The sequence below is a fragment of the Sceloporus occidentalis genome, unplaced genomic scaffold (genome assembly GCF_023333645.1).
Source record: "Sceloporus occidentalis isolate IW3139 unplaced genomic scaffold, rSceOcc1.0.p SCAF_88, whole genome shotgun sequence".
Taxonomy (NCBI): domain Eukaryota; kingdom Metazoa; phylum Chordata; class Lepidosauria; order Squamata; family Phrynosomatidae; genus Sceloporus; species Sceloporus occidentalis.
The window spans coordinates 998912-1065315 of NW_028317068.1; the positions used below are offsets into that span (position 1 = coordinate 998912).

A 66404-nucleotide genomic window follows, 5' to 3' on the forward strand; every position below is an offset into this window, starting at 1 on the left:
ACAAAAACGCACCCTTCGTGTTCGTGTTCGAATACGAATGCACAAGTCTAATTAAAATGGTGTTCATTTTAATACTAATAGGCTACTTTAATCTCCATGGCATGTCACAAGGTTCAAATTAAACTATTAATACATTAAAAGGAAAATATTGAATTATATGAGAACCTGAAAACGTGGCTTATACTTGTTTAATGATGTTTCAATAATCCTGCAATTCCAGTGTCAATTAGCTCACTACACTTGATGTGATTCTTGATGGTAACAATAGGTAATGATTTCTGCTGTGGGTAAAAATAGTTTACAAGCCTGCAGAAAGCTAAAAACTGTAAGTAAAAGCTCTGTTCTTATATTCATATTTCTAAAGTATGTAAGTTTAAAATTCATACTTCTATTTTATGTCATGTCTAGGAGCATATACACCAAAAATTATATTGAGAAGTATATAATAACAAATGTTAAGTATTAAATATTAATACCTAACAAAAATAATTTCTGAATGCAATCTTTGACCTGGTTGTGATTTTTTTTCCCTGAGACTCTTCTCTTTTTTTGCCAATTATCATACCTGGGAACTCTCCGGGTTTGACCCAGAGATTGCCGGGTGAGTGCTGCTCCTCCGGTTCTCTGGGTCAAGACCCGAATCCGCCAGGGTCTTGACACGCCCCACCCATTTTTCCTTTAAAAGGGGGTGTTTTTATGTTTTTTTGCTGGTTTTTGTAAGTTATAGGGCAATAAGTACAAGCAGCGTTTTATGATTTCCAAATCTTTTTTAACAAATCTGCTCAGTCTGCCTCCATCTCCTCTTTGGAACATCTTTGAAGCCGGTTAACTCAATTTAACCCATTCAAACCATATATTTTTTAAAACTAGACACCCCAGGATATTCCAAATGCTGTTATTTTAACCCTTTCCATGCACCAATTATACAACTACACTTTGTCAAACTTTGTAATAGTAATTATTTTTTATTTTTTTTCACACAAATTGTACTTTAGTTATAGATATACAGGTCCTGGTATATGCCACTGTCAAACAACACCCCAATGTGTGTTCAGGAACATCTCCTGAGTACAGCTATACCCCACATGCATGGGTTTGTCAGATTGTTTGGCTGGTAAAGGGCTACTTTTGGGGCATGCGTAATTCAGGTAGTCATTTGGTCATTCTGCCTCCATCTCCTCTTTGGAATATCTTTGAAGCCGGTTAACTCAATTTAACCCCGTCAAACCATATATTTTTGAAAACTAGACACCCCAGGGTATTCAAATTGCTGTTATTTTAACCCTTTCCATGCACCAATTATACAACTACACTTTGTCAAACTTTGTAATAGTAATTTGTTTTATTTATTTTTTTCACACAAATTGTACTTTAGTTATAGATATACAGGTTCTGGTATATGTCACTGTCAAACAACACCCCAATGTGTGTTCAGGAACATCTCCTGAGTGCAGTGATACCCGACATGCATGGGTTTGTCGTGTTGTTTGAGATTTAAAATGCCACATTTGGGAAGTGCGCTTTTTTCCCCCATTTTGGTCAGTCTGTACCTATGCCCTATCTTTGGAGCTCGGCCACTCCAATTTACCCCATCAGCCATTTTTTTTTTATATATTAGACACCCCTTGGGTATTTGAAGTGCTTTTATTTTAACTCTTTGTTGATATTTTTGAGAAATCTTAGCACTTGCTCAAAATAATAAACTTTATTTTTTTATTTTATTTTTTTAATACTTTTTTTTATATTTTTTTACACATTTTGCTGGTACTGGATGGTTCATCTAGTGACATCACTGCATAATTATTTTTAAATGTTAGCACATTTTTTTTTTCCCATTTTTTTTTTTTTTATTATTTTTTTAATATTTTACTAATCACATTGTGATTAGAAAGCTGGGCTCCATTGACTTTCATGGTTGAGTGCAGTACCTGTATTCAACCTGCAAGTGGAGCCAGAGTTCTCTAGAGGGTCAGGAGACCGTCTAGCGAACTCTTTCATCTTTATTGTTTTTTTTCCGGGGCCGCCGCCATCTTGCTGATGGCGAAGATCACCGGCAGCTGCGGCTGTGACCGCTCTCCGGAGCGGTCACAGCCCACCCAGAGGTAAGTGTTTGGTGTCGCTGGATGCCTCCTGATCGAGGCATTCCAGCGACACCATTTAAGTTTAGGAGGCGATCGTTGATCGCCTCCTAAACGCTTTTAAAACGGGCGTCCGCCGCCATACAATGTATGGCGGCTGTTGACGCCCCGGGGAGGGGCCAGACATGGCCCCCAATGCCGATCTCGGCCTTGCTGAATGCCTCGACATCGAGGCATTACAGTAACGCCGTTTAAGCGAAGAAAGTGATCGTTGATCACTTTCTAAGCTTATTTAATTTTTTGACGGTTCAGGACCGTCAAAGGTCGTTAAGCGACCATTTTTCCATGACGGTCCTGAACCGGCAAAGGTCGTTAAGGGGTTAAACTGTAATCATCAATAGAAGAATGCTTCATCTGTGCAGGAGCCTCTAGGCTCTGTACACACCCTGCTGGGCCCTCTGATTACTCCTGTGCTGCTGATCACATTCTGTTCTGACACATGGGGAGATCAGAGCAAGAAGAGGTGGAAGCAGGGTTATCTGCTTGAAAAGACTCAATATTTTTCTTTAAAAAAAAAAAGAATGTGCTTTTCCACCAACTTCCAAGTATTACTAACTACTTAATGATTATATTCCTCTCTTGTCTATGAGCTTGCCATTATGATGAGCTTACCCCTCATGATGAGCCTACACCAATGAGCTTTTCTATAATTTGCTGTGCAGATTTCATACAGGTGCTAGGTATTTATGAATAACTTGTATTGTCCTTAAAATATACACTATATAGAAAAAAGTATTGGGATACCTGACCATTACACCAACAGGGACACCAATAGGGACATCGCAAATGCATAGATATTAATATGTAGTTGGTTCCCCTTTGCAGCTATAACAGTTTCCACTCTTCTGAGAAGGCTTTCGGTGGGAATTGTTGCCCATTCATCCATTAGAGTATTTTTGCGGTCACACACTGATGTTGGATGAGAAGGCCACGTTTGCAATCTCTGTTCCAGTTCATTCCAAAATTGTTCGATGGGGTTGAGGTCAGGGCTCTGTGCTGGCCAGTTAAGTTCTTACACACCAAACTCATCCATCCATGTCTTTATGGACCATGCTTTGTGCAAAAGAGGCACAGTCATGCTGAGATAGAAAAGGGCCTTTCCCAAACTGTTTCCACAAAGTTGGAAGCATAGCATTCTCCAAAATATGTCTTAGTATGCTGAAGAATTAAGATTTTCATTCACTGTAAGTAAGGGCCTAGCCCAACCACTGAAAAACAGCCCCATACCATTATCCTTCTTCACTAAACACAACTGGCACAATGCAGTCAGGCAAGTAACGCAGACTTGCCCATCAGACTGCCAAACAGAGAAGAAAGCGATTTGTCACTCCACTGAGTACAGTGGCAGTGTGCCTTACACCACTCGATCCCACACTTGGCATTGTACTTGGTTACGTGAGGCTTGCATGCAGCTGCTCAGCCATGGAAACCTATTCCATGAAGCTGCCGCCACACAGTTTTTGTGCTGATGTTAATGCCAGTGGAAGTTTGGAACTTTTCAGCTATGGAATCAGCAGAGCATTGGCGACATTTACGCACCATGTACCTCAGCACTCGGTGACCCCACTCTGTGTCTTTACATCAGTTGCTGCTGTTCCTAAACACTTCCACTTTTCAATAATACCACTTACTGTTGACCGTGTCATATCTAGCAGGGATGACATCTCACAAACTGACTTATTGCAAAGGTGGCATCCTATCATAGTATTTATCATACTACAATGCCTGAATTCACTGAGCTCTTCAGAAAAACCAATTTTTTCACAAATGTTTGTAAATGCAGCATACCTAGGTGCTTGATTTTATACACCAGTGGCAATATATGTATTGTACCAGTAGCGTACCTAGCGGGGGCGGGGGTGGGGGCGGTCTGCCCCGGGTGCCGCTCGTCAGGGGGGTGCCACGGGCTAGGGTGACCACATGTCCCGGATCCCCGGCAGCCACGTCACTTTTATTTATTTATTTTTTTTACACGGAGGAGAGAGAGGGGCGCCTAGCAACCGCTCGGCGCCCCTCAGTCTCCTTCGCGAGGCCTCTAACTCCGTCGTGGTGCGGGCATATCATGCTGGCGCCAAAATATTTTGGCGCTCAACAGTGAAGCAGCGCAGCGGCAGAGCAGGAAGCAGCAGCAGAGCAGGAAGGTAAGTACAAAAACCTTTAACTACAAGGGGGGAGAGGGGGGGAGATAGTGGTGGGAGAGGGGGGGAGATAGTGGGGAGGGAGGGTAGGGGTGTAGATAGTGGGAAGGGAGGGGGGTAGATAGTGGGTAGGGAGGGGAGGGGGTGTAGATAGTGGGGAGGGGAGGGGGTGTAGATAAGGGGGTGTAGATAGTGGGGAGGGAGGGGGTAGATAGTAAGGGGGGAGAGAGGGGTAGATAGTGAGGAGGTGGGGGGGAGAGGGGGGTAGATAGTGAGGAGGGAGGGGGTAGATAGTGAGGAGGGAGGGAGGGAGGGGGGGAGATAGTGATGAGGGGTATAATATCCCTTTTAAAGCTTAGGTATCTAATAAGCATGTTGTCTGGTGCGTAGCAAGTTTCCAGACACAATAACATGTTATGAAGTAACTGTGCCAATAAGGGCGCTAAACCCAAGATAAGGAGCGCAAATATTTACGCTGTGGGGGGAACAAAAAAAAAAGCTTTGGAGCGTAGTACTAAGAAACAGAAAAGTGGTGAAAAACCAGTGTAAAAGGTGTTTAAAGGAAAAAATGCTGTACTTTCCTTTCTCCTATTTGCCGGATACCCAGCTGCAGCCCGTAAACAACACTCTCCTGGTGTTGGAAAATATAGAAAGGATCCACTAGGGGGCACTCGTGTATGCCGGTTCAAAAATGGAAATAAAATAAACAAGAAAGAAATAATAGTGTAGTAATAAACACAGGAGGTCTACAATGGATTTGCTAATGCACTCACAGTGTTTATATGTTGGTCAAGCCTTATATCAGTCAACACTCCCGGGTCCGTGTATGAGGTATATGTGGGAGGAAGCACAGAATATACAGCAACACAATGGTGTAGTATTGTCAAATGCTGGGATACGCCAGGATGAGTGCACACTTACAGTTGGTGAAGGTGTGTAGCGCCTGTAGAATCTGGATGCCTCTCCACGATGTTTCCCCTCTCTTTCTTTCAATATCCCGGATTTTCACTCTTTAGCCAAGTGTTGGTGTATGCTGGATAATAATACACCAAAGTATGTGTATATAAAAAATAAGACTGAAATTTATTCTGGGTACCTGCCCCAATCGATAGATAAAATGAAATAAATAGTACTCAAACAAAGGTACTATGTCTAAAAAAGTAAGTGATAAAAGTCCATATAAATAAAATGAGCTCTTTCTCAATGCGTTTCGCCCGAATGTGGCTTCTTCAGGAGTAGAGGGGTAGATAGTGAGGAGGTAGGGGGGGTAGATAGTGAGGAGGGAGGGAGGGGGGGGGAGATAGTGATGAGGGGTATAATATCCCTTTTAATGCTTAGGTATCTAATTAGCATGTTGTCTGGTGCGTGGCAAGTTTCCAGACACAATAACATGTTATGAAGTAACTGTGCCAATAAGGGCGCTAAACCCAAGATAAGGAGCGCAAATATTTATGCTGTGGGGGGAACAAAAAAAAAAAAAGCTTTAGAGCATAGTACTAAGCCTTGGATATCAAGTGCTAACACCTAGACTTAGCCAAGGCTTAGTACTACGCTCCGAACATGTATATAGTGAGGAGGGAGAGAGGGTAGATAGTGAGGAGGGAGGGGGGTACATAGTGAGGAGGGGGGTTAGATAGTGAGAAGAGAGGGAGGTAGATAGTGAGAAGGGGTAGAAAAGGGGGAAAGGTAGATAGTGAGAATGAGTGAGAGAATGAATGAATGTGTGGATGAATTGTCTGAATGAGGGAGATAATTAATGAGGTGGTGAGAATGCATGAATGAATGTGTAAATTTGTGTGAATGAGAGAGAATAAATGATTGTGTGAATTAATTATGTGAATGAAAGTGTGAATTAGTGAGTGACTGTGTTTGTGTGTATGATAGATGTAAAATTGATTTGTGGAAAGGCAAAGATGGCACAAGTAGGATGTTTGAGCCTTGGGGACCAAGATGACACAAGCAGGGTGTTTATGGGACAAAGATGGCACAGGCCAGGCTGTTTGGGGACGAAGTTGACTCATGCTGGGCTGTTTGGGGACAAAGATGGTAAATCCTATGTGTGTAATCTGGGTGCTAGTCAGGTTCTATGTGGGCAGTGTGTACGCCAGAGCTGGCTTTGCGTTGTGCAACCTGTGATCTATGCCTGTAGTTTTATCTCTTGCTATGTTTCCATACATTATTATTGTATACCTGCAAATACGGGATTTGTATGTCTGATTCTATGCCTCCAGTGCTGAGTTCACATGTGAACAATAATAATAACAATATATATATATATATATATATATATATATATATATATATATATATATATCATTGCTAACAGCAATCACACTCCTATCATGCCAAGTCAGCTAGTACATGCTGGAATCTGGGTATGCCTGGGCATTATAGGAGTTACCAATCATATATATATATATAATATTGTTATTGAATTTTTTGTCCTATTTTGCTGTGTTACTTACTTTAAATAAAAGTGTGAGATTTTTTTTTATGGTGGGGGTCATATTTGGTTTCGGACAGGTAAATACTGGATTTTCGGTTTCAGTCCAGAATTTTCGTTTCGGTGCATGAAGTGGTAGGCCTACACCACATCAATGCTTGGGTTAGTATATAGTGATAGGAGTTATGCTGCCATATTATCAGTGTCTGGCTCAATGTATAGTGATAGGGATTACGCTGTACCATCGTCAATGTCTGCCTCAGTATATAGTGTTAGGTGTTATGCTGTACCCTGTCAATGTCGGCCTCAGTATATAGTGATAGGTGTTATTCTGTACCCCCATCAATGTCTGCCTCAGTATATAGTGATAGGTGTAATGCTGTACCACCATCAATGTGTGCCTCAGTATATAGTGGTAGGTGTTATGCTGTACCACTGTCAATGTCTGCCTCAGTATATAATGATAACAGTAATGCTGTACCACCTTCAATGTCTGCGCCAGTATATAACCATAGAAGCTATGCAGTTTTAAAGTGTTGGGGGGGGGTGCCACATACAGGATCCGCCCCAGGTGCCAAATACTCTAGGTACGCCCCTGTATTGTACTATTTTTGTACTACTTATACAATCACTGGCCACTTTATTAGGTACACCTGTTCAATTGCTTGTTGACACAAATAGCTAATCAGCCAATCACATGGCAGCAACTCAATGCATTTAGGCATGTAGATGTGGTCAAGACAAGTTGCTGAAGTTCAAAGCATGTTGCTGACCATCCCTTTATGACCACAGTGTACCCCTCTTCTGATGACTACTTCCAGCAGAATAATGCACCATGTCACAAAGCTCACATCATCTGAAACTGGTTTCTTGAACATGACAATGAGTTCACTGTATCGCAATCCAATAGAGCACCATTGGGATGTGGTGGAACAGAAGATTCCCAACATGGATGTGCAGACGACAAATCTGCAGCAACTGCGTGAGGCCATCATGTCCATAAGGACCAAAATCTCTGAGGAATGTTTCCAGCACCTTGTAGAAAGTATGTCACAAAGAATGTAGGCAGTGCTGGGGGCAAAAGGGGGTCCAACCCGGTACTAGCAAGGTGTACCTAATAAACTGGCCAGTGAGTGTATATGTGGACTTTTTTTTGGTGACATCCGTGGGGAATTATTTTTATGTGTTTCCACATAAAAAAATTTTTTATTATTTTACTAATCACATTGTTATTAGTGAGCTGGGCTCCATTGACTTGTATGGTTGAATGCAGTACCTGAATTAAACCTGGGAGCTGGATAGACCCTCTGTTAACTCATTGATGTGTCAGTTGGTGCCTCCATCTTGTGAGTGGCAGCAATGACACTAACGGATGGCGCTTGTGGTTGCTCAATCTCAAGGAGATCGGGGTAGGGGGTTGTGTTGCTGAATGCCTCAATATCAAGGCATGTCAGCAACACTGACTACGCTTAGGAAGCGATTGCTGATCTGTTTTAGCCGGCCGCCGCCACCATCTTTGATGATCGGTTCAGCCATTTTCTTTAGGGGGCTTTCCTCCCATCCAATTCTGTGGATCCTGCAAAGCCGCCGATCGCTGCAAAAGCATGTACGGGTTTTGTCATGAATGCTTTGCATCGTGAAGGGGTTAATGTCAACTGTGCGAGCACTGTTTTTCCAATAAAAGCAATCAACGGTGAAAAACTTAAATTCAAAGAGAAGACATTTTCATAATCTAAAATTAGAGGGTCAGAAGCTTAGATGTAATCAGTAGCATACCTAGAGGGGCGGTCTGCCCAGGGTGCCACTCATCAGGGGGGTGCAGCAACGCCTAGAGGTCTGTGCGGCTCCAGTGATGATAGGCTGGCCCCCAGACCAGTGAAATCTGCAAAACAGGTAAGCGAGTGCGGAAGAGTGAATGAGTGAATGAATGAAGTAAGTGTTCATTGCAGGGGGCAGAGGTGGCACAGGCAGGTTGCTAAAGAGGCAAAGGTTGCACAGGCAGGATGCTCAGAGTTGGCACAGGCAGGCTGCTTCAGTGGCAGCAGTGGAACAGGCAGGCTGCTTCAGTGACAGTGGCAGCAGTGGCACAAGCAGGCTGCTTCAGGGGAAGAGGTGGCACATGCCGGCTGTTTTAAGGGGAGCCGTAGCACAGGCAGGCTGTTTTAGGGGCAGCAGTGGCACAGGCAGGCTGTTTAAGGGGCTGCTGTGGCAAGGGGAGGCTATTTTAGGAGCAGCGGTGGCACAGGCAGGCTGCATTAGGGGCAGAGGTGGCACAGGCAGCCTGCATTAGGGGCAGAGGTAGCACAAGCAAGCTGCTTCAGGGCAGAGGTGGCACAGGCAGGCTGCTTCAGTGGAAGCAGTGGCACAGGTAGGCTGCTTTAGGGGCAGCGGTGGCACAGGCAGGCTGCTTCAGGAGCAGAGGTGGCACAGGCAGGCTGCTTCAGGAGCAGTGGTGGCACAGGCAGGCTGCTTCAGTGGAAGCAGTGGCACAAGCAGGCTCTTTTAGGGGCAAAGGCCTACCACATCAATTTCTGGGTGATAGGGGTTATGTTGCACTACCATCAATGTCTGGCTCAGTATATAGTAATGGGCGTTATGCTGTACCATATCTGTTCAGTAAATGTTATTTATTTAAACGTATTTAATTTATTTATAAGTTAATTTATTTTTTCAGATTTCTATTTTTTTCCAGTTGACATAGAGTTTACTAATTTGTGAAATAAATATTCTTGCCAACATTATTTTCTTTTGGGGGGGGTGCCACATACAGGATCTGCCCCGGGTGTCAAATACTCTAGGTATGCCCCTGGATGTAATAATGTTTTACTTTACTGAGAAGGTGGCAGATAAGTAGAACAGCCTTTCAAAAGAAGTGGTAGAGGCTAATATAGTGTGAGAATTTAGGCATGCATGGTATAGGCATAAGGCTATCTGTTTCTATGTAACTTAATGGCACTCAACTATAAGGGGTTTGTCACACAAAAACAAATAATACTTTAACACTGCCCAATACAAAACCAACATCCATATAGAACAAAATCCATATATGTTGGGATGAGTTTTGTAATTACACATCACATACCACATTTTGTTGGTTTAAGCCATAAGAGCCTTCACAAGTCCATCAGCTGTTTAACTTTGCTAAGCATGTCTAAATTTGGTATACATGTGTTTCTGTCACTATGCATGCCCATTCTGCCCTCCTCTTAACTCTGGTCTCTTGATGTCCTGCCTCTTCCAGTTGTCTTTAAGTTCTTTCTCTTTTTGCTTCTACACTTTCCGTCTTCTTCCCTTGTTCTATCATCATACTCACTGAATACTTATTGGTAAGTTACTGTATATAAACTGTCTTTAATGGATTTCTTTTCTGCCAGTCCCTTCTCATATTAATGTCCCAAGTTGCAGAGAGCTTAGTAATGCATTGGTTGAAACTAAATAGTTATAAAGGGTCATGGTAGCTATGAGTATAATTTATGAATGCATAACATTCATAGATTAAAATTAACTAGCTTTTTAAAACATATTTTTTGTCAATAAATGTTAATACATTGACTGTCAAACAAAAGTATCTGGGAAAATACAATATTGATCTTTGGATTATTTTGAAATATTTTATTTGTAACATTTTACAGAATTAAGTTGAATTAGTTTAATTACCATCATGCTTTTTTTTATTATGTTTTTTTTTCTGTATTGGAATGCCTTTGCATTTTTTCCTGTATTTAAGGTTCAATTTGTTGTGTTTCTGTGGTCCTGTGTCCTATTTCAGTCTGCGCTATCATTAGTATAAGTAACAATGCCAAAAATAACCTGAAACTGCACAACAGTGTCATGTGTCTCTTTGAAAAGCCAGAGAGGGGGTTGGTTTTGTGAAAAGAAAAGCACATGCTTGCTATTGGCAAGAATTATCATAGGTTTTGTCAGATTCTGTATTTTATTCTGAGACATATTCTTTCATTATCTTCTTATGTATTACTTTGTACATTATTGAACTATTCTTATCCACATATAAGATACAACTATATCAAGACATTTCACTCTTCCACAGCCACTTTCACTTCTGATCTTTCCTTCTGAGAAGAAAAACAAAGAAAAGATAGAACGCATGGGAAATAAATACCGTATTGTCTCGATTATAAGCGGCACTCGATTATAGGCCGCACCCTTAAAGTTTGGTGCTATTTTAAAGACAAATTTATTTTTAAAGAAAAAATCAGTGGAATAGTAAAACAGGAATGAACAGGAATACATGTATTTTAACATTTTTGGTATCTATTATACAGTTAGCATATGTTATATACAAACAGAGACTTGGAAAACCAATATCCATTTTAAGGTCCCCCACCTTAATTCATAATGCACCTTACTTATAGATATGCCACTCTGCCCCCTGGTATGCCGCTCTGGCCCCGATATACCACTCTGCCTCCTGATATGCTTTATGCCCCCCAGATATGCCACTCTGCTCGGCTGATATTCTTTATGGCCAGATATGCTTTATGCCTCCCAGATATGCCACTCTGGTCTTCTGATATGCCACTCTGCCTCCTGATATACTTTATGCCCCCCACATATATCACTCTGACCCCCAGATATGCCACTCTGCCTCCTGATATGCTTTATACCCCCCAGATATGCCACTTTGACCCCCAGATATGCCACTCTGACCCCAGATATGCTACTCTGCTCCCTTCATAAGCCACTTTGCTCCCCTGATATGCTTTATTCCCCCCCCCAGATATGCCATTCCCAGTCTCCCTGGTGTCTAGCGGGGGCAGCCTCTGTTGCTGCTCGCCACTTCCACCGGGGCTTCTATGCTTGCACTCCAGGATCCAGGTCCCCTGTAGTGCTGCCTCTCTGGCAACCGATGAAAGCCTTGCGTGATGCGATCAGACAACCTCCGCTGCTGCTGGCTGGTACTTCCGTTGCTGCTTCTGTGGTGGAGCAACAGAAGGTCATGTAACGCCGGCGCTCCATCCCTGCGCTAAACCCCGCTTATAGGCTGCACCCCCACATTAAAGACTAAAAGTGTGGGGGGTGCAGCCTCTAATTGGGCCAACATGGTACATTAAATAATTAGCAACAAGCGTAAGGGAAGTAGTACAGGCAAACATAGTAGAAGAATTCAAGAAAGCTTGGAATGTATATAAAGCTATACTAAAAAACTATTCCACAAGGGCAGAATTAGTGGGCCAATTGGTCTTTTTATACAGTCACAATATACATGTAGTTTCATGATTTCATGTACCCAGTCTTACATATCCAGGAAGTTTCTGAATGTCTTTCTGAGACTCTTATAATATTTACCCGTTAGTGGTCCATAACAAACATGCCATGGTAGCGACTCACTAATTTTGGTAGCCAAATGGTACCAGTAATAGTTCGATGAATACCATTAACTGCCTTAAGATAGTTATTTTGCATTAGGACCCCTGTATTCAAGCAGATATTTTAGCTGTGTCACACTAGCAAGAAAAATGGGGCAGCCCTTACTGGCTGCTATTACTATCATTATTATTTATTGTTTTATATGGCACCATTATATTCTGCAGAACTTTACAATGGGTAAACAGGGCATAAGTAGTATATAACAGAAAAATTGCACTTACAGAAACAAGGGGTAAGGCGGGACCTGCTCAAACAATCTTACAATCTGTTGTGCACAATAACATTAACATGTTGATAGGCGACTACAATATCTGGAGCTTCAGCAGACCTTTACCAAAATGCATCTCATACTGTACATACTATATATTTTGTGCTTTTCCTCACAACTTCTAATATTCTCAAATATTCCAGGCCCTTATAGTAAAATGCGTTAATTTAATTAATTTATATCCATTTTATATCCGTTTCACAATCATTGTCTTGTATATATATAGTTATTATTTTCTAGTAGATACAGTTTTTGTTTTGCTCAAAGGCAGAGTATGTTACAGCAAACAATACTATTTAATGTTGCTTCTACTGCAAAAAAAAGATCTACTCAGAAGCCAGAAAGCCCATCCCTAGTAAAAAGTATTACAAAAGTTATTCGCTTTGAAGCTCATATTTGTGAACCAAGAAGCCCTAAGCGCTGTAAGAACTGGGGGCCTATTCAGTGAGATTGCCTTTTTACAAGGTGAACAGATCACAAAAAGGGAAATCTGAGCGGCCCAACATTTTATGTCACGGAGCTGGTTAGTCCGACCGACAACCTCCTCTGACTTGTGCTCCCTTAGCCTGGGACACACACTCTTTCCCTGGTTCCCCAGTCACTAGCCGAGACTCAGTGTAGGGTAAAACCAAACGAAGACTGATTTATTTTTAACAATGGCAGTCACTCCCTGCTTGCAGATCCTGGCTGTCTGCTGGAGATAATCCCCTCAGCCAGTGATGACATGATATACTGCTGGGGGTAGAAGTCTTTACAAACCCAGGGCCGATAGTCAATAGGGAGGAGGCTGGCAGTCAGGCCTCTCCAGTGGTCCCAGTGATGGAGGGTCCCGTCACAGATATATATCATAAAATCTTGTGTATAGTATGCACTATTTCCCCTAAAAAGGAGGTGGTATTATACCTATATAAAAGAATGTTTAAAAAATACTTAAAAACCATGGTTGCAATGAGTCCAGTGAAAGTCAATAGCTTTCAAAGTGGTAGCCAGGTAATCTCTTTGTCTAGTGCACTGCTTCAGACATCCTCATTTGCTCACCTATTTAACCTCTTGCTAAGACAATTCCAATCTTTGAGCCAGAGATATTTATAAATAACCACTAAAGATTTAAAGTGTAGCTTTGAATCAAAACCAATAGGAAACATGCCATTGTATAAGTGACTTAACCAGTTTCACTTGCTGTGGATAGCATTAACTATTCTGGTTTGTGCAGTCTGTGTGGGCACAATTCCGCACATCTATAAATATCTCTTTTCAGATGATGTAGTATTACCTTCCACATGGAAAAAACATATCCCTTGTTTACTGATAGCAGGCTGCAAAGAAATTAAGCAACATTTAACAGTTATTTTTTCCACTAAATCTAAAGGTTACACTAACATAGAAATACGTTGAATCATTGTGGATGATATGATCATAGCAAGCATTTTTATGTACCATAGAGGTGATTGTGTAATAGGATATTAAAGAATGTTCTAAGTTTTCAAATATACAGTGCAGGGCCAGATCTTATGAAACAAAAATAGTTTGCAGCCAAACAAAAAGGATGCATTTAATCACCTACCTATTGGCTTTCTAAAACGATATTGAGGAAGGTGTGCATTAGAAATTGTTGGCCTCAGCATCACCTTAGATACACATATACAAGAAATAAGGCATGGTCTACTTTTCCATAAAACAAAAGATAAACTTTGTTTTGCCAGCAGATAATTATATTAGTAAGATACCTACAATTCAACAATATATTGCCTGAATATATAAAGGAATAATTTCGAAAATACCTATTGTTGCAGCCCTGGGCAGGTGCTTAGTCTGAGCCTGTTGACCTTTATCTGACGATTGGTAAGGACCATTTCACACATCAGGTCTTTACCGGTCTTTACAGGTCTTTACACTGGCATCCACAAATATCTCACTAAGGGAGAAACAACTCAAAATCTCAAAATCAAAATATAGTGCTTTAATTATAATTACACATCAAATGGTCCTGGTATTGCTGCTATGGGTAAATCACTGCTAGTCACTGCTAGGTGGCAGACATTTACCTAGATCTTTATGTATATTGTGTGAATATATGTATTTTCTTTACACCATTTAAATAATAAATGTTTCTATTAATATTATTTATTTATTAAGCTCTAACATATAAAATAGAGGCATTAAGAAGGTAAAAAGGGCCAGAGGAATTCGGTTCTAAGTGAGAGACACTTGGGAGGTATGGTAAAGAGGAAAGCAAGTACCTTTTGGCCCCTGCTTGTTGTAAAAATTATATACCCCTTTTAAGTTGATCAATTTTAGCTTTGTAAAATATATTTATTATATTAGCTACTAAATACAACATTTTCATCTTTTTCTTAGACACAAAATGGAAAATAGTGATAAACCTAATATTGATGAACAGTCACAATCCCAAAATGATCTCACAGTACAAGATAATGGATCACCAACAATCCCTAGTGCAAAAGCTGAAGGTACTCTACTGGATAACAGCCATGACATTTCAGAAGTGCTGAACAAACAGCTGGAAGACATTATTCACACATACACCTCAAGTGAAGTTATAGGTACCAGCAATCCTGAACCTTCAGTTACAGAAGAGTCACTGCAGGAAAATGGAGAAAGTGAAGAAGCCAGTAGTGACCAAACTTCTTCAGTAGATTTCACCACATCAAAAGAGCCACCTCCAAGCAAGGATCAGAAACCAGAAAAGAAAATATTAAAAGGATTGGGTAAGAAATGCAGAGTTGGAAATGTAGTACATTAACTGTTTCATCAGAAAGTGAGTAAGAACAACAAAAGAACCCCTTAGTACTGAATTCTAGATACTACACAAAATGTATGCAAAATTCAATATGTTTAATATAAAATGTAATTCTAAAACAAACAGTATATACAAAAACTCAGGCTAGGCAACAACAGGCTTTGTCATGGTCATTTCAGTAACTGCCTCGTACATCCCCAATGACTCTCATGCCTTTTTGGGAAACACTAGTGTTTGGTTATAGACATTTTGCCTATCTCTGTAGAGTAATAAAAAAAGATTGCTTAATGTGCTTCCAGCGTGTGCTGATTAGCTGTCAGTCAGGCAGCTGCAGAAAAAGTCACCACTGTTAGTACCACTCAAATTATAACTAGCTCTTGATTGGTTTTCCAACATATTTGAAGCTGTATTTAAATGTAAGAAGCTGTATATAATCCATAGCCTCATTCTGACAATTGTGTTGCTGAGTTCATAAATGTACCTGGCCTCCAGAAGGAGGAACTAATGCATTTATTGTTAGTTGCTAGTGCAGTGAATAAAATAACAATTTTCTCAGCTTCCCTTTTCCCATATGTTTTTTTTTTGTTACATTTGCTGTTTAATTCTGTAATTCTGTTATGTTATATATCAGCTATACTGCTATTTTTGATTGTCTCTTTACAATGCTGTTCATTAGGATTATATGAATGGTAGCATGCAGACACCATATTATTTTTGTGTTTTAGTTTAATTTGTTCAGCGCATTTTTAAGGGCAGCACTCCCACATTTTAGATAGCGAGAGGTTCCCTCCCTGTGAATCAGCAGACGCTGTTGGTTCTTCTAACCTTGGGACTTCAGCTTTCCCTTTTCCAAAGGTTTTTTTTCTGTTTTCTTTTTTCATAGATAACATTTTGCTGTTCAATTCTGAAGTCCCATGTGATATTAACTATACTGACAATTTGGAATATATCTTTGTAAATGTTGTTCATTATGATTCTAAAAGCAGCGGCATATTATTTTTGTAGTTCATTTTAATCTATTTATGGTTGCGGGTTAGTCCGACATCTCCCTTGGAGTTGACATTCACCCTTGTACTTTAGTGCCCTAGGTTTGCAGAGTCATGTTTAGGCCTCTCATGTTTTACACAGGAAGGCCCACCCTGGGCCGCCTGAAACATATAGCACAACCAACCTCAAACTCCTATCCATAAATACACAGGGCTTGAATACCCCCAGAGAAACATTCTATCTTGTTGAGGGATCTGAAATGATGTAAAATAGACATAGCTTTTATCCAAGAGACCCATTTGCAAGTGCTTTCCATGCCTAAACTCACTTAGCAGGGTACTTTAGTAATAACCCCCATCCAAAGGCACTGCCATTCTTTTCTCTAAATTCTTGGCTTTTTAGGAACAGACTACAATTGCTGACCCTGAGGGTAGATACCTGTTGGTTAAGTGACTGATAATTAATCAAAAATAAACATTTTCCAACCTACCTTCCAAACAAGCAACAACATCATGTTAGGAAAATTTTACATGAGTTGAGGGACTTCCAAGAGGCGATTCTCATATTGGGTGGTATTTTCAACATAGCCCTATAACGAAAAATAGACACCTTGATGGGACCCACCCATACATGTGATTAAGAAAACTGCCTCACTCCTGGCTGATTTCCACCTGGTGGACTGCTGGAGATCTGAAAACCTTTGAGGACCTCTGCGTAGCTACCTCACCACCATCTCCTGGCATATTGTTTCTTTACCAGCATCTTCTCAGGACTTTATACCCTATCCCCTCAAGCTTTATGAAAAAATGGAAGACGCAGATCTCACTTACCCTGGAGCAGTGGGAAAAACTATCCATCCATGCCCAACATAGTTCAAGCCGTAATAGAATCAAGAGATGTCATACAAATTGTTGGCTAATCATTATAGAACTCCCTCAGTGACTCATGTTTATCAAACAAATATATCAAACTCCTTCTGGTCCCAATTCCGCTCACTACTATATAAGTTCACAGATAACAAAACTGCCATTCACACCAGAGTTTCTCTTCCTACCACCTCACCTTTTGACAGCAGGGAAAGTCCTGATACCACTACATTGGGGAGACTCATCCCCTCCCTCTTTCAGAGAGTGTGTCCTAAGAATTAAGCAGGAGGGCAAGTTAGAGGAGCTGGTCCTCTTGGCTAATGATGCAGCAGGCAGGTATCAAGATAAGTGGTTAAACTGGTTGGAGTTTATGGTGGGGCCATAGGTCCGTCCGCTGTTATGGGGAGGTGGTTGATTATATTAACAAATATAATTATATTAACAAATCCTCTTAGTATTTACAAATATTCTTTTAGGGTGTTCTTTTCCCTCTCCCCAACTTTCCTTGGTACCTACCCAGTAACCCTGTTGCCCGTGGCTGTGGATTATGATTAATTAGGTTTCCCTAACATAATTGCATCTGCCCATACCATGGGCTTTCATTGATACTTTCTATAAAATATGCATTGTCAATGCTACTATGCACTGTGCTGTTAAGCTTACTGTAACATGCAATTTAAGATGCAATGGATTAATAGCTGTGTAACATATTGTACCCCTTTTATACTGGCCTTAAATGTTTCTTTCGAAAATAAATAGTCTTTTACCATAAAATAATATTTTTTAATAGTTATCTGTGATGCATAAAATACTACACTAGTGCACTGTTAAATATTGAGGACCCTCATATTTTTATAAACTTTGTTTACTGCATTTATATTTTACTGTTAATGCTAATTTTTTACACATTATGCACATACCTGTGAACTTTGGCTTTTATGTCCCAGTCACAGGGTCTCCGGGTTACACAGTCTAGAGCCGACTCCTTCCTATGCTATACTGCTGTGATCATATCTAAGACTTCAAAGTAGTGCTTTGTAGACTTGTCCTTTCGGATTCATATGATTTTTAATCTTAACAAACTTTGCCAATTTTGTTACTAATGTCCGAATACGAGGAGGGACCCAAAAGAAGCAGAGAGCTCCACATTTTAGTTTTCATATAGTTGTTTTTTCACTCTGCAAGAGGCCAGAATAATGCTGTTCCTCCAATCGGGGGAGAGCATGTGCTCTCTTTGCATCAAATAAATTAATAATCCCCCAAAAATGTTGATAAACACATATTAATGGTGAAGTATATCAATCACACAATTCAATTAATTTATTTTAGTCAATAAATAGATCAGTTCAATTCACTGATGGAGCAAAATCCAATGTAAACCAAAAAATAATCAAACATAATCCCAAAAATTAATCCCATAGACAATATTCCAGCTAATAATCTTCGCAACAGAGAAAAGCCCTGTAAAGTGATCAGGGTATAGCGCTACACCACCATTCCCGCTGCCAACATATTAAACGGTGTCCCAGATGGCCTCTTAATCACAGGTAAATTATTGAGAGTTTCAAGCTATCATTGTGACACATCCCACGATTGCCTGCATGTCATCTTATTTCATTGAAATAATTCAAATAAATATCATTCAAATAAAGATTGTTAACAAAATCTACTCTCAAGTGTTTTATGCTTGTTATATCTATCGTCTGTGTGCTTGTTAATAAGGACACAACTGCTTAGGCCTATAGCATCCGCACAGGTATCAGTAAAATAACTTTACTCATCCCCAGTAAGACACAAATATGTGGGCAAGGGAATAAACCACTGCCAGATGACGACCATATTAGCACCTCAGACAGATATACTCGGCATATTCACCAAGAGTTTAAACTAGTTGTATGGGCCACCACTGGTTTGGTTTCTCCCAATTTCCGCGGAATTTTCTTGCGGAAATACCAATATTAGTATTCTTAGCAATCTATTTCGGGCGGGAGGGATGGAAAGTTCCAGTTTTTTTCCCTACCTGATCATGGTGGAAAAGGAAGTAAGAAAGTGGCACCTCTGTTTATATACCTGCTTAATACAAAGTTGTAAACATGACCAATGAATGAGAGGGACACAAAGCATTCCAGCAGTCAGCAGTCATATCCACCTTCCCCATTGGTCTGGGGGTGGGGGGCATAAATTGTGATTTAGACAGTTCCAGAGTGCAACATCCCTCCTTATACAAGAGCTTCATGTTGTATTACCTGATACTTGCTTTAGAAATGAGTGTATTACAACCCATTATGTTTTATATAATGCCACTAGACACTACAGATCAAAGTTAAGTTTGCTTAGTCGTTGTTATAGTTAACATAACCATTAAATGGTTTTTAATACCTAAACATTTTAATATATGTTTGTCACTAGAAATATTCACTAATTGTCAAAGCAATTTTATCTTTTGTGTATTTTAAAATGCCTTACTTCAAAAGCTTATATTGTGTAAGGTAATTCTACATCATAATAAAGACTCAAGTTGTAAACATCTTCAGCACAAATGCAGCAGATGTGCCTCATTTTAATGTCTGCTTATTTGATTTGCAAATGAACTGGATGTTTAAATCACAGATTATCCAAATTTTCAGTTTCCATGGGTATGGTATGGTTATTGGACTTCTTTTTCTTCTAAGGAAAAAATTATTAGAGATATGTGCTCTTCAATATGTCTCAATGTAGTAAAATAAGTGATTGTATTACAAAACTAATACTTGATCATGCTTACACATTTTGTGGATGGTTATTAAAGGTTTTAAAGCAAAAAAAAGGAAACAAATATCAAATTTGGAAAATTCATGTTATACGGTGTGGAGTATGTTTTTTCTATTTATACGTGAACAAACAATGTGGTATTAGTAGAGAAATCAGACTATATTGATTTTATTTCTTGATTTATTTAAACAAAGACCAGTTATCATATGCACTTTAATGCAGATGATAATTAAATGCAAATGCATTGAGGGATTCTGCAGAATCCAGACATAAGCATTTGCCTCTTGCTCTGTCTCCCCCAACAGCTTGGTTTGCAGATGTGTTTAGGCAAACACATCTCCTGCTCCCTGTGCCCACACAGTAATGGGAACTGGTATTTCTACTTGTTATGTTGTAGTCTTCTAAATGATCACCAAAGGAGAAAGGGTACTAAAGGTGATAATGTATTTTGAAACCCTACAAAAGCACCTCACATTGAATTAATTCTAGATTAGACGTTTACCTGTAAGAGGTTTTAGCATCACTGTGAGAACCTGTCTTTACGTATCTTTGAACTCTGATGTCATAGTGTTGTGTTTGTATATATATAATATAATAATGTATTCTCCTCCCAAAAATTAAGGAAATGTATATGTTGCTTTAGGAAAAGAGACTACAATGCTCCTGCAAAGCCTGGATAAGCTTAACACCACGGAAGAGAAGTTGGAAGCTTTTGCTAAGAAGTATTCAGAAATGGTCTGTGCAGCATGTGTTTTACTAGGGTTTGTGTTTATGAGATGAGCTCATGAGTTTCCTTAAGGCTAGGTTTCCACTTGGTTTTTTTTAGCTAAAAACGCCCATAAAAACGCCAATAGCGCCACCTGGCGTTTTTTTAGTGAAAACACGCAGCAGCCAGATGTTAGCTGTTCTTCAATAGGAAATCGCAGAATGCCATATCCACTTGGCGTTTTTTTGCTTGGCGTTTTTTCTGTCCTCTTTGGCGTTTTTCTGCTTTTTTGGGCTCTGTGGCAGTTTTTCAAAATCGCAGCATGTTGACACTCTGGCGTTTTTTGCAAGGAAATCTTGGCGTTTTTCTCCAATAGAAGTCTATGGGAGAGAAAAAACGCCATGAAAAAGCCATGTGGGTTTATTGCCTTGGCGTTTTTTATGGCGTTTTTTCCACAGTTACAATGCAGAGGATGGACCCGGTATCTGTGTGTCCTACGAGAAATAGGCTGGAAACAAACAGTTTCACACAAAACAAAGTTCATATTGAATTCTACACCATTTGGAACAAACATGCCATTACAAACAAACATACGCGACGCATCAACTGGATCCTGCGTGCCAAAAGCAACAGCAAACAATTTGCACCATCATTTGGGGCCAATCTTCCTAGAGGAGCAGACATTCGGAATAAAGCATGCCTTACAAACCACAGAAAAGTGACAAAAGGGTCCGCCGGGGCGTTTAAGTAGAACTCTACCAAGTAAATGACATCAGGGGGCAGATACTTGCCATTTATCCTAATCCCTTTTAGCTGGGTGAAACTTCTAACTTGTAAAGGCTGGAAAAACTGCCTAAGGTCAAAAAAAGCAATTTCCACAGAAAGGCTAAAACGCCAGAAAAAACTCCAGAAAAAACCGCCAAAACGCAGGAAAATGCACTGGCAGTTTTCTTGGCGTTTTTCATCAAGAAAACAAACGCAGGACAAAAACCCAAGTGGAAACCTAGCCTAAGTGTGTTTTTTTCCACAAGTGACCTTGTGTGTTTAATATAGTTGAAAAGCAAATCATATAGATGGGGAAAATAAGAAAATTGTCTTTAATACATTTTGAATGACACATTACCTCTAATAGGGCTAGTATCCTACATTTATCAGTCTAATAGGTACTTTATCTTGCATTGATCCAAAGGGTTAGTGTTTTAGGTCAGTGGATTGCATGTTAGCAAGATTAAGTGGATTGATAGTTTGTCTTTTTCTCCTGTTTCTCTAATCCTTTAGCTTGAAGAGTATCGTGCAGAACAAAAGCAGATGAAACTCCTGCAAAAGCGTCAGGCCCAACTAATAAAAGAGAAAGACCATCTGCAAAGTGAGCATAGCAAAGCCATTTTAGCTCGTAGCAAACTGGAAAGTCTCTGTCGGGAGCTGCAAAGACACAACAAAACACTTAAGGTAACAACAAAATAAGAAAGCTATTAGCTATGTTTGTAAATGTACATTTAAAAACAAATTGAGGTATGTGTTCTAGACCTAGATGATTTTTCAAAACTACTTGACCTCTGTAATATTGCCCTAGGGAGACAAATTACATCCAGTATTACATGAACAACAAACTAATAAAAAATAGAAAAATAAAAATAGGAATACATAAGAAATACCTCATCAATAGGTTTATGGGGTGAATCTCCAAGGTTTCCATAGAGTAGAGTACCCATTTTGTAGACAACAATCTACAGTACTTCTAGGAGGCATTTCTGCAACATCTGCAAGCACCTGCAACACCTTTGCCTGCCATGTTGCAAGGGAATATGTTCTTCAGATGGCCTACCTCTTCTTTCATCTTCTAATCTGATCAAGCAAAGGAGCAAATGAAGCAAGGTGCAGGGAGCAGGCATTATTAAAAGCACAGATTCCTTTGCTTCCCCACTAAAACGTCAGACCACAACACACTCTCAGGTGTACGCACACTGAACTTTAATGCCATTAATGCAGTTGATTTGGTGTGTGAAGCCACTGGATGGATACATGTATAAACACAATCTAATAGTCTACTGCTGCTTGTATCCTACTGCTAGGTGGCCACATGCACATTACTTAGCAGCACTGGCCTTAAAGTGCCAATGTCAGTATTAATCTTCAGTCAGTTTCTGATAAGAAGCTTCCGCCTATGGCAGTTCAGCTGTACTCGACATTTCAGAATTACATTGTCCCAACTGCCAAAGGTTTTGAAAATAGTTTTACAGGTATGATATGTCACAGTAGTGTAGAAGGCATTCCCAAGCTTATAATTACATTTAACACCCCCCTAGTGACGCCACTGACATTGTCCAGTTTTCTATAAATAAGAATGTTTTTTTGTTAAGTTTGTTAGGTTCAATATTTTTGTGTCACTGATTGTAATGAAAAATTATGTTTTGAAGATAAAATGCCATATTTATTCCATAATCTTGACTGATTTAATATTACTAAGAAATTACTAAAAAAAAAAACTCTTACTAGTCAAAGGAGGTAGCTCATAACAGCATGATAAATTGGAACAGAAATGGTGAATTAATTTTATGTGGCACCATTTCCATGTGTAGAAATAAATAAATTCCAAGAATATAAACACATTTAACAGTGGCTGGCATGTATAAATTACTATAATAAGATGATATTTCTATAATTTGTAAACAGGAGGAGACCATTCAACGTGTCCGAGAGGATGAAGAAAAACGGAAAGACATCACAAACCATTTCCAGTCAACATTAACAGACATCCAGAGCCAGATTGAGCAACAGAGAGAGAGAAATAACAAGCTATGTCTGGAGAACACAGAGCTAGCAGAAAAATTACATAGTATTGTTGGCCAATATGAAGTCCGAGAAGAGGTAAGAACAGCTGTGATAGCGTTGTGTGAGCTGTCTTTCTATGCAGCAGATACAAAAACCTTTACATAAATGCAAATAAATAATAATACACAGGTATTACTTACCATTCACACACCTACATTCAGATTTATTATCTTACAGGCACGCAATTATAAACTGTAAACAAATATAATAAATAATGTTCTAAATCACCATGGTAGTGTTCTTTCATTATAAGTGATTGTGACAGATACTGCAGGCCCCTCTACCTCTACCGTGATGTTAGGGGAAAGTGGCCGTGAAAAAATTCACAGGAAAACCAGCCCCCAGGCTCACTGGTCACTCTCCATGGATGGAGCAACTACACCTTAACCCAAATCTATTCCCACGACCTCAAAATGTTACTGCCGCCACTAAGTTTTATTTAGGGTTTTGTAAATGCTAAGGAGACTCCGTAAACCTCTGAACTACTCAAACTTCGTGAAACCCCAATTTAGCCAAAAAAGGTAAAATGTCCAAATTAGAAAAATGGAATTAGGCTATCTCTGAAAGCTAAGACTTCAAAATTAGAGAACAAAAACATAACTGATTAATTTATATTTAATCAAAATAAAAATAGTCACAGTGCTTATGCAAACATAATAATAAAAGAAGACATACAAAAAACAATAGGAAGATAAAAGTTTTTCTTTTAGGATCTTTTCTGTCTCTAGGAGACTGTTCCATTTAGTGTCACATGGGAGGGGAGTGTGTAGCCTGGGCACTTTTATTGAGCTAGGTCATAAAACTAAGCATTATAGTAATAGACTAATAGCTTGTTTCCAATATGTTAACAATGTATATATCCACTGAAAAATGTTATCTCCAGTATACACACAATTACATATCATTTTGCTTGAGCGTGTTTATCTATATTAATAAAAAAAAATAGCCAAATTGGCTCAAGAGAATATGGAGTCTCTAGCCAAAAGTATTCAACATTGAAATGTTATAGCGTCACGTAAGCTTTTGGGACCTCAAAGGTCATCTGCTTCTGGCAGAAGAAAAATCCTGAAAACTGAAATGAATCAACCCTTTCCATGCCCCTGTGGTTTATAACTGACAGATACATTATGTTTTGTAGAACCTGGAAAAAGTATTTAAACAGAAAGAACTTCAGCAGAAGCTGGTGGATGCAAGATTCGAGCAGGCCCAGGAACAGATGAAACAAGCAGAGGAAAAACACAATAGAGAAAAGGAGTTTGTAAGTGTTTGCCGTGAATTTAATTCTATAAGGGGTGTATAAATAAAAGTCCCAAAAATCCCTTCTGTGCATATTATATGCTCCAACATGTGTTACAAGGTAGGGTGTAAAGTGAAAATAGCTAAAATCAACCATTTTTAGTACAGGATGTGAAATAGGTGCCTATAAGATCTATCCTAGATCCCCAAAATCCCTGATGTAAAATATTAAAGCAAAAATTAAGATACATCATTGATGAAAACATAAGATGTCAATGAATGAAACAAGAAAAAAATAGGGTAGCAGAGGCATTATTAAACACTAATCTGCAACCACCAGACAGGCCCAGAGACTTGCTGTTCCCACAAAAATCTTGTAGCGCTGCCACTACTGCAAGGGATTCTGGGTAAACATGTGCAATTTTAGGTTAACAATGATAACCTTTTTGCCTCTATATCCACTTTATATATGCAGATTAGTGCTTAATAATGCCTCTGCTACCCCCTTAATTTTGCCTCTATATCCACATTATACATGCAGATTAGTACTATACAGAGCTAATCGATTAGATCAGCTTGTCAGCACAATTACTGCTATCCTATTGGGTGTGTGTGGTCTTGGGCACTACAACTATCATAAGCCAAAATGATGATGGGGTCATTGGAGCTATAACCCAGAAGTATACAGTGGGTGTCATTGAGGAAATACTTACAGTATTTTATGCCTTAATTGTGTTTCTTTGCAAAAATGATAACACCCATCTTATGTTTCTACCTTGCAATATATTTTCTTCTAAATTCTTGTAGAATCTTGATGTATGTATAGCCAGATATATCTGACACATTTATGGTTTGGGGTTTTTCAGAAAACCATATTTATTTTCATTACTTGTATTATTTAATTTGGCATATACTGGTAATTTTTAAGGAAAATAATGTTTTACCTGGATTTCTTATTTTGCATTTAAAACATTATACCCTGTGGGCTGAAATGCTTGTGAAGAGTTGCCCTGTCTGTGTAAATAAGAATATCAGTGAATAATCTTAGTTGTGAGTTCAGGGAACATTGGTTCAGTGAAAAACAGAGTGAAGAGCAAGAACCATCACAACCAAGTAATAGTAGACCGATAAATAATCACTAGACTTGGATAGCTGCAGTTGTGTATTTATCTTCAGTATTGCCCTAGGCCTAACCCAGCCTTGGTCCACCACCTCCACATCGTTGTCCTTACTGCTGAGTGTCTTGACATGATGTCATAGTGTTAATGGGCTGGTTGGGAGATCAGGGATCTCCTTTTTAACTAATTGAGTTGTGGCACTACATGGAGCCTAAATTGTACAGTAGTTGCTTTGGCACGATTATGCCACTGGATAGCTGTGATGCTTTATGTTAAAGACCTTTCACTCTCTTTCATTCTCTCTCTGTCTCTATCTCTCTCAGCTTTTCCTTCTTTCTTTATTTCCTTGTTCTTGTGATTTCTTCTTTTTTTGTCTCGCTCCCTCTTATTTCCCTCTATTTATCCTGATCATCTGGACTATCTGGTCATCCCCCCTCAACCCTGCACATAGCACTGTCCAGGAGCCATCTCACAACACTGTTCAGTAGTCCCTCCACCAACCTGCACACAACACTATCTGAAAGTCCCTCCCTCTTCTGCACAGAGCAATGTCCAAAAGCCCACCCCTCACATAACACCATATGCCAGGTCCTCTATTCCCATACACAGCATGATCTGGCTGCCACTCCATCCCTGCACACAACACGCAAGGCCTTGGTGTGCATCGTCGGTGACGCAGGTCATAAAGTGAGGCTCCAATCACTTTAAGTTTGACCTAGCGTGACAGGTCCCACTGTGACAAGACTTTTATTTATACAGAGATAATTAATATTCACATAAACACTATATGACCAAAAGTATGTGGACTCCAGACCATCACTCTTGTTTGAGCTCCTTGAACATCCCATTCCAAAACCAAGGGCATTAATATTGAGTTTGGGCCCGCCTGTATGGTACTTGGCCTTCTGGGATGACTTTCCACAAGATTTTGGAGTGTATCTGTGGGAATTTGTGCCTATTCATCCAAAGCATTTATGAGGTCAGGCCATTCAAGTTAATCCACAACAAACTCATGATGGACCTTTCTTTGTGCACAGGGGCACAGTAATGCTAAAAGCTCTTCGATATGACTTATTTTACAGTCTAAAGTGCTTCCAGATACTATGCCTTTATTAATATTGAGAGCCTAACAATGGTAAAATATATTTATTCACAGAAAGTATAATGAATAAAGTTGTTGTTGTTGTTGTTAAGGTTATGATTGCTGTCATATGTGGATATGTGGATAAATTTTACAAAGTATGAGTTAGTGCTTTCAGAGCTTAAACTAAACTAAACAGCCTTATGCACCAAATCGACAATAAAAAATCTTGTTGCATTGCTCTTTTGTGATCAGATTAGAGGACAGCATTGGGAGGCGAGTCCCATGGGACCCACCAAAAAACTTGCAGGCGCGGGCGTGTGGGTTTTGCTGGTTTTGCGGGAGCGGGCGGTCAGACACTCTACCTGCAGGTCCAGGTAATGCTGCGCAGTCCCGCAAGGCTGCCTTCGTGCTGCTCCCTTACAGTGTCTCTTTTCTTGCTCCGCCCAGGAACAAAGCAGAGTCACGTGATGTGATGTCACTTCCCGTGACTCCGCTGTGTTCCTGGGCGGAGCAAGAGAAGAGACGCTGTGAGGGAGCAACTCAAGGGCAGCCTTGCAGGACTGCACAGGAAATCTGCAGTTCAGGTAAGGAGGTGGGCGTGATTGGCCACATTTGTGGCGGGAGCGGGCGGGATTGACGAAAAATGTGGCGGGAGCGGGCACACATGTTGCAGGAGCCAGTGGGAGTGGAACAACCAAATTGCGGGAGCGGGCGGGATTGGACAAAAAAAATCAGCGGGAGCGGGATTAAAAAAGCAGTCCCGCGCAGGGCTCTAGATCAGATTGTAATTATACCTAACAGAGCTGTCCTATCACCTGCAAGAGACAAGGAATTTATAACGCCATTAGTAAAAACATTCTTGTACAAGTAGGCTAAAACACTCTTGTGTAACCTGCAGTGCATGTGATTACAAAGGAATTTATTTTATCAAATATTACCTTTATGAGTATGGGGGTAGCTGCTCTAATTTATTTGCTAAGAAGAGCTTTATAATCCACAATTCGTGGGTCCACATTCATTCACAGTCTGTCATAGTCTCTTTCGCGTTCAGTCTCTCACGATCCCTTAAGTTTTCCCTACCTTCTCTGCTGACCACTTCCGCTCCCACATCTTCTTCATCTTCTGCCTTCTTTCTTAAATCTTCAATCTGCTATTTTCTATCTTCATCCAGATTTCCACAGACATAACTCATAAATTCTGCCAAAATGGCAGGGCTTGTAGCAACACCCTCTCCCGATCCCCTTTTCGGAGAGAGGATGTCACTGAAAGTGTCATCATTTTGCCCTCACTTGAATTTGGGATGATACGCGGCGCGTTCAGTGATGTCCTCTCCCTGATCTTCCAATTAGGGGACAGGATGTCTCCGAAAGCGGCGTCACTTTGCCCTTGAGGCAATATGGCGGCACTTTTGGCAGCATCCTCTCCCCGATCATCCAATCAGGGGGGAGAACATCATCGCAAGCCAGATCATATCACCGTCATTTGAACTCAAGGCAATATGGCGGCGCTTGCTGTGGTGGATCAGAGCACACATGGGCATCCACAGTCAGATGACCTATTGATGATCTATTTTTGGCCCAGAAGAAAGTGAGGAAGAAGTGGGAAGGTCTACTCTTGCGGCAGGAGTGGACCTTACTCTGCTTTGTGCCCTAGTAGAAAACCATATGGTCATCGACAATGTTGTTGATGAGGCCAATGACCTGGATTTAGATTATGAGCCAAATTTGGAGGAGTCAAGTGACACATCTTCCAGTAATTTCTCCACTGAAGCTGACAGGAGGGGCAGAACTGGGCAGAAGGGTAGTAGGGTTGTAGATCTTTTCTACTCCGTGCTGAGATTAGGGTTGAGCAGCACACATCAGCTCGTGTTTTGAAAGCAGTTAGAGATGAGGACTTTGTGGGGTTGTGTTGCCCTGCACATATACTACACTTGGTGGTAAGGGCAGCTATTCCAATTGACAGGCAGTGTAGGCTGTCAAAACTGAAAAGGGCCATAAAATTGCTAGGCACAGCCTTGAAGCAAGTCAGCAGCTGAGGAAGGTTCACCCAGCACTGTCTATATCAGGACATAGTCACATGTTGGAACTCCACCCTGGGTATGATGGAGTGGATCGTAGAGCAGCAGGAAGCTCGTCATTCCATGTCCTCTGAGCAGAACATTGGGGTGTCCAACCTATTGGGCAGAGGAGAATGGGCTTTAATGGGGCAGGTGGTGGCAGGCCTGAAGCCATTCAGGGATGTGACAGAGAATTTAAGCCAGAGCACTGCCACTTTGGGCAAGGGTATCCCTCTACTGATCTACTGTAAACAAAAATGCATGACTTCTGGGAATAAAATTAAGTCTTTATGGGGGACAGATTACACATGGAGGTTGAAACTCTGATCGGAACGCTAATAGAGGAGATGACAGGTCGCAAGCCATTATGGACACCCCAGACTACATGTTGGCCACCCTCTGTGACCCAAGGGTTAAGGGCAAGTTGGCCCTCAAAATAATTTTAAAACTTGGAGGGACATGCTTGTACTTGGGGTGCGTGAGTTGCACCATGAAAAGGGCATGCTAAGTGGAGAGATGCAGGAAAAGGAAAATCCAAAAAGCAGTGGAAGTAGCACCACCCACATGTTCATTTCCTAATCCCCTTCACCCAAGCAGAACAGCAGAACTAGATCTACAGGAACATCAGCTATTTGGGCAGAGACCCTTGAAACTTTGGTGGATACTACCCAAGCTCCCAAAGTCAGACTGGCGTCTCTGAAATGGTCAAAGCCTACATTGAGGAACCGCCACTTCCTCAATAATCTCCGTTATTGGGAAGACAACCCTGTATTCTGGCCAAGCCTCTCCTTAGTTGCCCAGCAGTTGCTTTCATGCCTACCAACCAGTTTCCCAATCAACATAGTTTTTTTCTGTGACAAGCAACATACTCAACGTTCACAGAACACAGCTCTTCCCACACCTGGTTTAGCAAATGGATTTCTTCAGTCATGTACAGAGTGGTAGGATGTGTCTGCCAGTGCATGCCCTGTCCAAGTGCTTTACTGCTGCTGCTCCTGTCCTCTTCCTTACACAATTGTTAATTTTTTTGTATATTGTGGAAATTCAGTCCTGCTCCAAGGGGCTGCAAGTGTCAGTCTGCCAGTGCCTGCCCAGGCCCATTGCCATACCGCTGCTGCTGCTCCTCTGTCTCCTTCCTTGCTCTAGGGCAGGGGCGTCCAACATGCGGCCCGCGGGCCAAATGCGGCCCACGGAACCTCGAGGCGCGGCCCGCGTGAGATCAGCAGCCAGGATCACAAGAGCCCTGCTGCTTACTTGTGGGAGGGTCTATTCTCTGCTCCAGTCCTGCCTCCTCTGTGGGGAGAACGAGGGAGGCCGCGCCCCCTGCTGAAATCTGTGAGCGGCATCGAGAGCTGTAGAGCAGGTAAGGGGGTGGGGTAGGTTGTGTGAATGACTATGTCTGATTGAGGGAATTAATCTGTGAATGAATGAGTGTGTGTGTGATAGCATGGATGTGTAAGTGATGGAACCTAGGCATGATGGGACTGTGATTGCTGTTAGCAATCACACTTCTATCATGCCAAGTCAGCCAGTACATGCTGAAACCTGGCTAGCTGCCCCCCTTGTGTATTGATGCTGCCAGCAGTATGGGGTCTGCACTTACAGCCACCATGTACCAGCATGTATTGGCTGACTTGGGATGATAGGAGTGTGATTGTTAACAGTAATCTGCTAACAGCAATCACAGGCCCATCATGCCTAGGTTCCAGCATTCACTGGTTGCCTGGGTATAAAAAGAGTGCGTTTGCTGTTAGCAATCACACTCCTATCATGCCAAGTCATATTGTTGTGGTGTATTACTTTTAATAAAAGTGTGGTTACACACTAAAATTGGACAAAAAATACAATGCCCAGCCAACCAGTACATGCTGAAATCTGGATTTGCCTGAGATTGCTGTTAACAATCATAATATATAAATTTTTTTGTATACTTTTGGTGTGTAACTTACTTTTATTAAAAGTGTGTGGGGGGTCACTTTCAGTTTCGGCTAAGTGAACCCTGAATTTTCGGTTTTGGTCCAGAATTTTCATTTTAGTGCATCGCTAAAATAAATAGAACTATTTTATTTTTACTTATCCAGAATCCGGAATTTGTAGGCCCAGAAATCCCAGAAATCAGTGAGAGGAAAAGTAAAGGTTTTGTGTCATTTACTTTATTTTAATCTGCATATCTTATTAAAGGCCATATTTTCTCTCAGTGAAAAATGAGTGCGGCCCTCACACGTATACAATTCTGATGAAGTGGCCCACTGCAGAAAAAACTTGGACACCCCTGCTCTAGGGAATCAATTATTTTAATGTCTTGTATATTGTGGAAATCATGTCCTATACAAAGTCGCTGGATGTGTCTCCCTGCTAGTGCCTGCCAAGGCCCAGTGAACTACTGATCTCTATCTCCTTCCTTACTTTGGGATGGTCAATGATTAAAATTTTTCATATATTTGGGAAATTCAGTCCTGCACCAATGGGCTGCCTGTGTCTCTCTGCCAGTGCCTGGTCAGGTCCAGTGGCCTACTGCTGTTGCTACTCCTCTGCTTTTTTCCTTACACTGGGGAATCAATTCTTATATTTGTTTGCATAGTATGACAATTCAGCCCTGCACCAAGGGCTGCATGACCTATATCTGCAGTGCCTGCCCAGGCACAGTGCCCTGTTGCTGCTGCTCCTGTCTCCTTCCCTACTTTGGGGTGGTCAATTCTTTAAATTGTATGTATGTTGTGGAATTTCAGTCCTATATAAAGTTCCTGGATGTGTACCTGCCAGTGCCTTTCCAGGCCCAGTACCCTACTGCTGCTGCTCCTCTGTCTCCTTACTTACTTAAGGTGGCCAATTATTAAAATTTTTCGAATAGTGTAAAAATTCAGTTCTGCACCAAAGGGCTGTACATGTCTATCTGCCAGTGTCTGTCTAGGCCCTGTCCTCTACTGCTGCTGCTCCTCCTCAATCTCCTACCTTAATCTCCTACCTTACTGCGATGGATCAATTCTTTTAAATTTTTGATCCATTCACCGAAATCGTCCAACTTCGAAGAAATTCAGCCCACGGCGTGCTGCCGCATGCAAAATCGAGTCTTCCTAAACCTTCAGAGCTGAAATGAGAATTTTGTCCTAATCAATTTTGCTTGCCGTGAAAAAGTCTAATAATAACTTTATAGAAGCAAAAGACTGGTATTTTTCCCCCTCAAAATATGGCAACCATGTTAGAATCCTTTATAGGTATCTATTCCATGGCATTCAAAGGATTACCTGCTATCTTAAAACCTTGTCAATGTGGAATCAATGGATAATTTAGAGTAGGTATTCTGGCGACATCTGCTGGCTTATATAGAAACAGTAATCTTTTGGAAATAGATGCACAACATCAATTTTTTTTCAAAAAAGATTGTATAAAAAAAAAACTCAACCCCCCACATCCTAAACTGTTTTGTGTTATTTAGTTCAAAATACATATGTTTTTTTTGTTTTAAATAATCCTAAAAATATTTAACACCCATATTTCCAAGTTTCCATTGGGATAATTCAGTAGTGTTTACAATATTTTTTACCTTTTATAATTTTTGGTAACATAGTTCATAACATAGTAACATAGTTCATAAGGTTGAAAAAAGACCAAAGTCCATCAAGTTCAACCTATATACATATTGTGTCCCTACTGTGTTGATCCAGAGGAAGGCAAAAAAAACCCTTATGAAGCAGATGCCAATTGCCCCATACCAGGGGGAAAATTCCTTCCCGACTCCAAATATGGCAATCAGAATAAATCCCTGGATCAACGTTCTGTCCCTATTAATCTAATATCCATAACTTGTAATATTATTGCTTTCAAGAAACACGTCCAGGCTCCTTTTGAACTCTTTTATTGAGTTTGCCATAACCACTTCCTCTGGCAGAGAGTTCCATAATCTCACCGCTCTTACTGTAAAGAACCCCCGTCTGTGCTGGTGTAGAAACCTTCTTTCCTCCAACCGTAGAGGATGTCCCCTTGTTATAGATACAGTCCTGGGTATAAATAGGTCCTGGGAGTGATCTCTGTACTGTCCCCTTATATATTTATACATAGTTATTAAATCCCCCCTAAGCCGTCTTTTTTCCAAACTAAATAACCCTAATTCTGATAATCTTTCTGGGTACTGTAGTCCTCCCATTCCCCTTATTACTCTGGTTGCCCGTCTTTGAACCCTCTCCAGCTCCACTATATCTTTCTTGTACACTGGTACCCAGTACTGTACACAGTATTCCATGTGTGGTCTGACTAGTGACTTGTACAGTGGTAGAATTATTTCCTTGTCGTGGGCATCTATGCCCCTTTTGATGCACCCCATGATTTTATTTGCCTTAGCAGCAGCTGCCTGACACTGGTTGCTACAGGTAAATTTACTGTTAACTAAAACTCCTAAGTCCTTTTCCATGTCAGTCGTCCCCAGTGTTTTCCCATTTAATACATATTCCCAGCCTGGATTTTTCTTCCCCATGTGCATAACCTTACATTTATCTGTGTTGAACCTCATCTGCCACATCCCAGCCCAAGCCTCCAACCTATGCAGATCCATTTGTAATCGTGCACTGTCCTCTATTGTGTTAACCACGTTACAGAGCTTAGTATCGTCTGCAAAGATTGATACTTTACTATACAATCCCTCTACAAGGTCATTAATAAATATATTAAAAAGAATAGGACCCAAAACTGACCCCTGTGGTACCCCACTAGCAACAGTAACCCACTCAGAGTATGTACCATTAATAACCACCCTCTGTTTCCTATCACTGAGCCAGTTACTTACCCACATACACACATTCTCCCCCAGCCCAAGCATTCTCATTTTATGTACCAGCCTTTTATGTGGCACCGTATCAAATGCTTTGGAAAAATCAAGATATACGACATCCAGCGATTCACCCCGATCCAGTCTTGAGCTCACCTCCTCATAAAAGCTGATCAGGTTAGTTTGACAGGACCGATCCCTTGTAAACCCATGCTGATATGGAGTCATACACTTATTTTCATTGAGATACTCCAAAATAGCATCTCTTAGGAAACCCTCAAACAGTTTACACACAACAGAAGTTAAACTAACAGGCCTATAATTCCCCGGGTCACTTTTTGTCCCCTTTTTGAATATTGGCACAACATTTGCTATGCGCCAGTCCTGGGGAACAGACCCTGTCACTATAGAGTCCTTGAATATTAGAAATAGGGGTCTGTCTATTACATTACTTAACTCCCTTAGAACGCGGGGGTGAATGCCATCTGGACCTGGTGATTTGTCTATTTTGATTTTTTTTTAGGCGGCACTGCACTTCTTCCTGGGTTAGACAGGCGACATGTACTGGGGCAGTTATCTCATCCTGCTGTATATTACCTGGCATTTCATTTTCCTCTGTGAATACAGCAGAGAAGAATATATTTAATAGATTAGCTTTTTCCTGATCCCCGTCTATAACTTCTCCCTCATTACTTTTTAAGGGGCCAACGCTTTCATTTTTAACCTTTTTACTATTTATATAGTTAAAGAACATTTTGGGGTTTGTCTTACTCTCTTTGGCAATGAGTCTTTCTGTCTCCACTTTTGCTGCTTTTATCTGATTTTTACATATTTTATTTTTTTCCCGATAGCTTTTTAGTGCTTCCTCACTGCCTTCCTGTTTTAGTAGCTTAAATGCCTTTTTTTTGCCATTTATTACCCCCTTTACATTTTTATTTATCCACATTGGTTTTCTCTTGTTCCTGACTCTTTTATTCCCATACGGTATGTACCTTTCACATTGAGAATTTAAGATATCCTTAAAAATCTCCCATTGAGTGTCTGTACTCTTGTTTTTGAGGACATTTTCCCAATTTACAGTGTTAAGGGCTTCTCTTAGTTGATCAAACTTTGCCTTCCTAAAGTTCATGGTTCTTGTGGCTCCTCTAAGAGTTCCCATATTGAAGGACAAGTTATAATGTATCATATTGTGATCACTATTTCCTAGATGCCCCCTGACCTGCACATTAGTTACTCTGTCAGGTCTGTTGGTCAATATTAAGTCCAGTAGGGCGCCCCCTCTGGTCGGGTCCTGTACCATTTGGGACAGATAATTATCCTTACTTATAGTCAGAAACCGGTTTCCTTTATGAGATTCACAGGTCTCTGTTTCCCAGTTTATGTCGGGATAGTTAAAGTCCCCCATAATAACCACCTCATTGTGATTTGCTGCCTTGTTTATTTGCTTTAATAATTGATCTTCTGCTGCTTCCATTATATTTGGTGGCTTATAGCAAACCCCGATCAGTATTTTATTATTTTTCTTTCCATATATTTCTACCCATAATGACTCCACATTATCATTTCCCTCACATATATTCTCCCGCAGTGTGGCCTTTAGGCTGGACTTTACATAAAGGCAAACTCCTCCCCCTTTTCATTTTTTTCGATCCTTCCTGAATAGACTATAACCCTGTATGTTAACCGCCCAGTCATAGCTATCATCCAACCATGTCTCTGTTATACCCACTATGTCATAGTTTTCTTCAGACATTATTAACTCCAGTTCGTCAGTTTTATTGGTCAGACTTCTGGCATTAGTAAGCATACAATTTAGAGGTGTATGGGTTTTTTCCCTATGAAGCCTATCCCTATTGACTATTCTAACCCCTCCCTCCGCTCCACCCCCAGGTACATTTATAAGCCCCAGCTTTCTATCTACACCATCTTCCCCTTCTATATTGTAGTTTCCCTCCCCCCTTTACCTAGTTTAAACACTCCTCCACCCTTCTGGCCATCTTCTCCCCGAGCACAGCTGCACCCTCCCCATTGAGGTGCAGCCCGTCCCTACCGTAGAGCCTGTATCCGACAGAGAAGTCGGCCCAGTTCTCCATGAACCCAAACCCCTCCTTCCTACACCAGCTTCTGAGCCACTTGTTTAGCTCCCTAATCTCCCGCTGCCTCTCTGGTGTGGCACAGGTAATATTTCAGAAAATACTACCTTGGAGGTCCTTGCCTTAAGCTTGCTACCTAAGTCCCTGAAATCATTTTTAAGGACACTCCGCCTACCTCTCACTTTGTCATTGGTGCCAATGTGCACCATGACTGCTGGGTCTTCTCCAGCCCCCCCCAGTAATCTGTCAACCCGATCCGCGATGTGCCGAACGCGAGCGCCAGGCAGACAACACACTGTTCGGCGATCCCGGTCTTTGTGACAGATCGCCCTGTCTGTCCCCCTAATAATTGAGTCCCCCACAACCAGCACCTGTCTGGCCTGCCCTGCGCTCCTCCTTCCCTCTTACTGGAGCAGACACCCCTCTGGTGGTCAGAGGCAGTGACTTGCTGCAGTACTGCTAACTCTGAACTAACATCCCCCTCATCTGCCAACCGGGCAAACTTGTTGGGGTGTGCTAGATCAGGACTAGCCTCCCTGGCGCCTTTCCCCCTACCCCGCCTTCTAACTGTAACCCAGCTAGCTGCCCGACTGTCCTGTACCTCCATCCCGCTATCCTCCCCCACCTCTACCCCCGAGAGAGCTTGCTCAGTGAGCAGCAGACTCCTCTCCAAGTTGTCAATAGATCTCAGTGTTGCCAGTTGCTCCTCTAGACTCAGGATTTGTGCTTCCAAATGAGCAACCTGCACACATCTCGCACAGCAATATGCACCCTCGAAGCACTGATCAAGGATTGCATACATTGAGCAAGATGTACACCTGACCGCATTGTCAAACATGGAGGACATCTTGGCAATGGGGATAGCTCAAATAACTGGCAAAAACAGACAGTAAGGTGCAATATATATATATATATATATATATATATATATATATATATATATATGGAATCACAAGGATTTATACTTTACCCTCCTTCTTGCTTTTTAACTCCTTCTTTGCTTGTAACTCCTCACTTAGAGATGTCACTTAGGAGATTTGCCCCAGCTCAGGATTCGCTTGTGTGTCCAAGCTAAATGCAACTGCAAAAGCCAAGCAGAACTCACAGAGACTTAATTACTTAATTAGCAACACACCTGAAATAGCCCTTACCCCTTTTTTTTTTGCTTTTTTCAACAAAACTTTACACTGAACACAACACAAACAAACACAGCGCTCCCCCTTGCAATAGTAATGAATATACTCTCCTTCTTTGCTTGTAACTCCTCACTTAGAGATGTCACTTAGGAGATTCGCCCCAGCTCAGGATTCGCTTGTGTGTCCAAGCTAAATGCAACTGCAAAAGCCAAGCAGAACTCACAGAGACTTAATTACTTAATTAGCAACACACCTGAAATAGCCCTTACCCCTTTTTTTTTGCTTTTTTCAACAAAACTTTACACTGAACACAACACAAACAAACACAGTGCTCCCCCTTGCAATAGTAATGAATATACTCTCCTTCTTTGCTTGTAACTCCTCACTTAGAGATGTCACTTAGGAGATTTGCCCCAGCTCAGGATTCGCTTGTGTGTCCAAGCTAAATGCAACTGCAAAAGCCAAGCAGAACTCACAGAGACTTAATTACTTAATTAGCAACACACCTGAAATAGCCCTTACCCCTTTTTTTTTGCTTTTTTCAACAAAACTTTACACTGAACACAACACAAACAAACACAGTGCTCCCCCTTGCAATAGTAATGAATATACTCTCCTTCTTTGCTTGTAACTCCTCACTTAGAGATGTCACTTAGGAGATTCGCCCCAGCTCAGGATTCGCTTGTGTGTCCAAGCTAAATGCAACTGCAAAAGCCAAGCAGAACTCACAGAGACTTAATTACTTAATTAGCAACACAGCTGAAATAGCCCTTACCCCTTTTTTTTTGCTTTTTTCAACAAAACTTTACACTGAACACAACACAAACAAACACAGTGCTCCCCCTTGCAATAGTAATGAATATACTCTCCTTCTTTGCTTGTAACTCCTCACTTAGAGATGTCACTTAGGAGATTCGCCCCAGCTCAGGATTCGCTTGTGTGTCCAAGCTAAATGCAACTGCAAAAGCCAAGCAGAACTCACAGAGACTTAATTACTTAATTAGCAACACACCTGAAATAGCCCTTACCCCTTTTTTTTTGCTTTTTTCAACAAAACTTTACACTGAACACAACACAAACAAACACAGTGCTCCCCCTTGCAATAGTAATGAATATACTCTCCTTCTTTGCTTGTAACTCCTCACTTAGAGATGTCACTTAGGAGATTTGCCCCAGCTCAGGATTCGCTTGTGTGTCCAAGCTAAATGCAACTGCAAAAGCCAAGCAGAACTCACAGAGACTTAATTACTTAATTAGCAACACACCTGAAATAGCCCTTACCCCTTTTTTTTTTGCTTTTTTCAACAAAACTTTACACTGAACACAACACAAACAAACACAGCGCTCCCCCTTGCAATAGTAATGAATATACTCTCCTTCTTTGCTTGTAACTCCTCACTTAGAGATGTCACTTAGGAGATTCGCCCCAGCTCAGGATTCGCTTGTGTGTCCAAGCTAAATGCAACTGCAAAAGCCAAGCAGAACTCACAGAGGTACATCTTTTTAAAACGTTATCTTTGTATCATTTTCCACACTGGCAAAAAATGAGCTTTAGTTTGTACATCATAAATGTGTTAGAAAATGTTTTTATATTTTCTATTAATATAGCTATTATTTTTGTTTTACAATTATACCAATATTATTTAACAAATTAACGAACACTGAGAATAAGGAAACCAAGGAAGATTTGACTATACAATGGCTGCTGTTGTTGGCTGGGCCATTATGCATTAATAATCAGAACTGGTAAAAACCCTACCACTTTACACTTGTTCTCCTATCATGTTTTGAAACTGATTATATGTTACGCTTGTTCAGTTTTTCCTTTAACAGATATTCCTATTAGTTCATTTTAAATCAAAGACAAACCTATACATTAGGTAGAGAGCTTACAATCTTGAGCTATTATTATGGATAAACATTTACCAAAAGCAAGAGCACTGGCTTGCCTTGGCTCCCAAGCTCAGCTCATGCTACATTTTGCCAACCTTACACCCTGATCTGGAAATAACACTGTAGCAACCAAATATAAAATGTTGAAGAAAAAAAATAGAAGCAGGACTGTACACCATGTAAATAATTTTAATATATTAATTTGAGTATCACATATATTATTTTAATAAATAAGTGAGGAACAAACCCAATGGGTTCATCTTATGTATCCATCAACAAAAAATAAATTGAAAAAAAAGAGAAAAAAGAAATATAGAAAGAATGAAAAAACTCGGGATCCCAAAAAGAAGAAAATACAAAAAATATAAATTACTTTATAGTTTCCATAGGTGTAATATGGATATTTTTGGTGTCAGTATATTCATTAATTATATGAATAAAAACCCCATCTAAATAATATTTAAATATAATAATCTGCTTTCACCATATTAACTACTTAATATAAATGGAGGTTGTTTCTAGCTTGGTGTGGCTCACAAATTGAAGTTAAAAAAAAAATGTGTAAGCACTTTGTTGCCATAGCAACAATAAAAATATCAAAATGTTTCTGTATTGTCTATGTTAAAAAAAACTACATTTAAAAAAGGTAAACCAATGTCACTTGTTTTGGAGCAGTTTGTTTTATTATTTAACCATATTCAATTTTCACTAGTATTTTATAGGTTTGTTTTATTATTTGTTTATTTGTTTAGCTGCTGACCCAGGCTGCAGAGTGGAAGTTGCAGTCTAAAATGCTGAAGGATCAGGAGACTATGCTAAAAACTCAGGTAAAACTAGGTCCATGATCAGCAAATATGCATTACTACATAAACATCTGTATATGTTCTGAAGCAGAAGAACTTTAATAGTAGTTAATAGCAATAAGGCTCAAGTTATTTGTGTCCGCACATTACTTTACAAAATAGTGCTCTTATGTACAGTATAAAAGTAAGACTATAAAGTGATCTAGGACTGGGATCAGGGAAGAATGCACATCTGGAAACTGGACATCTAAAAGTTCCTTAACATCTGCTACATCTAGTCTCTGGCCTCTAAAATGATACATTATCGTACATCCAGGATCAACACAACCAAGTTTTATAATCATGGAGATGGGTCCAAACTAGGAACCATACATACCATAAAAAATAGTCCTTGTCATTCACAGGTTGGCATTCCTGAGTTATCATGGTCAATATTTTTGATAGCTTTTTTCATAGCTTTCTTATCTTTGTCCATTTAACCATCTTTTTGCAGATAGCCCTTTATTCTGAGAGGTTTGATGAGTTTCAAAATTCTTTAACTAAAAGCAATGAGGTGTTCAGTACTTTTAAAAAGGAAATGGAAAAGGTAAGTGTCTGATTACAATTTATTAAGTGTTTACACGTCTTTGGTAGTAACCTTTATTTCTGAAAACCGTAAACTACTGGACGTTTGTTTAGTGACAAACACACAAATAACCATTTTGGATGTTCATTTAAATGAGAGACTACACCATATTCTCTGGCATCTTAAAATCATACAGTGTCTTGAACAAAAGCAGGTATTACTTTGGTTGTAAAATAAATTAAATGATTCTTAAATACTTGACATACTTGTAAAATACTTACAGTATATATTAATAAATGCTTCCTTTGAATAGCTGACACAAAACCTAATTACTTTTGTAATTATTATTTCAACAGTTTGGAAAATTTGAATTCTATCATTCAATGCTTTGAAAGAATTTTATTTTAACAGCAGCTAGTTGTTTGTGCTTATGATTATCTGCTCTCTGATCTTATATTATATATTTGTTAGATGACAAAGAAAATGAAGAAATTAGAAAAGGACACAAACACCTGGAAAACTCGATTTGAAAACTGCAATAAAGCTCTACTAGACATGATTGAAGAGGTAAGAAAATACTTTAATACCAATATTGTCAAGGTGCATAACTAATTTTGCTATTTCAAACCCCAAGCATGACCTTGGGAAATTGGTAGTTGTGGGTGTAGGGCCTATTAGGGTGAACACAGACCTTTAAGGGAGCACAAAGTCTGTTTCTTCAGACCTCTGCTTTAGTGCTCCCTAACTCTGTGTGCCAGCTATTGATGCTGACCAGTGCAAAATGACATAATTGGCTGACGGTCTGCATGGAAGCTGCGCACACAGTGAGGGAGCAGATGGGGATAAAAGGGGAGGTGTGAGATAGGGATAAATAGAGAAAGAAGAGAGATAAAGAAAACGGGGAGGGGTAATGAGAAAGAGGGAGAGTGTATTCATATTTTTAAGTGCACATGTATGTACGTGTCTATGCCCAGACGTTTCTAAGGGCAGTGCATATGGGTGTTATGGGCAGGAGTGTTTTAGGGCAGTGTATGTGTGTATTACATAGTTACATAAGGTTGAAAAAAGACCTATGTTCTTGATCCAAAAGAAGGCATACAAACCCTAATTAATCCAATTCGAATTCTGCCTTGCGACTGTCTATCCGTTACCATTGGAACTTTGACGCTAAAGGGAATAGAATAAATGACACACAGACCTTTAACCCAGGGGGCCCTATTTTTCCTTTCTTTTATCTAAAAATGCTAGTGTCCAGCAACTATAGTAGCAGTGGTGAGTAGCACCTAAGATTCACAGGTGCACAAGCCAGGCTCCACCAAGACCCTTAATAACATTTGGAGTGCTGAGCGTTAATGTTGTAGCGTCCAACAACTGTGAAAATGTCTGCCATGAACCATGTCTGTGCCTATACTTGGTTAAAATGAGTGTGTTTGACTGTGGGGGTCAGTGTACAGGGTTACAGTAAGTGTGTGTGTGGGCGACTTAGCAAATTAAGTGTACAGTATTAGACAATGTGAATATAGTGTGTGAGGGAAGTGTCAGTGCATGGTGCTACAATGAGTGTATGTATGTTAGTGTTCAATGCTAGACAGTGTGTGTGTCAATGCACAATTGTCAGATGTTAGTGTACACTGTGGTGTGTAGTGTATGGTGTCAGAGTGAGTGTGTGTGGGGTTAAGTATTAGAGTGGGTTGAGTGTCCACGAACAGTGTGTCAGTGTATGGTGTTAGACTAAGTGTGTGTGTTGGCATATAGTGTTAAAAGTCTATAAGCCAGGGAGTGCAGAGAGAAGAGCAAAGTAGCAGCAAATAAGCTGTACACACTAGAGGACAGAGCAGTTATTCCCTGTGCCAGAGTATAATGCACCCTGTGTACCTGCATTCAAAAATCCTCTGTACCCTGCCCTATACAGCTTCTTTACTGCTCCATCCTGCTGGGCTTTAAAAATATCACCATCTATGTAAAAGAATGGAGGGGGTGCAAGAGAATATTCTTGCTTGGGGCGCCACAAAAACAAAGGCCACTAAAACGTAGTAGAATTCAGGAATATTTTAGTGACCCAGCAGTTATAGTGGGGCTACATTGAAGAATAGACTGAGCCAGGTTAAGTGAGTGGTGTGAGTGTTCAAAACAAAGCAAAAGCTTAGCCAAGCAAATATCGAAAAAAAAATAAAAAATACCTATCTAAGGCATAAATATTGGGGATTCTGTCACACTATGGCTATATATTGCTTAGCCCACCACCACATCAAAGTATCCCAGGTTTGACGAGTCACATCTATGTTTCTATGACTATATTGCTTACCTAGGAGCTGAATTAGTGGGACTGCTTTGGATGTTAACCCAAGCTATTTAAAGCCTTCTCTGTACACCATTAATGAGGCACCTGTGTGGTAGGAGGAGCTGCTCATCCCTTAGGTTTGGACAGAACCTGGTCACCTGAACACCTGTTTGCTGTGTGTTTGAATGCATGTCTGGGTATGATAGTGTGTGTCTCGGTTTGTTATTGTCGACATGTGTTTTTTGGGTATGTTAGTGTGACTGGATATGTTGGTATGGACATGCATTTGGGTATATTAATGTATGGGTATGTTATTGGCTGTGTGTTGGGTTATATTTGAGGGGTGTTACCAGCCCCCGGCTCCCACATTGCCTCCGCAGCCGCCACACAGGAGAGGGAGACCCCCCTCCAATGCACGGCCACCGGAGCCGCCACGCAGGAGAGGGAGACCCCCCTCCAACGCACGGCCACCGGAGCCGACACACAGGAGAGGGAGACCCCCCTCCAACGCACGGCTACCACCGCAGCAGCCGCCTCGCAGGAGAGGGAGGCCGCCCTCCAACGCGGTGCCGCTTCCGCCGTCGTCTTCTGAACTGCCGCGCAGGAGAGGCAGACCTCCTGGAACACGGCGTCCGGCTTCGGCGCTCGCACGCCCTCTAGTGGCGAATTCCAAACTGCAGGCATATATGAGGGGAGATTACGCCACAACCATGATGGTGGCGATTCCCGGACATTGGAAGTGACGTCATGAGGTTTGGCGGGAGATTTGAACTTCCTCTGCGGTTCCTATTTAAACCTCCTCAGTTCTGTCTGACATTGCCTTCTGTTGGTTGTCTATGCCCTGTGCTAGTACCCAGATAGCATTTTGATTCTGTATTCTCGTGTATGATCCCGGCTTGTCTGACTTCGTTGATTTCCTGATTCCTGACCTCGGCTACGTTTACGTTTATCCTGTTTTCCTGAATCCTGACCTCGGCTACGTTATATGACTATCCTGCTCTCCGGAAACATGACCTCGGCTTGTTTGACCTATTCTGTCCTGGAGTCCTACTTGACCACGGTGTCTCCTAACTACTTGTACGTGACAGAAACAGAAACCCGCTTTGGTGGGACTTCAAGGTTCCTGTGAGGCTCGTCTGGATGAGATGGATCATCGTCTGGCCAGGCGCTCCAGACCCTTCTATAGCTCACTGATCCCGGACTACAAGTGCATCCTCCTCCAACTGTAGCTCCTCCGCCTGTACCGTCTCCAGCTCCAGTGCCGGTGGTTCATGCTCCTATGAATCTTCCACCGCCCCAACGATATGGAGGAGATCCTGTTACTTGCCGTGGATTTCTCAACCAGTGCGAGATTCATTTCGAACTTACCCCTTACGCCTTTGCTTCTGATCGGGCGAAGGTTGGATACATAATCTCGCTTCTCACTGACAAGGCCCTGGCGTGGGCATCTCCTCTGTGGGAGATGAATTTGTGTCCGCACTGCGCGCTGTATTGGACGTTCCAGGCAGGAGCTCCACTGCTTCGTCCTCTCTCTTCAACATCCATCAAGGAGAGCGTACCCTCATGGACTATGCTATTGAATGTCGTACGTTAATGGCGGAGGTGAACTGGACCAGCGAGGCACTTATTGCAGCCTTTCTGAATGGATTATCAGAGACTTTGAAAGACGAGATCGCTGCTCGAGATCTTCCGTCCGACCTAGACTCTGTAATTTCCTACGTGACTCAGATTGACCTTCGTCTCTGAGAGCGGCAGGTGCAACGGGACAATATGAGAGCTCGGGAGAGAGGTGTTCGTTCCCTCCCGTGTCTTGCCCCTCAGTTCATACCACCACCTACGTCTCCTTCCACCTTTGAGGAGCCTATGCAGCTGGGAGTCACTCGTCGGAGAACGAGAAAGCCAGGAGACGGAGAGAGGGCCTCTGCCTATACTGCGGTTTGACTGGACATTGGGCACGATCCTGCCCTAAGAAGTCGGGAAATGCCCGCACCTAGAGTGGTTTAGAGGACCTGCTTTGGGTGTGCTGGGTCTGTCCTCTGATTCTAGCAGCACTCGGATGACCGTTCCGATTCGGATATCATGGCCGGAGAGATCCGTTTGCACAGAGGCCTTCTTGGATTCTGGAGCCGCAGAGAACTTTATTGATGCCTATTTTTGCGAGCGGCAGTTTATTCCCACCGCACCTAAAGACACGCCTGTAAGAATTGAAGCCATTGATGGCAGACCACTTCATCAGCCACAAGTCACCCGGACTACTATACCGGTGACACTCTCCGTAGGGATGATGCATAACGAGAGTCTTCAGTTCCTGGTAATCTGCTCTCCCTCTACTCCTGTCGTTTTGGGGTTTCCATGGTTACAGAGGCACAACCCTACCATCAATTGGATGACTGGGGAGATCACGTCCTGGAGTCAAGCATGTGGGGAGCACTGTGACACACCCATTCGACTGGCCATGGTGTCTACTGGGTTGGAGATGGCCGCTACAGTTCTTCCAAGTCATTATCGGGATTTTGCGGACGTGTTTGACAAGAAGGAGGCGGACAAGTTACCCCCACACAGACCGTACGATTGCCCTATTGATCTCCTCCCGGGCACCATGCCACCCCGAGGTCAAGTCTACCCCTTGTCTGTTCCTGAGACTAAGGCCATGGAGTCCTACATCGAGGAGAATCTTAGGCGGGGTTTCATCCGTCGTTCTACGTCCCCGGCTGGAGCTGGATTTTTCTTCGTCAAGAAGAAGAACGGAGAACTAAGACCTTGCATCGATTATAGAGGCCTGAATAGGATTACAAGGCGTAACTCCTATCCTATTCACCTCATCTCGGAACTTTTTGACAGATTACGTGGGGCTCAAATCTTTACCAAGTTGGATCTCCGTGGGGCTTATAACCTGGTCCGTATTCGTTCCGGCCTGAATGGAGAACAGCTTTCAACACTCGTTCAGGACATTATGAGTACCTGGTCATGCCGTTCGGTCTGTGCAATGCCCCGGCGGTGTTTCAGGAGTTTATTAACGACTGTCTACGGGACTTTCTCCAGCAGTTCGTGGTCGTCTACCTGGATGACATCCTGATTTACTCGGCGAACTTATCTACCCATCGCGACCAGGTTCGTCAAGTTCTGAGTTCTTTATCCAAGTTGGATAAATGCGTCTTTGAGACCCGCAAGGTGACCTTCTTGGGGTACGTGATTACTCCTGAGGGTTTCGATATGGACCCATCGAAGGTTCTGGCGATCAAAGATTGGCCACGGCCTACGGGTCTCAAGGCTCAAGGCTCTGCAACGTTTCCTCAGGTTCGCCAATTACTACAGACGCTTCATCCGGAATTACTAGAGGATTGTCGCTCCCATAACGGACTTAACAAAGAAAGGGGCCAATGTGTCTGAGTGGTCCTCCAAAGCAGCGTCCGTGTTCACTCTTCTCAAGGAGAAGTTCACGACGGCTCTAGTGTTACGGCATCCCAATCCTCTTCTACCGTTTGTCCTGGAAGTGGATGCTTCTGAATCTGGGGTGGGAGCTATACTCTCCCAACGAGCTTCCTACAGCGGACCACTACACCCTTGCGGCTACTTCACCAGACACTTCTCTGCAGCCGAGAGGAATTATGATATCGGGAATAAGGAACTGTTGGTGGTTATCCTGGCCTTGGAGGAGTGGCGTCACCTGCTGGAGGGGGCCTCGGTACCTACCTTGATTCTGACCGATCACAAGAATCTCTAATACATGGAGTCGGCTAAGTGCCTCAATCCTCGCCAGGCAAGGTGGGCTCTCTTCCTCTCCCGATTTCCGTTTGTGCTGACGTACCGTCCCGGTTCAAAGAACACTAAAACAGATGCACTATCCCGCATGCATACGCAACCAGAAGAGGAGAGTAGAGAGCCTGAACCCATCGTCCCTTCTACCAAGGTCGTTGCAGCCATTCGGTTACGGGGTTACGCCCCTCTGCTGGATCGCGTCACTCGCTCTCAAGGTCAAGCTCCGGATTCCTTGCCTCCGGGGAAACTGTACGTTCCTCCCAGTTTGCGGGTACCCGTTCTACGCACTCTACATGGTGCCAGGACCTCAGGACATTCAGGAGTGGCACGTACCAGGGAGCTACTTTCATAGACTTTTTGGTGGCCTCATTGGGGCAGGGACGTTACGGCGTTCGTTCAGTCATGCACGGCCAACAAGTCCTCTCGCACTCGTCCGGCTGGCCTTCTTCGACCTTGTCCTTCGGTTCCCTGGACTCATGGACTTTATTGTAGAATTGCCTCCGTCCAGGGGACATACTGTGATTCTCGTAGTGATTCTCGTTTCTCTAAAATGGCCCACTTTATTCCGCTACGGAAACTACCCACCGCCTCTACCTTGGCGGACATCTTTATCCGGGAGATTGTGCAGCTCCACGGAGTACCGTCCGAAATCGTGTCGGAGAGAGGTACCCAATTCGTGGCAAGATTTTGGCGTGAATTTGCAAAATCCTTGGGCATCACGTTGGCCTTCTCTTCGGCATATCACCCGCAGATGAACGGTCTGGTGGAGAGAGCAAACCAACATCTGGAACAGTACCTGCGTCTCTTCATCAATGATCATCAGGATGATTGGGTCGATCTGTTGCCATTTGCGTAGTTTGCAAGGAATAACACGCTCCAGGAGTCTACCAGGATTTCGCCTTTTTTCTGCCTTTATGGTCTCCATCCGCAGTCCCTCCCAGAGACATTACCAGTTTCGGCTGTTCCAGATCTGGAGGAGAGACTTGCTTCCATTCGTACCACCTGGGCTTCGGTACATTCTGCACTAGAGCACGCGGCTTCGCTCCAGCAACGTCAGGCCAACAAGAGGCGCTCTCCCAACCCCTCGTACCGGCCTGGCGATAGAGTTTGGCTTCCTGAGACTCCGGGTTCCTTCCATGAAATTGGCCCCACGGTTTATTGGGCCCTTTCCAGTACTACGGCAGATCAATCCGGTGGTGTACGAACTTGCACTACCCAGAACGCTTCGTATCCCTCGGGTATTTCACGCCTCGTTGTTGAAGCCCCTAGTCTGCAACCGGTTTACCCTAGCGAGAATTCAACTACCAAGACTGCCAGGAGGGCTTCGGAGAGACGTACTCCCCGGGTAATTCTTGATTCCCGGCGGCAACAGGGCAGTTTACAGTATCTGGTACAATGGAGGGGTCTCGGTCCTGAGGAACGATCCTGGATACCTGCGGCACGCCTCTCCGTACCACAACTGATACGTGCGTTTCACGCTAGACGTCCTTCTTGCCCTGGTGGTCGCCCTGAGGTCGCCCTTTCAAGGGGGGTACTGTTACTTACCTGCTCCCGGCTCCCACGTTGCCTCCGCAGCCGCCACGCAGGAGAGGGAGACCCCCCTCCAACGCACGGCCACCGGAGCCACCACGCAGGAGAGGGAGACCCCCCTCCAACGCATGGCTACCACTGCAGCAGCCGCCTCGCAGGAGAGGGAGGCCGCCCTCCAACGCGGTGCCGCTTCCGCCGTCGTCTTCTGAACTGCCGCGCAGGAGAGGCAGACCTCCTGGAACACGGCGTCCAGCTTCGGCGGACGCCCAAACTGCAGGCATATATGAGGGGAGCTTACGCCACAACCATGATGGTGGCGATTCCCGGACATTGGAAGTGACGTCATGAGGTTTGGCGGGAGATTTGAACTTCCTCTGCGGTTCCTATTTAAACCTCCTCAGTTCTGTCTGACATTGCCTTCTGTTGGTTGTCTATGCCCTGTGCTAATACCCAGATAGCGTTTTGATTCTGTATTCTCGTGTATGATCCCGGCTTGTCTGACTTCGTTGATTTCCTGATTCCTGACCTTGGCTACGTTTACGTTTATCCTGTTTTCCTGAATCCTGACCTCGGCTACGTTATATGACTATCCTGCTCTCCGGAAACCTGACCTCCGCTTGTTTGACCTATTCTGTCCCGGAGTCCTACCTGACCACGGTGTCTCCTAACTATTTGTACGTGACAAGGGGACAGCAAATGTACACTGTTATACAGGCTATACACTCTACATTGTAGCAGAGTGTCATTTCTTCAGTGTTGTCACATGAAAAGATAATAAAATATTTACAAAAATGTGAGGGGTGTACTCACTTTTGTGAGATACTGCATTTGATAGTTGCGCTGCAATTTTTTTATATTTTAATATTTTAATGCTTTGTTTATATGATACCAACAAATTTCAGGCAAAGGTATTCAATAAAAAAGGGAAAGGATTATTATGTCATTGACAGAAGAACATGACATTTTAAGTAAAACAAACTACTTTTAAAAAGTCATGATACCTTTAGACTCAATTTGGTTACAGGAGGTAATTCTGTGGGAATACAGAGACTGCACATAAACTTAAAACAGAGCCATCTTTTTCTTACACATATATTTAATACCATTTGTTTCTTGTATTCAAACGGATCAGTGGATACTGCCCTGTACATCAACACACAGACACTGATACATAAGGCCTTTTTGAAGCTATAATGACTATGACAAACACAATTAGTAATATGCAAATTTAAGAACAGGTTAAGATTAACTCTAGATCAGGGTGGCTAAGAATACGTGCACAATATAGTGATTTTTAAGAAAAAACATCAACAATCATCTATTGTATGCCCTTTTTGTGACACCATGCTTAAATTTAGCTTTACCACTGATGATTTTTGGCATTCCCCACTGGTGTTTTTTTTTTTACCTTTAATCATATACATCTGTGCAGAATAATTTAATGCTAAAATTTGTCAATAATTTCTGCCCCTTTCTGTTACCCACCTACTAACATGTGTTTCGTATTGCAGAAGTCTATGAAAGCCAAAGAATATGAATGCTTTGTTCTGAAAATTGAGAGGCTGGAGAAACTTTGCAGGGCTTTGCAAGAGGAGAGAATTGAACTGTACAAAAGAATTAAAGATGCAAAAACATCTGACAAAGAGGGAGATGACGAGGATGAAGATGTTGAAGAGATTGATTCCACTAACCAGGCTCAGACAAGTAGCACTGAGCTTTCAGTTATAGATGAAAAGATCATAAATGATCTAGAAACAGCTTTTATGGTGGCCCATCATTTAAAAGAGAAACCTAAAGATAGTGGTTTGGAATGTCTGCAGTATGAAGCCAGCAATTTCCCACCTCTAGTGGATCAAGGAGCACATCCAGAGCAAGATACAAGCTGCCCAGATGCCAAATCAATACAACCCCCAAGGCAAGAATCACTAAAACCAGAAGTAGACCACGACATGGAAACTGTAGACTAATATAGACTCACATATAATGGTTAGAACAAATGAACGTGTGTAATTACAAATAATGCTAGGTTAAAACTGCATTGTGTTTATCTGTTCTCTTTATTACATGATTCATGTGTTGTACGTCATTTGGCACGCATATTAAAAGTGTATTCATTAGCGAATAAAATGCATAGTTTATTGCTGTGCAGGATTGTATGCAACACTGTATACTGGTAATTCTGGTCCTTAGAGTCTCTGGATTTGAGACATTGTGCAAAAGGTATATGCACTAAAGAGTGAGGTGGTCTGAGGACTATTCAGTAACAGGTTGGAGTCCCTTCCCCAACAGACATTCAACAAGAATCCTCACCATGGAAATATAATGACAATGTTTGATTATAGGGTGCCCCCAAAGTAAACTCACCCTAGAGTTCCAAAGCTAAGACAATGTGGAAAGAAATCCATGCAATGTCAAGTTCTTAAGCAAACCCCCTACTAACCAACACTCCTGCCCCCAACCCATGTACCACTGCTGCTTATAAAACATCACAAACCTGTGCACACCACCTGTGTGTTGGACATCTCCCGCTCTTGCCAACATAACTGACTATTCATTTCCTTCAGTGAACACTGCCACACCTGCAGATTGCCATTCATTACTCTGGTCATCCTAATGAAGCTGTGTCAGGGGGCAAAACTTAACGTGACAAGAAACCGCTTCTGATCCATTTTGATCAATTTAAATACAAACACCAGCTGACCCAACAACAGCAGTTGAAGCCATCCTAGCCATAATGCCCTATCCATGAAAGTACCAGCCTGACATATTGAGAAGGCCAAAAGATAATCTCCTGTAGATCTCCATCCCCAAAAATAAAAGCACCTCAACCAATCCCTCTTTCATATCCAGTGCAGACAGAACATCAACCAAGAAGTAGCTCAAGGGATGGCAAGCCAGCAGATGAAAACACTCCAGGTGAACAGGAAGTTGGAATGTTGTCTGAATACCTGATTTTGCCAGGAGAGAGCAACAACTTACCTGATGAACTAACACCAGAGCTTTGTTAAAAGAATAATGCACCCTTAACTTTTCATTTATCGATCCCGTTATTAACTAAAGAACAGGGTGGAAAAGACAAATGATATAACAGCCTTTAGGAGGATACATAGGTGGCAAACCTGGACTCCAGGGCCACTCCCTTCAACAATTTCTCATCATTGCGGTTTCTCCCTAATGGACTTTTGGGCCTCCTAATAGCCCAAAGATCATCTACAGCAATGCCTTCAGAAGCACTCCAGCTCTGAGGGCATGGACACTAGCTAAACTGCTAGCCAGAAATGGCATTGCAGCTTACATATGGTAAGCATACATGGGAACTCTCTGGGTTCAACACCCGAATCTTGATATACCCTACTTCCCGCCCATTTCCCATTAAAATGAGGGTGTTTCCCGTGATGTCATCAGGATGTCAGTGGGCAGTCCTGGCTGTGTCCCGCAAGGGTAAGCTTCAGGTAGCCGGAGCCCAGAAGTCCCCAGGTATGCTGGTAAGAGAGGAAGCTCCCTTCCAGGATAAAGGAGGTGCTTGCTCATACGTTTTACAACTAAATAAATGAATGGGGCTCGCAGGCATAACAGGTCAACAAGTGTAGCAAGTCCCTTCCTACAGAGGCTGTTATACATTGGGAACAGTGGTGGAACAGGGGGTGCAGCTGGTGCAAGGGCCCTGGTGAGGGAGATCATAGGATCTACTATCACTAGCCCCACTTACATAATCTGAATCACCTTTGTATATAAATAGATTACAATTTTCATTTGAACTGGATCAAATATGCATTTGTATACATGTGTAAGTATCTGTGTAGATTTGTGAATTTGCAAATATGTATATGTGTGTGTCTTTGTATAGTTGAGTGTATATGTATGTTAGTGTATAAAATAATGTATGCAATGGTAAGAGAAAAGAGATTACAATACATGGGCCAGGGGCTGGCAAATATGACTAGGGACTGAGGGTTAAAATACAGGCCTGAGGGAAAAGCATGTGAGATGGGGTAGGGGATCTGAAAGTGGGCTGGGAATATTTACACGGGGACTTTCAGAACTCAGACCAAAATTGCTGAGTTGGGAAAATCTCAAATTTAGCTGTTCTACCATCTCGGCAGCCTGGACTGTCCCTTGTCAGCAGAAACCAGCATCTCTATGTACGTAATGGCACTCAGCACGAGCGCCAGTAGACCACTATAACAGGAAAGCTGATCACGGGATTGAGCATTCCGTTCCAATGTCAATGCAGAGGCCTGCCAGAAGGATTTTGGAGGAGTGGAGAGACCCACCAGAATCTGTCCAGATCCAATTATACATACAGTGATCAACAATACAAGGCTATGGAGTCATGATCAAAGTGTGCAAGAAAGATCTGTGTGAAGAAATGAAATGCTAAATGTGAAGAAATATATACAATATAGTGAGCTCAGTGATGTCACTGTGACATTGCTGGAATCCTTAAGATTTGATAGAGACCTCCCTCTGAAAACAGTGACAAAAATAAAGTGCCCCAACATCCTATTGCTCTGGTTCTCCGTGTCAAGACCCGAATCTTGAAATGCCCCACTCCCTGCCCATTTTCAATTGAAATAGTGTTTCCTGCTGACATGAGCGGGAATGCCCCTGACATCAGCGGAAACGCCCCTGACATCAGCAGGAACTCCCACTGATGTCAGGGGGCAGTCCTGGACGCATCCCGCAAGGGAAGGCTTCGGGTAGTGGGAGCCCAGAAGTTCCCAGGTATGGGTACAACTACCCCTAATCACCAAAATAACCCCCACAAACTATATATATATTTATTTACCCTATGTGGGCAATAAACCCTATTATTATTATTTACCCTATGTGGGCAATTATCTTTTAACAAATTGAACAAATCCTTTAAGAATACCTCTTCCATTTTTCTGTTTCTTTGATCCTTGCTTCTTCTTGGATCCAGACACATCAAGAGGTGGTGTTGGTTGCTTTGCAACGGGAACGGTTTCAGCCTTCTAGGGAGGAAGTTTGGTGCCATTGACCTCTTTCCGTCTCCCAACTGACCCTCTCTACCAGCACTGGAGGTTCCCGCAAACCCCATAGAAGAGCTTTCTCAAGGTCAGAGTGCAGCTGGCCGCTGCCCTCCCTCACCAGAGGTCCCCCACCAGAGAATGGTACAAAACAAGCACATATCCAATACAGGTGGGGCACTAGTTTTGGGAGGGCATTGATGGGCCAAATGAGTTGACTGACTACGGAGTCAACCCTTTTGGAGTCTCCTCCTGGCTCAGTCCAATTTGGAAAGGGGAGAAATATGATGAAACCCTCCATCACTGGGGCCACTGGAGAGGCCTGAGAGCCAGCCTCCTCCTTACTGACTACAGGCCCTGGCTTTGTAAAGACTTCTGTGTCTACTCCCATAAGTATATCATCTCATCACAGCAGTCCACAGCAACTTTGTAAGGTCTAGTCAGGCGGCCCCAGAGACTGTGGTAGTGGATGGGACAGAGGTCTCCACACCTGGGTCGCCAGAATGTTGGACACTTGGCCCAAATTCCCACTCCCCAGCCGAAGTGCTGGCATCAGGACAGAGTGCCACTGGTCTCAATCCACCCCTCCCCGAGTTCCCTAGTCTGACCATGACGCTCCTGCAGTGCGTACTCAGACCACCACAGCCAAAGGATTGGCAACAGGAGAGAGGCAGGACGGTCCCTCTCTACCAGCACTGGAGGTTCCCGCAAACCCCATAGAAGAGCTTTCTCAAGGTCAGAGTGCAGCTGGCCGCTGCCCTCCCTCACCAGAGGTCCCCCACCAGAGAATGGTACAAAACAAGCACTGGGGGACACATATCCAATACAGGTGGGGCACTAGTTTTGGGAGGGCATTGATGGGCCAAATGAGCTGACTGACTACGGAGTCAACCCTTTTGGAGTCTCCTCCTGGCTCAGTCCAATTTGGAAAGGGGAGAAATATGATGAAACCCTCCATCCCTGAGGCCACTGGAGAGGCCTGAGAGCCAGCCTCCCTATTGACTATGGGCCTGGCTTTGTAAAGATTTCTGTGTCTATCCCCAGAAGTATATAATGTCATCACTTGCTGAGGGGATTATATCCGGCAGACAGCTAGGATATGCAACCAGGGAGTGACCATCATTGTTTCAGTTTAATGTCAGACTCCTCCCCCCATGGCACACTAATATGTTGTAAAAGTCAGTCCCCTCTCCCAGTTAAACCACTACAGACATTTACGTCGGTTAAGCCATCCCTGGAACTGATTTCGGCCAGTAATAGATAGTGGAGGTTGGGACCCTATTGTATTAATCCCTTTACTGACCATGTTGTCTCTGGGAGGCAGATTAAGGGGCAGTTGTGTACCCATTGTATCCCAATATCTTGATTTATGTTAATGTGTGCTTTGCTGGCTATATCCAGCATGTGTGTGAAAAATAAAGCAGTCTTCATTTTGGCTATACCCTACACTGAGTCTCAGCTAGAAACCGGGGAAAGAGAGTGTTGTCTAGTGCTAAGGGAGCACAAGTCAGCAGAGGTAGACATTTGGACTATCCAGCTACTTTACCTTTTTTAGGGGGGCAAAATGTATAGCCGCAAGCTGAGCAACCTGTGACAGTGCTTAATATGAGAGCTTCCACAATTAGGGGATCTAAGTGCCTAAACTTCTGTTCAGGCATTCCCTTTATGGTTACATCATCCCTCGCTTGTAGAGATCCCAAAGAGATCTCCTAGCTGCTGAGAGTAGACCCATTCTACAACTTCCCAAAAGCTGTCCTACCCAGTCTCTTGCTTTACTCTATGTGTCGTTTTGCTTATCTCAAAAATTATATAAATCATCTAATGGACTTCCCATGGGCTGTTGGATACTCAATGCCACAAACTATGTGACTATACTATTCAATACAGCCCTAACAACAGTACTTACCCTGTTGAAACAGTGCAGCTCTAGAGCCGCATTACATCACCTCAACTTCTAGTTTGGAAGTAATGTTGTCTGTAAAGCACTAGAGCTGAAATCAATAGAAACTATTTTGTTGTCCGTGCATTGGTAGTCCTATTAGACCACCTGGAAATCACACACAGGTCTGTGCTAGTAAACAGTAGATGCATATGTGCCTCTCTCTCATCTTCAGTTGTGATCTCCGCCATAGATGGGTTTCCATTACATCCTGCCTCTGTTACTCTATGAAGCCACTTCTACTTCATGTCGGTCTTCTCCACCAAAAGACTATTTTCCTTATGGTCATTTCATCTCCCAAGTGCCCCATCATCCTGGGGCTTCCATGGTTACAACTGCACAATGCGTCCATACATTGGAAGTTCAGTGATATTACAGCCTGGGGTTCGTTCTGTCAAAAAAATTGCCTTCTAAAGCTTTCTCATGTAAATACCAATATATCTTCAGTTTCTCCTTCTACGTTACCCAGTTACTGTCTCGACTATTGTGAGGATGAGTATAAGGGAGTCCGGTATGCAGGAACAGGCAGACTTGACTTAGAAGCAGCCGAAATTCAGGAATCACCGTTTAGGCAATCGTGCCCGAAATTCAGGAAGCACCGTTTAGAAGATCGTGCTCGAAAGTCAGGAAACAAGCCAAAGTCAGGGGCACCAGAAAAGTAGCAAAGTCTGTTAACAAGCCGTGGTCAGGGTCTCCAGAGAAGTAGCAAAATCCGTTAAACAAGCCAAGATAGTAATCAGAATTTAGGAACTCACGAAACAGCAGCCAGAAACACATCAAGCAACGAGCAGTAACGAAGATGGAGTTTTAAATGTTCCCGGGCGATGACGTCATCGGGAGCGCGCACGGCCCCCTCCTTCCTGAAGCAGAGAAAAAGGGGGCGTGCACGCCAGCCGGAACGGCGTGGATGCGGCAGAGGACCGACCCGCAGGTACTCGGGTGAGTGGCTGCGGGTCGGGTTCTGACAACTATGCTGAAGTTTTTGATAAAAAGAAAGCGGAGGTTCTATCTCCCCATCGTCCCAAACAAGCCTTCTCGCTCCTGAAAAAGGCATTCACTTCTACTCCTGCACCGATCCATCCTGATGTTACTAAACTCTTTGTTTTTGAAGTCGATGCTTCCGAAATTAGGGCCGGTGCAGTGCTTTCACAATGAAAAGAATTCCAAAGTCCAGGGGCGTACCTAGAGTATTTGGCACCTGGGGCGGATCCTGTATGGGGCACCCCCCCACACACACACTTTAAAACTGCATAGCTTCTACCGTTATATACTGGCGCAGACACTGAAGGTGGTACAGCATAACACTTACTGTTATCATTATATACTGAGGCAGACATTGACGGTGATACAGCATAACACTTATCACTATATACTGAGGCAGAAATTGACGGTGGTACAGCATAACACCTATCACTATATACTGAGGCAGACATTGACGGTTGTACAGCATAACACCTACCACTATATACTGAGGCACACATTGACGGTGGTACAGCGTAATCCCTATCACTATACATTGAGCCAGACATTGACAATAGTGCAGCATAACTCCTATCACTATATACTAAGCCAAACATTGATGTGGTGTAGGCCTACCACTTCATTAGTAGTAGGGATGCACCGAAACGAATTCTGGACTGAAACCGAAAATGCAGCATTTACCTGGCCGAAACCGAATATGGGCCCCCCCACACCATAAAAAAAAATCTAACACTTTTATTTCAAGTAAGTAACACACCAAAATAAGACAAAACAATTAAATAACAATATTAATATATATATATATATATATATATATATATATATATATATATATATATATATATATATATATATATGATTGTTAACAGCAATCACATTTCTATCATGCCCAGGCATACCCAGATTCCAGGATGTACTCGCAGACTTGGCATGATAGGAGTATGATTGCCCTATCTACCCCTTCTCACTCCCTTTTGTCCTACCTACCCCTTCTCACTCCCTTCTCCCTATCTACCCCCTATCCCCCCGTCTCACTCCCTTCTCCCTATCTACCCCCTCCTAACTATCTACCCTCTCCCACTTTGAAGTTCACTTACCTTTCAGGAGTCCTGCGGTGGGGGTGCAAGGCCTCTGTCTCCCAGCTCTGCCACTGTATGGAACAGTATAGAGTGATGGGAGTTATGATGTACTAGAGCATAATTATATAATGAAAAATACATTGGAAATGGTACAGCATAACACCCATCACTCTCACACACACCAATCCACACATATACCAATCCACACATATACCAATGCACACGCATACCAACCCACACGCATACCAACCCACACGCATACCAACCCACACGCATACCAACCCACACGCATACCAATCCACACACATACCAATCCGCACATATACCAATCCGCACACACACCAATCCACACATACCAATCCACACATATACCAATCCACACATATACCAATCCACACATATACCAATCCACACGCATACCAACCCACACGCATACCAACCCACACACATACCAACCCACACGCATACCAATCCACACACATACCAATCCACACACATACCAATCCACACATATACCAATCCAGACATATACTAATCCACACATACCAATCCACATATATACCAATCCACACATATACCAATCCACACATATACCAATCCACACATATACTAATCCACACACATGCACCAATCCACACATATACCAATCCACACCTATCAATCCACACATATACTAATCCACACATACCAATCCACACACATACCAATCAACTCTCACTCACTGCTTTCCTACCTTTCCTCTTTTCTCCTTACAGCTTCTTTTCCTCCTCTTCTTCAGTTCTTCTGTCTTCTTCCGGGTCAGAGGGCACGGACAGCAGTGGGCGCGGCTTCAGTGTTGTGCGCCGGGATCTGACAACAAATCCCGGCGCACAGCAGCTGTTGCCGCGCGGATCGCAAGGGAGCGATATCGGAGGTCTTTAACAGACCTCCGGCTCCCTTGAGTGATTTTAAGCCGGGTTCAAGGGTTGAACCCGGCTTAAAATCACTCAAGGGAACCGGAGGTCTGCTAAAGACCTCCGATACCGCTCCCTTGCGAGCCTGCTCCTCCAGCGGCGGACATTGCTGTCCGTCTCTGGAGGGGTGCCGGCAAGCTGGCACCCCCCTTGATGAGCGGCACCCGGTGCGGACCGCCCCCCCCGCCCCCCGCTAGGTATGCTACTGCCAAAGTCATCTGCATCCCTGCACCTATTTTTCTAGAAAATTTTCTCCTACAGAAGCTAATTATGATGTTGGTAATCGCAAACTATTAGGGATAATCTGGGCTCCTCAGGAAATATCTAGAGTATCTCAGTAAAGCCAAACATCTAAATCCTTGGCAAGCTCGTTGGACTCTATTCCTATCCAGATTTAATTTTATTATCTCCTACAGACCTGGATCCAAGAATTTAAAAGATGATGCACCGTCCAGACAGTTTACTCCTACCTCTGAAGAGAATTCCTTTCATGAACCAATTCTACCACCTGGGAAAAGAAAAAATGTCGGTGCACTAATTATACCACCTGCCCGTATCATTTCTGCGGTATCTACTCAAATCTGTTATTTCAACGTATATTATAAGCTCAAAATTGTTCTCCTGTTTACATCGCTTGGCCTGTAGGTACTCTATTTGTACCTGAAACTGAAAACTTAATGTTCCGATTGGGCTCACTTGTCTCTCACCTCCGGACATCCCAGTGCTCAGCGCACGGCAGATATCATCACCAGATAATTTTGATGATCTGAAATCAACTCCGACGATAAAGATTTTGTGATTTCTTGCCTTCAGTGCACCACCGCCAAAGCATCTCACTCTCGCTATGCGCGATTGTTGCAACCACTGCCAGTTTCTGTTCGTCCCTGGACCCATGTAGCCATGGATTTTATGGTGGACTTACCTGTTTCCGAGGGTATCTCTCTGGCCTTCTCATCGGCGTATCATCTTCAAACCAACAGGAGCACAGAAAGAACCAAACTCTGGAACAGATTCTTTGTTGTTTCATAGGAGATCATCTGTAAGGCACTTACCTGGCAGACGCGGGGAAGTTCCTCTCCGTCCTCCCGGCAGAAACGCCGGCATCATTCCCTGCTACATGAAGCAGCCGCTCGCACGCGCGGCTACTTCATGAATATTTATGCGGCTGACCGCCGCCTGGATTCCGCTGCGTCGCTATGGCGACGGTGGACGCGGTTACGTCAGGGACGCCGGGGAACGCCTCCCCGGGCTATTTAAACTTCCCAAACCTATCCACCGGTGCTCAGTTGTACTGGTGCTTCCGTACCTATTGAGCCCCTCGTATTTTTACCTGTATCTTGTTCTATTGCTGGTATCCTGACCCTGGTCTGCTCAACGGCTATCGTGAACTTCTGGAATCCTGACCCTGGCTATTCTTACGACTTTGGGTATCTCTGGCATCCTGACCCCGGTCCGCTAAACGGTTATTGTGTATCTCTGGCATCCTGACCTCGGCTTTCCATTTCGGCTCCTGTGTATTTCCGGTATCCTGACCCTGGCTTTCCTAACGACTCTGAGAACCTCCGGTATCCTGACCCTGGTCTGCTTAACGGTGCTGTCCTGATCACCCGTGCTTACAGTAACACCGCCAAGTGCCCTGTTATCCACCTCAGGCCCCTTGTGCGTGTCCTGTACTGAGCAAGCGTGTTCCTTTCCTGCATCCCGGATTCCTTCTGGTAAGACGATCCTTACATCATCACTCCGACTGGGCCAAATTGCTTCCTTTGGGGGAGTTTGCTAAGAATAATGTAACTCATGAAACCTCTAAGATCTCTCCATTTTTGTAATTATGGCTTTCTTCCGGCTTCACTATTTAAAAGGCCCAGAGACTCCTATAAGGTACCCATTTGCGATGTCTACCTGATTTGCTATTCTAAGTGTATTTGGCTATTCTAATATCCTATCCCGCTGTGTTTAACCACACTGCTGTTCTGGTACCCTGACCTGAATTTGTTTGACCACACTGTTGTTCTAGCATCTGGGTGTCCCTCAACACTGCTACAGGGTTTCTCACCCAGCCAAGTAAGCCTGACATTAATTAAGCTAGATTTAACGGCCAACTGCACCAATTACTTATAAATACTTTTTCAACCCATAATTAACATTGAAAAATCCCACACCCCAATTGAAAACAAATACTATATTCGGGTCTTAGAACACTTAAAGCTCAATCTAATCTCACACAATGTTTCATAGGTGAAAAAACTTTAATATGTATTGCAATAAGCAAAACCGATCTATAATCTGTTCTCACTAATATACTCTCACTGGCCACTTTATTAGGTACCTTGCTAGTACCAGGTTGGACCCCATTTACCTAAAGAACTGCCTTCATTCTTTGTGGCCTATTTTCTGGAAAAATTTGCTGGAAACATTCCTCAGAGATTTTGAGGAACATGATGGTATCACACAGTTGCTGCAGATTTGTCGGCTGCACATGATGTGAATCTCCCAGTGGCGTCGCTACAGGGGGGCAAGGGGGGCAATTGCCCCCCCTAGGTTAATCCTTGCCCCCCGTGCCGAATTTGGAATAAAGTCGCAATGCGACTTTAAATCCCGTCTTTTTTTTATATATATTTTTTTTTAATGTGGAGGAGAGAGAGGGCGCGGCCCGCGTAAGATCGGCAGCCAGGGCAACCGATCTCACGCGGGCCGCACCTCGAGCCCGGCTACTTACCTGTGGGAGGGTCTTCTGTACTGCATAGAGGAAGCAGAACCTAGCAGAGTTCACGTGACATCACATGACTCTGTTCCAGTCCTGCTTCCTCTGTGCAGTACCAGAGAACGCAGAGGGAGGCCGCGCCCTCTGCTGAAGTCTATGAGCGGCATCGAGGAGCTGCAGTGCAGGTAAGGGGGTGGGGAGGGTGTTTGAAAGAGTATGCGTGATTGAGGGAATTAATCTGTGAATGAATGAGTGTGTGTGTGATAGCATTGATGTGTAAGTGCTGGAACCTAGGCATGATGGGACTGTGATTGCTGTTAGCAATCACACTCCTATCATGCCAATTCAGACAGTACATGCTGAAACCTAGCTAGCTGCCCCCCTTGTGTATTGATGCTGCCAGCAGTATGGGGTCTGCACATCACTTACAGCCACCCTGTACCAGCATGTACTGGCTGACTTGGCATGATAGGAGTGTGATTGCTAACAGCAATCACAGTCCCATCATGCCTAGGTTCCAGCATTTACTGGTTGGATGTGTAAGTGCTGGAACCTAGGCATGATGGAACTTTGACTGCTGTTAGCAATCACACTCCTATCATGCCAAGTCAGCCAGTACATACTGAAACCTAGCTAGCTGCCCCCCTTGTGTATTGATGCTGCCAGCAGTATGGGCTCTACACATTACTTACAGCCACCTTGTACCAGCATGTACTGGCTGACCGGGCATGATAGGAGTGTGATTGCTAACAGCAATCACAGCAAGCACAGTCCCATCATGTCTAGGTACCAGCATTTACTGGTTGCCTGGGTATGATAGGAGTGTGATTGCTGTGTGGGCAGTGTGGACGCCAGGGCTGGCTTTGGGGTGTGCAACCTGTGATCTACGCCTGTAATTTAGGGGGTTTTAAATATACCTTTTAATGACGTGTTTTTATGTGAATTCCAATTGATCTATACCTGCAAAGCTGGGTTTTTGCGTTATTCTGTAGATCCATATCTATATATTTCCATACATTATTTATGTATACCTGCAAATAGAGTGTTTGTATGTCTTATTCAGTTGATTAATACCTGCAATGCTGTTTCCATGTATTTATTTGATCTATACCTGCAATGCTACGTTTCATATACTATTGTATACCTGCAAATACACCTTCAGTGCTGAGATCACAAGTGAATTTCAGTTGATCTATACATGCAAAGCTTGGTTTGTGTGTTAATGTGTTGATCTATACCTGCTATCGGCAACTGGGGCTAATAATATATATGGGCAGCAGGGGCATCAATACACAAGGGGCAAAAACACTAAGGGGGGTATAAACAACAATGCAGTGTGAAAAATCCATCCTGATGTAGACGTCTGTGAGGTAGATTGTGTCCTGCTGTTTGTGTGTTTTTGGTTATCAGTGTAGCAGAGCCTGTCCTCGGGTGTGTGTATAGGTGTTGGTGTGGCAGAGCCTGTCCTGGTGTGTGTTTGGGTGTTGGCGTGGCAGAGCCTGTGTTGGTGTGTGTGCTCAGTTGCCAGTGTGACAGAGCCTGTCCTAGGGTGTGTGTTTGGGTGTCTGTGTGGCAGAGCCTGTCCTGGTGTGTGTGTGTGTGTTTGGTTGTCGGTGTGGCAGAGCCTGTCCTGCTGTGTGTGTCTGGGTGTTGGTGTGACAGAGCCTGTGTTGGTGTGTGTGTTTGGTCATCTGTTTCCTGGCACTTAACTTACATTAGGAATTATTTAATTTATATTTATCCAGAAATAAAATGCCCTCCTGAAGTTGTAGTGACTTCAGGGGACAAAACGTTCAAGGCCCTGAAATCATTTAGTGGAAAAGTTATGTATTGTGTTAATATATTTATTTCAAGGATTAGTCACACTCAATTGTGGCTTCAGGCTTCTTATGTTGAATGATCAAGTATTATTTTAGCCCAATAACAAAAGTATAATTCCATGGCACATTACTTTTGGAAATTATGAATGCCCCCCCAGTTTGACTGTGGTATCTTGTGTGCCCCCCCTATATATTGTTTCTAGAGTCGCCACTGGAATCTCCCGTTCCACCACATCCCAAAGGTGCTCTATTGGATTGAGATCTGGTGACTGTGGGGGCTATTGGAGTACAGTGAACTCATTGTCATGTTCAAGAAACCAGGTTGAGATGATGTGAGCTTTGTGACATGGTGCATTAGCCTGCTGGAAGTAGCCATCAGAAGATGGGTACACTGTGATCATAAATGGATGGACATGGTCAGTAACAGCACTCTGGTAGGGTGTCGCTTTTAAAGGATCCTCAATCGGTACAAAGCGTGCCAAGAAAATGTCCCCCACGCCCTAACACTACCAGCACCAGCTTGAACCGTTGATACAAGGCAGGATGGATCCATGTTTTCATGTTGTTTACGTCGAAGTTACATAGTTACATACATAGGCTGAAAAAAGACATGCGTCCATCAAGTTCAGCCTTCTTATAATTTCTTGCTGTTGTGTTTTTGCACAAACTAGGGGGGGGGATCTTCTTGAACCCATAATTGGAGTCAGATCTCTCATTGGATCAAGAAGCTCTTTCCCAATAAATTTAAAATTACATCCCTAAATATTATGTTTTTGCAAGTATTCATCCAATTGCCTCACCCTGCCATCTGAATGTTGCAGCTGGAATCGAGACTCATCAGACCAGGCAACGTCCTTCCAGCCTTCCATTGTCCAATTTTGTTCAGCGTGTGCGAATTGTAGCCTCAGTTTCCTGTTCTTAGCTGACAGGAGTGGCACCTGGTGTTGTCTTCTGCTGCTGTAGCCCATCTGCTTCCAAGTTCAAAGTATTTTGCATACCTTGGTTGTAACGAGTGGTTATTTGAGTTACTGTTGCCTATCTGTCATCTCGGACAAGTCTGCCCATTCTCCTCTGACCTCTGACATTTTCGTCCACACAACTGCCGCTCACTGGATAGTTTCTTTTTTCTCTGTAAACCCTAGAGAAGATTGTGCGTGAAAATCCCAGTAGATCAGCAATTTCTGAAATACTCAGACCAGCTTGTCCGGCAGCAACAACCATGCCACGTTCAAAGTCACTTAAATCCCCTTTCTTCCCCATTCTGATGCTCGGTTTGAACTTCAGAAAGGTGTCTTGACTACGTCGTCATGCCTAAATGCATTGAGTTGCTGCCATGTGATTGGCTGATTAGCTATTTGTGTTAACAAGCAATTGAACAGGAGTATCTCAAAGTGACCAGCGAGTATACGTGCTACAGCCTGCTGCAAAAGTTCCAGAGGTAGCAAATAATTCATAGAAACACATCCAATCCGTGCCAATAGAAAATCATTGTATAGTTTTTTGTTTTTTTTTTAATAAATCCATGACACTTACAACAAAAGCAACTTTATTAGAATGGTTTCTGACAGTATTTATTGTTCTGCATTTCAACACTATGACAAGCATGTGAAACAATTTGATTTCGACAGGACAATTAAGTTGAAAGAGTATAAAAGATATTTCTCCTTCATGATAAAATAGTGCTATATTTTGATACAATTAAAACAATCTCATAGCACATAACTGCTGCATTAATTAACTTTAGCTGCCTGGTAAAAGGAGTCACCTAGTCACACTAATTGAATGTGTATTTGTTGTTACCACACAGTTTCCCAATGCTAACAAAGGTGAGCTGTCATTAGTAAAGCTCAGGAAGCCACTCTAAATTATCAATCTTCTCCGAGAGAATTCTGAAAAGAAAAAAAAATGCCCAGTATTTATAATGATTCAAAATTGGACAAATGAACAAAGCTACCATTTGTGAAAAGTGATGTTAAAACAGGAATACCTGTGTATTTTGAGTACAACAAATAAGAAAATACATTCTGTGCATTTAACTACTTAAATGAAAATTAAAAATGTAAATATCAGTCAGCACCTAGGCATAGATCTCTAAGGCATAAGAGATGAGGGAAAGGGTTGCAGACAATGTTTTATTCAGTGGTTCCATGTCCACAGTTACTGGGTATTAAACTGTTGTGACACCTAAAGATATCATACAGACATACAAAACATTTACAAATGCTCAATGACTAACCAGATCACATGTCAAATTATTTTACATGAATACTAGATGCACTGAATCCTAGGTGGCAAGGGAGAGCTGGCAACCTATGTATTATGACCAAAAACAGTTTTTGGATGCAACGTACGCGATCTATCATATATTGCACATTCTCCACAAGCGTCTGCAAAAAAGCAAATAAGATGGGCTCACAAATGAACAACTTATGTACTTGTGGTGGATGTATGTGGAAAATGAGCTAAAATACATAAAACTGTTTCAGGTAGTGACCCAACCATTTTGCTCAACTTGCTGGCCTTTGCCTAGGCAGGAGTTCACACAAAATCATTTTATTAAGGGAACTGGAGGAACCGGACTGCGGTACTAAAGGTGCTTACACGCCATTACAGGTAGATATGAGGGGTTTATTCACTACTGGACGAATTAGCAGTGCTGAATTTACAACTCCCAATTTCATCCATGTAAAGGGTGTACCCCAATGAACTTCTTCAGCAAGAAAGGCTTGTTTGACTCCATCTAAAGCATAATTATATCAGTGAGATTAGTAGAAAGACCCTCCTGCAAGCTCATTTACTTTACAAATGGGTACAAATACACACATCATAACAAAATGTCAAATTACTTTAAAATCGATTTTTTTAAATATTTGTCTTTGCTTTATTCAATAGCATTTACATAAATATTGATCATATCCCAATTGTCGATGTTTGCTTTTTGTTTTTGTTTTTATTAAACACAATAGGAGATATTCCATCTTTAGTGCTGTGAAAATGTATTTGTCTCTTCCCGATTTTTATCTGTCGCATTTAAATGTTTCCCATCATCCAACTAATTTTAATAAAAGCCAAAGACAACAGATAACTGACAATGAGTCTTTTCGCTGTGGAGGAACGTTGGTCCACTCTTCTTGGCAGAATGGTTTTGATTCAGCCACATTGGAGGGTTTTGGAGCATGAACTGCCTTTTTAAGATGAGGCCACTCCAAAAGCTTATGTTGGTTTCTTGTGAACCATTCAGAGATGGACTTGCTTGTGTATGTCGGATCATTGTTTTCCTGCATAGCCCAACTGTGCTTTAGGTTTGGGTCACAAACAGATGCCCGGGCATTTAAGTTTAGTATTTTCTGGTAGAGTGCAGAACTCATGGTTCCATCAATTATTGCAAGTCGGACAGGTCTTGAAATGTTCTTATTGTGGAATGCTTTGTTAGCTTTACACCAGATGGGACCCATGCCTTCCGAAATGTTCTACTTTTGACTCAGTGAACAGAATATTACCCCAAAAGTCTCGGGGTCATCACGATGTATAGTGTTTTTTTTTGTTTTGTTTTTTTTGCAAATATGAGACAATCCTTTGTGTTCTTTTTGGTCAGCTGTGGTTTTCATCTTTCAACTCTCCCATCGATGCAACCTTAACCAGGGAATGCAAGACCTGCAGTTCTTTACATGTTCTGGGTTCTTTTGTGACCTCTTGGATGAGTCATGAATGCACTCTTCAGAAATTTTGGTAGGATGGCCCCTCCTAGGAAGGTTCACCATTGTTCCAAGTTTAGATAAAGACTCTCACCGTGGTTCATCAACTGCTGAGTCCCAGAGCCTTAGGAATTGCTTTGTAAATCTTTCCAGACTGATAGACGTCAATTACTTTCTCATATGTTCTTGAATTTCTTTAGATAGTGGCATCATGTGCTGCTTTTTGAGACCTTTTAGCCAACTTCACTTTGCAAGACTACTTAATTGAGGTTTAGATTCCACAGGGCTGTCAGTAATCGTGCCTGGGTGTGTCTAGTGAAACTGAACCCAATTATTGAATACACTTGGTTAAATGATCTACATAGATCCAGGTAGTGTTGGATAGCTTTTTCCTTCTATACATGAAATCATAGTTTTGTAGTTGCATTTTGTGTTTACATGGTTTATCTTTGATATTAAAATTAGTTTGATGATCTGAAACATTTAAATGTGACAAATTTGCAAAAATAGAATAGAAATCTGGAAGGGGCCAACCCTTTTTTTACAGCACTGTATATGGTCAATAATGAGTTCAGGAGGCAGGATTAGATATTTTAAACAAAACAATATGTTTGACCTATTCAGCAGTAAAAGAATCCTTAAAAACACCAT

At 42.4% G+C, this 66404-nt stretch overlaps 1 protein-coding gene across 1 annotated transcript; it reads left to right on the plus strand.

The window, feature by feature from the left end:
• The first annotated feature begins 15019 nt into the window (after nt 1-15019).
• On the plus strand, nt 15020-49561 carry LOC149284773 (beta-taxilin-like). Its single transcript, XM_089496207.1, has 9 exons — nt 15020-15104; nt 20384-20475; nt 21725-21895; nt 23120-23314; nt 24417-24536; nt 39409-39483; nt 39953-40045; nt 40496-40591; nt 49106-49561. Exons 2-9 carry the CDS (start codon nt 20398-20400, stop codon nt 49559-49561), a joined length of 1284 nt encoding a protein of 427 aa, XP_089352333.1. The 5' UTR covers nt 15020-15104; nt 20384-20397.
• The last annotated feature ends 16843 nt before the right edge of the window (nt 49562-66404 follow it).

What these genes read in the sequence shown, in the direction of transcription:
- LOC149284773 (XM_089496207.1), top strand. Translation starts at nt 20,398, where the DNA reads ATGCTCCTGCAAAGCCTGGATAAGCTTAACACCACGGAAGAGAAGTTG. An exon ending in CTAAGAAGTATTCAGAAATG is followed by an intron (nt 20,476 to 21,724) that starts GTCTGTGCAGCA and finishes CTAATCCTTTAG; the next exon opens with CTTGAAGAGTATCGTGCAGA. An exon ending in ACAATAGAGAAAAGGAGTTT is followed by an intron (nt 24,537 to 39,408) that starts GTAAGTGTTTGC and finishes TTATTTGTTTAG; the next exon opens with CTGCTGACCCAGGCTGCAGA.